Source organism: Pseudochaenichthys georgianus, chromosome 5 (assembly GCF_902827115.2).
Source record: "Pseudochaenichthys georgianus chromosome 5, fPseGeo1.2, whole genome shotgun sequence".
Lineage (NCBI taxonomy): Eukaryota > Metazoa > Chordata > Actinopteri > Perciformes > Channichthyidae > Pseudochaenichthys > Pseudochaenichthys georgianus.
Window position 1 is genome coordinate 40942264 of NC_047507.1, and position 72089 is coordinate 41014352.

Sequence of the window (72089 nt, forward strand, 5' to 3'; positions counted from 1 at the left end):
GTGAGACTACGGAATCGGTGTTATATTTGATCAGGATTTATTCTTTACGCCCACATAGAATTAATCTCAAGGACCACCTTCTTTCATCTAAGTAACATTGCAAAAATCAGGCATATCTTGCCTCAAAATGATGCAGAAAAATGGCTAAGAGACGCATCGATATGGGTTTAATCAGCGAGACGCCTGTGACAACTTACCGCCATCCATCGGGAGCGCCAGTCAAGAAACAAATGCAGTATCTGTGCCGGGTTCAGACCCCTCCGTCTGAGGCTCTTCATGAAAAATGGAGTCTGGATGTGTGAGACTGTCTCCCCCCGTCCCCCTCACACCCCTTCCTCTCCCCCCTTCCTCTCCCCCTTCCTGTCACCCCCTGATTTTGCTGTTATCCTATGCCAGAAGATAGGGGGATGGAGTTAGTTTAAAAAAGAAATAACTAAATAAAAAGCCATTAATTTTCACTCACTAAGTCACCTAAAACTTTATTGTCCTCTCTAAATTAGATTAGTTTTTAATATGATTGTGTTAACTAAGGATGTTCTTTTTTAAGTTGTATTGCTTGTGAACTAATGTTTAATTAACGTTATTAACTATAAGGAAGTCTCTTTTGAAGAGGGTAATAATCATTTTAAATATCTTAATGACCCCCCTGATCTTGTATTTTTAATGTTTAATTACTTCACACCTCTTTAAAGAAGCCCCTATGAAGTTGTTGTTAACTAAGGATGTTCTTTCGAAATTGTATGGCTTGTGAACTGGATGTTCTCTTAAGTTGTATGGCTTGTGAACTAATGTGTAATTGTATTAACTACAAGGAAGTCTCTTTGAAGAGGGTAATAATAATTTAAAGATCTTAATGACCCCTTGATCATGTCTTTTTTGTATTGTTTAATTACTTTATTAACTATAAGGAAGATTTACGGGTGTGTTTCCCTAGATGATGTAAATAGTCTAAGTGCCATGTTAGGGGGACATCACGGAGCTCAGGAGTCCACCCTTTGAGGCTTGAAGAGCGGACAAAAGAGAGGTGTATTTACTGGTGTTGACCCTGGATGATGAAAATAATCTAAGTGCCATGTTAGGGGGACATTACGGAGCTCAGGAGTCCGCCCTTTGAGGCTTGAAGAGCGGACAAAGAGAGATGTATTTACTGGTGTGTTTCCCTGGATGATGTAAATAGTCTAAGTGCCATGTTAGGGGGACATCACGGAGCTCAGGAGTCCACCCTTTGAGGCTTGAAGAGCGGACAAAAGAGAGGTGTATTTACTGGTGTTGACCCTGGATGATGAAAATAATCTAAGTGCCATGTTAGGGGGACATTACGGAGCTCAGGAGTCCGCCCTTTGAGGCTTGAAGAGCGGACAAAGAGAGATGTATTTACTGGTGTGTTTCCCTGGATGATGTAAATAGCCTAAGTGCCATGTTAGGGGTACATTACAGAGCTCAGGAGTCCGTCCTTTGAGGCTTGAAGAGCGGACAAAGAGAGATGTATTTACTGGTGTGTTTCCCTGGATGATGTAAATAGCCTAAGTGCCATGTTAGGGGTACATTTCGGAGCTCAGGAGTCAACCCTTTGAGGCTTTGTTAACATTGATGCTTTTTGCTTTTGTTTTTGTTACTAAGATACTTTTTAGATACACTTTGAAGTGAGCAACACTTAACTGGTAGAATATGAAGTATTTTGTAAGGAATTTGGTTTCCTGGTAGAATAAAAAGTACTTTGTAAGGAATTGGGTTTTCTTTAGGGCTGTTTCAGTGAGACAATGCAGTTTTGATAATTTTAAGTTTCAAGGCTTTATGTCATATGCCCATTAGCTACAGTGTATATATCAATGAAAAACATAGGTCACAGGCTCCTCCAACAGTGCAACATATATATAGAGCACATAAAACAGATAAAATACTGCAATAGAATGTTTTGATATGACAGATGTGTGCTTAATTCTCTCACAAAGGAACTGTAAAATACACGTTTATGTATGCAAAAAGTTAAAACTAGAAAAATCAAATACTTTGTCTGAATAGATGTTATTTAAGAATGTGACTCTTGATGGCAGCTTTTGATTTAAGTAAGACAATCCAGTTAAACAATGTCGTTTTGATGACTTTACTGATTTTTGCTTTTTTCTGCTCCCAAGATACTTTTAGATACAGTTTGTACTGGTAGAATGTCAATCACTTTGTAACACATTTTATTTTCATAAAGACTGTTTCTCTAAAAAGGCAAGTTTGTGATTTTAAGACTTTTTACTGACACTCGGCGGCAGATTTGTGTTGTGATGTGTTCGGATCAGGGGGTTGCAGGTTCAAACCCCACTGCAGTCAGCATGTCGTTGTGTCCCTGAGACTCTTCACCCCAAATTGCTCCTGTGTGGATTGTCCACAGTATTGAGTATGTAAGTCGCTTTGGATAAAAGCGTCTAACAAGTGACATGTAATGTAAGATACACTTTTATGTATGCAAAACCTTAAACATTTGAAAATAAAATACTTTGTCTGAATACATTTTCTTGAAAGGAACTTTTGATTTTAACACTATTTCAGTGGAACAATCCAGTTTTGTTAACATCAATGCTTTTTCTCTTCTTGTGTTACTAAGATACTTTTAGTTCAAGTTAAGATGGCCAACTTCATGTATGTAAAAAAGAAAATGAAAAAATAAATGTGTTTAAAAGTATGTTGAAAATATCTCAATAAAAGACATAGCAAAATAAATATATCGAAAATAAAAAAGGTAAATAGTAAATAACATAGTGTCCAAACGGTCATAGTATAGTGTGTTGAAAATATAGAGAAAAAGAGTTAAAAGAATAGAATATTATGAAAATATCATGAAGGAAGGTCAAAATATGAAAAAAGTGATTGTATACACCAGTATGTTGAACAAATTATAGTACAGTATTTCCTATATATCATTTAAAAAAGAGTCACAGTGTAGAATGTCCGAACATATATTTAAAAAGTACTAGTATAGTATGTCAAAAGTATCTTGAAAAAGGTCCAAGTATGTAGTTACGAATTATATTATATAGTTTGTCTGCAATGTCAGTATAGGATTTCAAAAAATATGAAAGAAAGTCATAGTATAGTTTGTCAAAAAGCAACACGTTCTCACTCCCGACCCGTCACATGTTGACGGTCGGTCAGGGCCCCTCCCCGTCACTTTATTACGTACAGGCAGTGGCGGCTGGTGGAAAATATTTTTGGTGGGGCTATGGAAATAGGGACCAAACCATACTAAGGCGGTCCGGGGGGATCCTAAATATGAGATAATCCATAATCTTCAGTGTGGTTAGCTATGAATCTTCTAAAACTGTGCAACAGTACAGTAGGCCCACACAAACTGTGTGTGTGTGTGTGTGTGTGTGTGTGTGTGTGTGTGTGTGTGTGTGTGTGTGTGTGTGTGTGTGTGTGTGTGTGTGTGTGTGTGTGTGTGTGTGTGTGTGTGTGTGTGTCATACTTGCCAACCCTCCCGATTTTCGCGGGAGACTCCCAATTTCATTGCCCTCTCCCGGTTTCCTCCCGGGATCATATTTCTCCCGATTTCTGACAAAATCAGATTTACTCACGACTGTTTCCACTCTGACTTTAATACAGCTACACCATGGTTTGGTTTCCATGGTAGCGCGTCTCTTTAGCAGCGCGCGCAACTCAAAGTTGGAGAGGGTGAGGAAGATGAAAACTGAACAAGAATCGACAACTCCACCCTCTGCTCACTCCTTTCCTGTAAAATACAGGTCCAGCCCACACATATGCTTCATGGTGCTACAGGCATTGCCCTTACAACTACAATAAGCATGTACATGTTAATCTACAGCTCCGGCGATCCACTAGCACCGTAGTCTCCACCTGCAGACAACTACTGTAGCGTCACCTTGGATACGAGTCCAAACAACTCACAGACACACAGGCCAGGGCACTGACAGGGCGCCCTTTGAGCATCAGATCTGACGACGCTGATTGGCTGAAATTATGTTTCGGCGGCATAGTATACAGATAGCAACAGTCAGCTTGTTGGCTGCTGCTGCTCTGGCTGAGGGCTCCTTTCTACCGCCCGGACGAGAGAGGGTAATGATACACGCTGCGACCAGGCAGGAAACATGTGACTTATCAGTAACTTTAGACATCGTAAAACAATTTTAAACGAGATTTTATTGTAGATTATACATTTTACTGATACCAATTATATAATAGTTACCTTGTTCATTAAAAAAAAATATATATATATTTTTTTTTAAATATATTTTTTTATTTATTGTTAATTTTTAATGACAATCAAACATGTGGGAAGAGGGTGGGCGGCGCCCCTAGCGCCCCTATGGGCCGGCCGCCACTGCGTACAGGGTACCCCTTGAGAGTCAGTTTTCAATGGGCAGGGCGTCCCATTGACTTGCATAGAGCTCCCTGAACGTTGGTAATAGACGAGTTGGGATCGCGGAGAAATGCGCTCCGCAGATCCATTCTCACAGCGTTTATCAACCTTTTTCTTGCTCAATATCAGCCACACTTATTGTGTTTGCTTCTTTATTTTAATTGAATAATGTAGGACTTTTGTTGCCGTCAGTAATGGGAGAGTAGGGGTTCAGAATACTGAAATCTGTATTGTTTCATTGTTTTTTCCTTCTAATTTTGTATTCTTTTCTAAACCACACTGTTATTTACTCAACAATAACACATAATTATCCTTGTGTTTATTTCTTTGTTTGATTAATAAACACAAGTTGGAGTCCGTCAGGACCGAGGGTCGGAGCAGCTCATACTAGTTGCTTTAGAGCAGGGGTCTCCAACCTTTCTCCACCTGAGAGCTACTTTGAAAAAATGAAAGTGGCCAAGAGCTACTTGCATCGCATCGCTTACATTTATTCACATAGCACTCATCAGTTGAATTAAGCTACTTTTGTGTGAAATCAATACCTAAAGCTTATCTAAAATCTTAACTTCACATCAAGGTCCAAGAAAATGACAATTTCTAACATATTAATATGGACAACATAGTAAGTACTTCACTGAAGATTCACATAAATGTCGAAGAGCAAATTACAATGTTTTCACGTCTTAGTATGGCCCACATAGTAAATACATCGCCTTAATCACCACCTTGCAAGCATCTTATGGCACGTGTGTAAAATAAGTACATTCACTATTTTGTACAGTTAGTGAGATGACTGGCGCTGCATGGAGTCCACCATAGAGGTGTATGCTGGACCCACTTAGGTTCACTCTAATGGAGTCATTTACATGTTCATCAGTCAGTCTTGTTCTGTATTTAGATTTCATTCATGCCATAAAAAGCTGCTTCACAAAGGGATGTATACAGAACCACATAAAGCAGACAGGTTCAGTGCTGCTTGGTGAATGTTCTTATAGTTGTCTGAGTCTACAAGGCTCCAGAAATGTTGTGAGTTTTGCTGAGACTTAAGCTGAACATGATTTTGGAGATTTATAACATCTCCACAGGATTGACACTGAACAGTGCAGCCATCTTTTCTTCTTCTTCGTGTTGACATGAAATTATAAACCATAATTAATCAATTATAGGTCTAGCCTCCATATATCTGTGTGTGAAATTGTTCCATCCTCAAAAACAAAAAACTAATACTTCTGCTTCTAGCAACGGTCTTCTGTTAAAAAAAGGACAGTGAATGTCTTGAATGAGGCTCACACATGAAGTCTGAACACAGCAGACAACAGGGGTATTTACAACAGCATTATAAAAACAAAAATAGTGCATGTGGGTGCACACTTACATTCTCTGTCTTACTGTTGCATGAATCCCATGAATGTATGAGATTAAGTTAGCTTCATTATATCAATCAGTGATTAAGTGAATAATAAAGTTTATATCGGGTCACTATCAGCCATTATTTTCAGGAGGGGGCGGGGTTTGGAGGAGACGGTGATCGCGGAAGCTTTCCTCCTGCCTTCACAAACAAACAAACACGTTTTTATCAACTGAAAATAGCAAGAGGACATTCATACTCTGCAATCCAAGACTTGATTAAATCCACCAAAAACCTGACATGACGATGACGAGTGTTTTTCAAAAACTCAAATCCCTCCCTGTGTGTCTCTGAGCCGCAGCGACGCGGACTGATTCAGAGCGGGTCATTCTGCTGTTGGTTATGGACTGGTGCTGCTGGATAAAGCAGACTGCTCCGTGTGTGGTGTCGCTGTGCCGCTGTCACGTCTTGATCTCTGCGTCACCGACCAATTTTATATTTGTGTGACAGAAACAATTCTAAAATAAAAACACTTTATTGTCCGGCCGCGGCCGAAAAATCAAGATTCAACGTTACTACGCTATAATCGATAATCGAGCGGCGAGCTACTGAAAAGCTGCCCGATCGACGTGTTGGAGACCCCTGCTTTAGAGAATTTTACACCTGGAAGTAAGTATTCTCTCCGCTTCACTTGACAAACCCTGTGATAGTCCTCAAGCTCTGTGATTTGATGTTTGAGTGTGCGCCGAGGGTTATGCCGAGCGTCGAACAGCACTTTGAAATGGGATGGAACCATGGCAGACTGTCCAAAACTGGATTTGAACGGGTCCACCCCGTCCCCAGAACTACACATGCTGGCTATTGTGTGTTTCGCAACATGTTCTCTATGGCACGTCTCTACTGGGACTTGTAGTTTAAAAGACGTTTCATATTTCCCATAATAATAAGTTGCCAGTATTAAACTGTGTACATCCCTGGAGGTTTAGGGGATAGGAAACACTCACATTTAAAACATATATTTAATAAATGGGTGAAAATTGCTTGTGCCCATAATGGGCAGCATTAATATATACCCACATGCCAGCTAAGGTCAGAAGAGCTTTATTTAACAGCTGGCCTTATGTCTGTGACCCCTCCTGTTGTTCATTGATAAGCCTGAAACATGCACTTGTCAAGGTTCAGAGGCACATTTTGCAAATATGGCAGTCGCCATCGATCATCTTAAGATAAGATATACTTTATTGATCCCAAGTTGGAAACATTTGCGTTACATCAGCATGTGTTACAGGTGTAAATATGCAGTGGTGTTTATTTGTAAATCATTTAGTACAATCACACAAATTCTGTGTTTTATATTTAATAATTCTGTGTTCTTTATTTCTTGATTGTTCAATACCTGACAAGGTCGGAGATGAAAAACTTGCATTACAAGACATCTATCAATATGTGTGTATACCTCCACCATTAAACTGTCATATTCTGCACATTTATTATACTATCTACATACATCTTATAAGAGTATAATAGGTATAATATCAGTTAAAATAAGTGCTTAAACATACAGTAGTTAACATTGCAGGAAAGCAATATATTAGTACTCTGTCAGGCTTAATATTTATACCCCCAAATCTTTTTTCTTATTCAAAATAAGACCTTAACCTAAAGTATTCTTTAATGTTTAAATAAAGCCTTATTAGTTTGTCTGTCTGTGTCTCCTATTAATATCTAATAATAAAAATAATACATTTCAATAACGTGCTTTAACCACCAGGTGTCCCTTTCTATCAGCTGTGCACCGTTATGGTGTAAATATACCAATATACCGATTGGATCAAATATAAAAGTCAGCCGAATTAGTATTGATACTGCAAGGAGACGTATCTTGTGAACAGAAATTGAAGATGTTGTTTAATTGCTGATATATTTATGATCCACGTCACGTTTTCAGTGTTGGCGGCAGTTCCTCATGTTTGTCTAGAAGTCTTCTCAAAAAGTAGTTCTCTATAAATAGAGAACTACGGCAGATGTGTAATATTTAATGCAGCTGAACCGTGTATTACAATGCCGTTATGTGATGACCTCCAAAAAGAAAAGCAAGCGAACTCGGAATAAAGTATGATTTTATTTTTTTTTAATGTTTTCGGATTTCACATCAACAGGAAGTCCAGTTAACTAAAATGTCCGTGCGGAACAATACCCCAACCCATAGATCCGTGGGTGAATAATGTCAATCACCACATTACACACATCCCTTCACATTTACATTTTAATTTACATTAAAGTATTTTGTGAGGCCTTCTAAAATGTTTTTAAATATAATTAGGGTTGTAGTAGTGTGTAAAGTGTGTAGTAACACAATCGCACAACGTCACGTCCGTTAATTCCACAACCACACACATGGATTAACATCGATTTAATACATTAATGTAGCCTTTGTTTCTGCTAAAAGAGGTGTCGACCAGCTGGGGCAACAAGAAAATCGGCGAAATCGAGTGTGACTATTAAAAAATAAATAATTATTATATTAATATCGACAATAACAACCGACCGTCGGGGAGCGTTCTCATGGCGTCTATTATCAACGCTATGGGAGGTCTATGAAGGTCTATGGGACGCCCTGCCCGTTGAAAACTGACTCTCAAGGGGTACCCTGTGTGTAATAAAGTGACGGGGAGGGGCCCTGACTGTCCGTCAACATGTGACGAGTTGGGAGTGAGAACGTGTTGCAAAAAGATCTTGAAAAGGTCATGACATTGTGTGTTGAAATGGTTTTGAATAAACACATCAGTATTTTAAAAAGTATATTATATTAATAAATAAGTAAAGAATGGTCATATTATATAGCAGGGCTGTTTAATAGTTTTGAATGGTGGCTGGGTGATGAAACTGATACAAAATAAGGGGTCAGGAATAATATGGCTTAATATGAGCAATCATGTTAATAGCTACAGATACGGCAAAGTACTACTACAACAACAACAACAACAACAACAACAACAACAACATAGGAGTGCTTATATTGTATGTTGTAAAAGCAGGACAAGAAAATTAATAAAATGCTGCATTGTTTTTGAAACAAGAACCATATGCCCAAGGCATTTCTACATTGAGATGTGAGGAGTTGATTAAAGAGACTCTCTCTCTCTCTCTCTCTCTCTCTCTCTCTCTCTCTCTCTCTCTCTCTCTCTCTCTCTCTCTCTCTCTCTCTCTCTCTTTTGCATTTCAGTACACTGCTGAATGATGTAAGTGCAGAGTTTGACCCTTGAAGGCTGTTTCTTCTGCTCTGAAATTGAATATATTTGTATTAATAGAATTTTTGATTTTTGGATTTGTGAATGGGGGAACTAGTAGATGGAAAACATACCAAACACTAATTATTCAAAGTAGAGTATTTCATTGTATATAGGGTAATACTAAGGAGGCATAGGCCTGTATGATGATATGTTGAACATTAAAAAAGTGATTTGTTTTCCATGTCATTCATGTGTTTTTCTTATCAGAAAGTGAAGTTATTTATTTGTAAGCTCCAAATCCAAATGTTTCCCTCAATGGCCTTTGTGCCCCTGCATGTGGCCTTTCCGCCCTGAAAAAATGTGTGACACCAAAGGCCAAATGGCCTTGCCCCTGAAATGACGAAAATCCAAGCCTGGTTGAGTTATATTTCTCATGCTACCTAACATCCATGACGGCGACATGACAAAGGGAGAGCTGTCACTCAGGATGCCAAACTACTCTTTGGTAAGCCCCGCCCCCCAAGCAACATCAGGGCCAAAAGTATGAAAGCGAGAAAAAAAGATCTGAAAGTGAACAACGATCTCAAGGTGAAAAGCAATGTGAAACCGGAAAAAACAAGATTTGAAACTGAAAAAATAATTGTTTTGAATCTGAAAACGTAAAATCTGCAACTGAAAAAAATAAGGATTCAAATGTCAAAATATGTATAAAAGTGAAATATGAAAATAAATATTTTATTCAAAAAAATTGCTGAACTGAATCAAAAATAATATTCAACCTGAATTTTTTTTTCAAATACTTCTTTTTTGTTTGAATACATCATTGTATTTTTCAAAGTTCAGGACAAAAACTTGAACTTTCAAATCCATTAACTATTTTAACAGCTGCAGAGACATTCTACCAGAAACGTATATTATCTGTCCTGGGATTGTTACAGTGAATACAAATTATAATCCATAATATATCTTAAAACTGATGAGATTGTAGTGTTTTGTGAGTTGTTTGTACACAGGTCTGTGATTCACTAGGGTTTCAGGTGTTTTGAATTTATTTAAAAACACTTTTGAAAAATAGAAGTTCTTAGAAATGGCCTGTCCCCAGCCAAATTGGAGCGAAGGGTTTACATTTTTTAATTAGCTGAAAACTTTTATTTTAATAAAAAAACTTAATTAATAACACATTTAACTTGTTATCTTTCACCACAGTTCATTAAAAACATTGAATAATGCTTACATTTGTAACAACAGTCCCCATGTTTTTGGTCATTCCTGTCCCGCTTCATAAAATATTCCATATAAATAGTGCAATACACCTTTAAGAATATGATTCTGAAGGAGTTACATCATCTGACTGAGGAGGATCTGATAATAAGTGGGTCAATTCTGTCCTTGAATTTTAAGATTTTAATCTTGTTTTTACACCTTTTTTTTACGTGGACAAGCTAAAGGGTCAGGCGCTGTCATGTTCAAATATACCAGAAAAGGATTATATTGTTTTGTTTTTAAAAGATTAATTCACTAAAATCCCTTGCTAGCAAGCTAACTATTTTTAAGCTAACATGTTGAAATGCTGAGAAATAGCAGTTCAAATGGCCGACTGTCAGGCCCTGTCATGTCAAGCCACATGTGTCCCCTCTTCTTCATGTCTCTTCTACATCAACATGTGTCCCCTCTTCTTCATGTCTCTTCTACATCAACATGTGTCCCCTCTTCTTCATGTCTCTTCTACATCAACACGTGTCCCCTCTTCTTCATGTCTCTTCTACATCAACACGTGTCCCCTCTTCTTCATGTCTCTTCTACATCAACATGTGTCCCCTCTTCTTCATGTCTCTTCTACATCAACATGTGTCCCCTCTTCCTCATGTCTCTTCTATATCAACATGTGTCCCCTCTCCTTCATGTCTCTTCTACATCAACATGTGTCCCCTCTTCTTCATGTCTCTTCTACATCAACACGTGTCCCCTCTTCTTCATGTCTCTTCTACATCAACACGTGTCCCCTCTTCTTCATGTCTCTTCTACATCAACACGTGTCCCCTCTTCTTCATGTCTCTTCTACATCAACACGTGTCCTCTCTTCTTCATGTCTCTTCTACATCAACACGTGTCCCCTCTTCTTCATGTCTCTTCTACATCAACACGTGTCCCCTCTTCTTCATGTCTCTTCTACATCAACACGTGTCCCCTCTTCTTCATGTCTCTTCTACATCAACACGTGTCCCCTCTTCTTCATGTCTCTTCTACATCAACACGTGTCCCCTCTTCTTCATGTCTCTTCTACATCAGCACGTGTCCCCTCTTCTTCATGTCTCTTCTACATCAACATGTGTCCCCTCTTCTTCATGTCTCTTCAACATCAACATGTGTCCCCTCTTCTTCATGTCTCTTCTACACCAACACGTGTCCCCTCTTCTTCATGTCTCTTCTACATCAACACGTGTCCCCTCTTCTTCATGTCTCTTCTACATCAACACGTGTCCCCTCTTCTTCATGTCTCTTCTACATCAACACGTGTCCTCTCTTCTTCATGTCTCTTCTACATCAACACGTGTCCCCTCTTCTTCATGTCTCTTCTACATCAACACGTGTCCCCTCTTCTTCATGTCTCTTCTACATCAACACGTGTCCCCTCTTCTTCATGTCTCTTCTACATCAACACGTGTCCCCTCTTCTTCATGTCTCTTCTACATCAACACGTGTCCCCTCTTCTTCATGTCTCTTCTACATCAACACGTGTCCCCTCTTCTTCATGTCTCTTCTACATCAACACGTGTCCCCTCTTCTTCATGTCTCTTCTACATCAACACGTGTCCCCTCTTCTTCATGTCTCTTCTACATCAACACGTGTCCCCTCTTCTTCATGTCTCTTCTACATCAACATGTGTCCCCTCTTCTTCATGTCTCTTCTACATCAACACGTGTCCCCTCTTCTTCATGTCTCTTCAACATCAACATGTGTCCCCTCTTCTTCATGTCTCTTCAACATCAACATGTGTCCCCTCTTCTTCATGTCTCTTCTACATCAACACGTGTCCCCTCTTCTTCATGTCTCTTCTACATCAACACGTGTCCCCTCTTCTTCATGTCTCTTCTACATCAACATGTGTCCCCTCTTCTTCATGTCTCTTCTACATCAACATGTGTCCCCTCTTCGTCATGTCTCTTCTACATCAACATGTGTCCCCTCTTCTTCATGTCTCTTCAACATCAACATGTGTCCCCTCTGTGGAAAGAGACTCTGAAAGTTTCAGGAACAAAGATTCTCTCTCTTTTTGTTGATGTGTTGGCTTGTGTAACCATTAGCCAATGACCAACCAAGGTAAATTACCAATGTTATGTTGTAATAAATGTGTTAATTAAAACAATGCTTCGAGCAGTTATCAATACATTTCTATTAAATCTTATGGTGTGTCCTTAAATGATTATTACGACATCAGTCTAATATTGAATCATGATAATGGTTTAAAAAAGGAAAACTTACCAAAACAAGATTTAAAAAATACAAACATAACTTTTATGAATCTATTAAATCTATTAAGTCACAACATGTAGGGTTCATTAAGTAAACAGCATGTTGTCCTCGTACACTGTCATAGCCGTGGGAACATGTTTCAAATGGGGGGTGCTGTGGGGATGACACCAGGGCCGGTTCTGACCAATTTGCTGCCCTGCAAGATTTCAGCTGGCAATGAAAAACCTCTACAAAAGACCACTACACTACAAAAAGAGAAACGTATTGACATGGTGGACAGCTTGTATAAAAAGGCTTCAAATGCATTTAGTATTGCACGAACATGTTTTAATTGGGGGGTCGACGTCACATCCTCTAGGAGGGTCCGGGGGTATGCCCCCCCAGAACGTTTTTTTTTTTAACATTTTAAAGTAAAATGCTTCAATCTGGTGAACTTTGAGCGCCCAATTACAGAGACCTGATCTAGGGGGTACAACTCTAAACACCCATATGAAAAATATCTGTTTGCATTTTAATAATCAAATAAGTATGTTAACATTTCCAATGACCTACCATAGCCAATAACAAATAAATGTAGGCTAACTTATTTTATTTTTGTGGTTAATTTTATCTTATTTTACCAGTTAACATTTATTTATTAGCCAACATCCTCCAATTTCATCAGCGCCCATCGTACAGGGCAAATGGAAAATGGAACCGGGGTAAAAAGGGTGTTATCTTTACTTAATTATGAATGTTGTTACATCAAGGCTGAAAATTCGGTTTTTTTGTATTATATTTACAATATATATTATATATATGTGTATTAAAAGGTCTCATGTCATGCTTATCCGGTTATTACCCGTCCCCTTGTGTGTTATGAAGGTTTTTATGCATGTAAACTGTCTGCAGAGTCAAAAACCCTCAAAGTACACCCTGGAGGGCAGTGATTCTCAAATGGGGGTACGCGGAACCCTAGGGGTACGTTGCGGTACTGCAGTGAGATTTAATTAAAAAAATACCATGCATGATTACAAAAATAATCGTAGTACAATAAGTTAAATAGAAAGCACAATTTTATATAAAATATTCCTAGAACCATCAAGGGGGTCCTCATATAAACATGTCAAATTGGTGTATTGTATTTTATAGTTTTGCATAATATATCATTTTGTTCATTGGTTTGTTAAACAGATATTACTTCAGTTGAAAAAGTCCTTTGAAAAATCAGTTTACATTTTTTTTTCTTTTCATGCATATTAGTTTGTTGTAAAGGAGTTAATAAATCACACACTGAGCAGACCCTCCAGAAAAACGCGATTATGCGATCGCATAATTTACCGCATAATCAGCAAAATGGCGCAGATTTTTAAAAGGGTGCATATTTATTAAAAGGGTGCATAATCCCCGCATTTTTCCACACAAAGTTGAGAGAAAAAAAAGTTAACTCGTCTTGACCATAGGTCTTGACGTGAAGTAGTGATGATGATGATGATGATGACGCAACGTCATCAACTCGCGCATCACAGAAGGTAAACAACACCGTAGAGTGGACGTGTGAAACTCACACGAGAGAGAAAACACCAAGATGAAAAAATCTAATCCATCTCATTTACTGACGAACATTTCTGCGAAAGCAAAGCAGTACCCCGATGTCTTGCACGAAAGTGGGAGGAAACTATTCTGCACCCCGTGCAACTGTGTTGGAGCATAAGAGAAAATCGACGGTGACGACCCACTTTGATTCATTCAAACATTAGAAAATGCTTTCTGCTGCTGCGGACAAGAAAGCCAAACAACTCAGAGTGGAGAAGTGTGTGTGTGTGTGTGTGTGTGTGTGTGTGTGTGTGTGTGTGTGTGTGTGTGTGTGTGTGTGTGTGTGTGTGTGTGTGTGTGTGTGTGTGTGTGTGTGTGTGTGTGTGTGTGTGTGTGTGTGTGATTAAAATAGCTCAATTGCTTTTACAATAAATAAACATTGAATGTGTTTAATTGAATAGTAAAGGGGTTTAACGTTAGTGGCAGGTTGTGTGTGAGAGAATAAATAAATAAGACAGCCCAATATTTCCAAAAAAATATTTAGCATATTTCGCAATTTCACCGCATGTAATCACATAAAAACCCGGCATGTTTAATCGCATAATCAAGGATTTTAGCCTGCGTTTTTCTGGAGGGTCTAACTGAGGGAACATCACTATATTGGAATTATTTGAAAAGGCTTTTTTGATCAAACATTTTCGGGGTCGGTCAGGGGGTACTTGGCTGAGAAAATGTTTCAAAGGGGGTACATGACTGAAAAAAGTTTGAGAAGCACTGCTGTAGGGCAGGGGTGCCCAACCAGGCGATCGAGATCGACCGGGCGATCGCGAGATGTGTCTAAAAATAGAACAACAATATTCTGTTTTATCGTTAATGTCCTATAACATAATCTTCCTGTGCCAGAATAATGCACTTAAACGCATCAAAGCTTTGTGATTGGCCGGCGTGACCCCATGTGTCGGGGCGTGGCTGGTGGGCAGTGGGCACTAGTTCGCTGATGTTGTCCGTGGCAACAGGAGTGACAGTCCGCACACACACAAGACCACAATTATGGCAGAAGCAAAAAAGCCCAAAATATATAATTTTCACTCCGAGTGGGGGGATGATTATTTTTGTATCTATCCAATTGAAAGTCCATCTGTCTCATCTGCAATGCGAGCGTGGCTTTACCGAAGAAGGGTAATTTAGGAGCGGCATTTCAAAACAGTGCACAAACGCTACGAGACGGAATTCCCTCCTAATTCTGCCCTACGCTCCCAAAAGGGGAGGGGCCTGAAAGGACAGCTAAATGCACAGCAGTCCATTTTCACCAGGCCCAACAACAAGAGCAAGGCTGCTACCATAGCATCTTATCGTGTCAGTCACGTTCTTGCGAAACACATGAAGTCTTTCAAAGAAGTGAAAGAAGCATTCCTGGAGGCTGCCGACGCGCTTTTTGGGGGACAGTAAAAATAACAGTAGCTTTTCAACAGGTTTTTGATGTAATAAAAACTCAAGTTAGATACCGTTATTAATCAGCTGTAAGTTTTTGTTTGTTTGAACTTATTCATTATAAGTATTGTACAAAATGGTATAAGAATGCAAACATTAAGGTCTGTTCTGTTTAAATTGATTATAGTCTATTATCAATTCAGGTTAAGAAACTAGTGTTGCAAGGCATTTCTTTTTATACTCTACTAAAATGCAAAAAATAAAAAGGGTTTGATTTTATTCATTTTGTCTTTTTTATTGCACTTTGGCAGCAGATTCCTGTGTAGCTTCAGATCTGAGTTGTCTTATTAGTAAGCCTAATTTATACTTTTGTAGCAACACTATTTTTATATAATGGCAAAGAAAGGGTTCAGTTTATTTTCTTTTTTTCCTGTGTCATATGTGGCAGCACTGTCCAATGTTTCTTGAAAACATTACCCACTGTAGTGACATGTGAATAAACTCCAACTCTGTATCAACAACACTGTTGTGTAACTTCAGTTAAATACTTGTATGCGTGTGGATTAGAAAGAGGTAAGATAAAGGATATGCAGTATTTTATGAAGTATTAATCGTACAAAGGTCAGTTTTATACAAGTAGAAGTGTGTATTTACCTGGTAGTAGGCTGTCAGTAATGGCTACGCCTCTCTATTTGGACTGGTAGATCTCGGCAGACTGGCAACTTTAAAAGTAGCTCTCGGTTCAAAAAAGGTTGGGTACAACTGCTGTAGGGAGTAAAACTCTAACACATAAAAGACCTCCCCAAAACGCCTCGTTGGAGATTTCTCATTTTCCATTTTCTTCCTGGGTATCGTGACCAGTGTTGGGCAAGTTACTTCCAAAATGTAATATATTACATATTACTTATTACTCTCTTTTGAAAGTAATAAGTTACATTACAAAATTACTCTCTCTGAAATGTAATGAGTTACACTACTTTAGTTACTTTTCTAGTTACTTTCACCGCAAAAGAATGGCTAGGTATTTTAAATGCTAAAATGTAGTTTAGTGCAGCTCATTATACATCCAATGAAGGGCAATGTGGTATAGCAGCATAACAACTGTGTAGGCCCTTAAGGCTACTAACAACTTGTATTACACGGCTTAGTTGAATACTCGATTCTGATTGTAAATTCTTAACATGTGACACGTTGTTAATAGAGTAGTACAGACCACTGTCAAGGACTATAATGAAGGTTGCTAAGGAGGATCAGGAAAGAGAAAGGAAAAGAGGTTAAAAGACGGAGCGCTGGACGTCAGATAAATCACCAGAAGAAGGCAGACAGGAAGTAAACACTAACAGGACACGGAATGGGCTCTGTATTTTGTTTAGTATATGGCCGTGTGCAGGCCCGGCTCCAGAACAACATGACTCCGGGTGCATCTGAGGTTACAGGGGGCGCAGCAGTAGCAGGTTTACATGAGCAATAGTGGCCGGCAACAGCAATGAAAAAGAGCATTGATGGTCCCCAATGAACAGATTATGGCATTTGTTATGTTTTGAAACCAAGCAACTGAGAACATTTCAAGTGAGTTAAAAGTGCAATCCTGAAATATCTCATACAGTCCAAAGTGAACTGTGGCAAAGAAAAGCACAAAAGCTTCAAAACTGTACTGATAAAACAAATGAGAACATATTGTAAATCAAGGCAAATATTATTTGAACCAGCTCATCGTTTGAAATGGCAAACATTGAAAAGCAAAAGTATTATTAAAACCATGTAGCCTACTAAACATCACCTTGGTCCCATCATATACTCTGGGAAGAGAACATGTACTGTCCTTGAAAACTGGTATCACATCATCATGTGAGGTTGAATTTGTGACCTGGAGATCATTTCAGCTGCAACATTAGCTCGGTGAGAAGCTTGGGATATGAGATCTTTGTGTAGCCATTCGTGGTGAAGGCATCTGTGCTATTGTATGCATTATTTTTTACCCAACATTTCTACAGGCATGGCACTATTTTCACATATTCTAGCCCTTGTCTATTTGTATACCACGAGCTGCAAAATGACCACCTAACCCCACTGTACAGGCGGGTACTTGTTTATATATACCTGGGCAGGCTCTGTTTTGCCGTGGTATCCTGGCTGGCACCCGCGGGCCGCAGAGGGGCGGCGTAGTTTCGGGCGATGAAGACTGCTGCTCCGGGGTTGAGGGCGGCGAGTCAGGCGGGAGTAAGCTGGTGTCCACAACGGAGGGTAACGTGATGTCCCCATCTGACCCGTTGCTACGGTCTGCAGTAGATGCAGTGTTGCTGGCGTTTAGTGATGGTTGCTTTAACAATTTTCGCATAAATGATTATCCACAGATGTGTGTCACTGCTGTGGAAGCACTTTGGAAATGATGCACGCGCAGCGGAGCAGGTCACGCGCAGCTGACACAATTTGTTGTTAGTATTTTTCGCTCCGTTCTCTTTTTTGAATAGATCCCGGCGCGAGGCCTGAAGGGTAAACACCTGGTTTACTAATCTACTCGCACGTATGTCTGGTGTCGGAATGTCTCGCTATGTTAGTACATTGTTAAAAAACAAAACACCATTTAATTTCGGGTTAAAATGTGTTGTAACTGCGTTACTGAGCATTGTAACGGGTAATATATTACCCACATTTCATTAGTAATGCGTTACATTACTTCGTTACAGCAAAAAGTAATATATTACTGTAACTACGTTACTTTTGTAACGCGTTACACCCAACACTGATCGTGACGTAGGGATACCCAGTAGCCACGCCCAGAGCTATGGCCGCACCCTCTGCCAGCTGAACATATATACTGTTGGAAGCTCAGGTTCAGTTCAAAACTGTATCTAGTCATGCCGAGGGTCCGTTTCCTGTCTTGTGAGGGGAAATCTTCAATGTATGTCTTACCGAGGGCAGAACCACGACAAAGTCAGTGGTTGACATTTCTTGTCAACACCGTTCCTTCAGATGTTCGAGCCGGTATTGTACTGTGTGCGTGGCATTTCACGGACCAAAGCTTCGCAAACATTGCAGCGATTCATGCCAGATGTGCACAGTTTAGGACACTGAAGGACGATGCTGTTCCTACTTTGTTTGGACCAGCGGGAGATTCGGATACACAACCTGTAAGTATGCATTGTTGTTTGTGTATTTATGATGTTTAAAACAAACAAGGTATTTACCACGACTGTTTAAATGGGTAAACGTTTTTCGGGCAGCTAAGCCATTGACACAGTGCTAACTGGGCTAACTAAGTTGCTAGCTGAAGAAACACACTCCTCAATGTCAGTTTCGGTACTTTAATGACAAGGATGACGACACCCTGAAACAGAGCAAGATAAGCTGACAAAGTACTAGATAGATACTAGATAAGAGAAGCTGACAAAGTACTACATACATGCATGTCATGACCAATACACATATATTCAATTACATAGAGTAAAGACACACCAAACAATAGTGGAAACAATCTTACATGAATGAGTGGATGAACGTCTCAACTCGAGGCGGAGTGAATGAACAATATTCGAACTAAAATGGCCGCTCGGCACTACCGGGTCAGAGCACGGCATATCCGGACAGCGACAGCAGTGACGCTGCCCTCTAGTGGCCGGCGATAAAATCTTCATCCCCCCCTGACCGGAAAACTATGGGCCGGAATAGATTAACGGTCTAAATCCAGCTGCCGGACTCGGGCTCGTAACATGCATGCGGCCTCCTCACGCGGCCCGGCCGAGTAGGCTGGGGTAGCGTCGGCGGCGACTGCAGCACCGGGAGCGGTGCGCCCAGGAAGGCACCCGTAGGAACGGTGAGGTCAGAGGACGCCTCACCAGCAGGTGCCGGTGGGGAAGCGCCCATAGCCGAGTCGCGGGGTCCAACAGCCGGTCACTGAGCAATCCCCTGGGGCGTCGCCCAGCCCGGGTGGATAGGTGGGGGCTGATGGCCCAGAGCAGCGGGCGGCGGCAACGGCGCAGCCGACTGCTCACGGGCGCAGGGTGTGGCCGGCGTGTAGGCACGGAGGAAACGCCGGTTGCGCAGTGTCAAACGTCCCGAACCGTCAACCCTGACCCGATACTGGTCGTGGCCCGGCGACTCCACCACGATTCCTGACCTGTCCCATTTGTGGGGGCTCGGGCCTTGCTGGTTCTGGAGGAATATCCTTTTGCCGAGTGCCAATGGGCGGAGCGGTCTTGAGTGAGTACCCAGAGACTCGGTGGTACGGGACATACAGGTCCGAAGGGCGTCCTCCTTCGTCGCCCATGCCTCGCGCCATAGCAGGCGGATATGCGGGTTCGAGAACTTCTCGAGGCGGTTCACGAAGGAGAGCGAGCCACGAAGGAGAGCGAGCCACGAAGGAGAGCGAGCCACGAAGGGGGCGGCCGAAGATGATCTGCGCCGGCGAGAGGTTGCAGTCGGGGTCAGGCGTGTTTCGCAACTGCAGCATAGCACGCAGGAAGCGGTCCTGATCAAGGCCGCCCGACGGGCCGGTGTTGGACATCAGGAGGCGCTTAGCAGTCTTAACCGCAACTTCCGCCCTCCCATTCGACTGCGGAAAGCTAACGGAAGACACACAGTGTTTGACGTGCCATAAGCGGAGAAAGTTCTCAGTGTGGCTCGCCTTGAATTCCGGACCACCGTCGCTCGAGAGCTCCTCCGGTACGCTGAAGGTGGCGAAGAACGAACAGAGGTGATGGACCAGGCCAGCTGAGCCCGCCAGGGCAGTACCCGCCGTAGAGCTCAGGACCTCTACCCAGCCCGATAGGTAGTGGCGGCCCCCATAGTCGAAGAAGTCAGCAAACACTGCCTCGAATGGCGTGGACGGGGGTGAGGACGGCAGGGGGGGTGTAGCCGCCTGTGACGGAGCGTTGCGGTTGCAGTCTGCACACCCGTCCATGGTGGCCTGAATGTCCCCAGACATCCCGGGCCAGTAAACTATGGCTCGGGCAAGCTGCCCCATCGCTGAGGTCCCCTGGTGAGCGGCATGGAGATGCCGAAGGACTCTCCCACGGAGGGATGGGGGGACCACGACGCGGTCCCGATAGAGCAGGACGCCGTCCTGTGCGTAGACGGACTCACAGACCGATGACAGACTCGCCAGGGCAGGGTCATTTACGTCAATCCAACCCTCCTGCTCGATGAGTTGGAGGAGGTGGCCGAGCCATCTGTCAGCCGCTGTCAGCCGCTGTCTCCCGTGCGAGGAGGGGCCAAGAGACGGCTCCGAGCTCCCGTGCGTGGTCGCGGATGGAGGCCATGAGTGCTGACTCCACGGCGTCAGGCCCGCTCGGCAACCCCAAGGAGAGGCCGTTCGCTGAGCCCAAGGGGGAAGGATGCCTCGACGTGGCATCAGCGGCATAGTTGCATAGTTAGGGGAGCGGTTGGCGGCCGACAGGCTGAGGCTGACGGGTCGCTGGTCGTCCCGCGAGAAACCGCAGGCCAGGAACTCCTCCAGCGACCAAAGGTCCGATTGCGCGCCAGTGTCCGCGACGGCGGATATCCGAGCTCCGTCGGCCGAGCCCCGGTTGCCGGTGCCATCCCTCAGCCCGACTGGCATGTCCATCGAGATGGTGATTAATGCTCGGGGTGGTCTCTCAGCCTGGCCCGTCTCCATTCGCCCTTGGAGAAGATGTGGTGCTCGAGTCTGATAGGTGCTTGCCTGTTGACACATCCGTGCAACGTAGGGGCGCGGCGTTGGCGATGGCTCCTGTGACGTCGGCCAGGGCGGGCCCCAGCTTGCATGAGCTACTTTTACTCCTCTGTTGTTGTGTTTTGCAGTGTATATATTTAGCACATTTTAACATTATTATATGCTGACCTTTAACCTTTGTGTGCTGTTTTCAGTGTTTACTAAAAGAACATGTATGCAATTTAATTATTTGAACCTGCTTTATTTGGGGGTTGACCTCACATCCTCTAGGGGGGACCTCACATACTCTAGGGGGGTCCACACCTCCTCCAGGGTGGACCTCACATCCTCTAGGGGGGTCCGGGGGCATGCACCCCCGGGAAGATTTTTCTTTTAAATGTTGAAGTGAAATGCATCAATCTGGTGCACTTTGAGCACAACATGAATTTATAGATACAGCTATCAACACTCAGACGAAAGGGAGCTGTATGCTTTTCAATAATCCAAACATCTTTAGAATATGATCACAACCAATAACAAATCCTTTAAACTTGTTTATTCTTATCTTATGTTACCTAGTGTAACGACGAGACGTCATTACTAGAGCTCACGTTGATATAATCATTGTACTGTATAGGGTATATTGACACAGTATTGGCACATGATTTAAGCAACACACTTTATCAATGTATGAATATGTTTATTGACAATTGATTGAATTGCATCGTTGTGTGAGTGTCGTGCGGTGCGGACGCCGGGCCGTTCCTGGTCGCTTGTTCGCCTGAGTAAAGAAATGGATGCGGTTTAAAATGTGCATATTCATGAATTGCTAACAGTATGGGTAGCGAGGGATTGTTCATGAAGTAAACGTGTGAATTAGTGATTTATTGTGTGATGATTAAACTTACCTCTGTCTGTTCTCTCTCCCAGGGTGTTCGGGCAAAAGAGTTCCCCCGGGCCCGCACACCTCTAAATATAGTTCCGGGAGGGAAACGGCAAGTGATAGTCTCCTGGGGGGAGTTCAACATTTTTGCACGTAGATATAGTTAATTAATGTATATTGTCATAGCTTTATTCATGTGTGTATTATTGGTAGATTGATGGGGAAATGTTTAGTAAATGTGTATATAGTGGTATTAAATAGTTTGCTTGGATAAAGATAATGGTATGTGCCAGCCAATGAAGATCTGAGGCATCCTATAAAAGGCAGTCAGTGTTGTTGAGGGGTGGTATACTGTGTGGGAGATGGAGGACAGCCATGTGGTCACCGTGGTTGAGAAAATAAAACAGTTTTCTGTGGAAAAACCCCAACCTGCCTGCTTCTTCTATTTGTCCTCCATGGCTGCTCGGGCATTCTAACACCTAGTTAGCATTCTTTATTTCTATGTATGCATATTTTACTAATCACTGCCCTTTTAAACTGTTTTTTATTTTTTCACTGTCTCAACTCAGGGTTGGGAGGGTTACTTTGTAAATGTAATCAGTTACTGAATACATGGCTCTGAAAGTAATCCGAACGTATTCAGATGACTTTTAGAATACTTTTTCTTTTTCCATAACAGATGGGTATGTTTGGGTGAACAGGAGACACGTATTTTACTGTTTTCATGGCTTATCAAGAACTCAAACACAACATCTTGGTGTCATTCTGGACAGCTCTCTCATCTGCACCCCACATAAAAAACATCACCCGGACTGCATTCTTTGTACTGTCTTAAAACCTTTCCTTAGAATATGTTATGAATTGTAAGGTGTCCTTGGGTGCTTTGAAAGGCGCCCCTAAATAAAATGAATTATCATTATTATTTATTATCTGAAACGATGTAATAACTTTTAAAACTTTTTCCAGTCACTTGCCCCTTGCATTCAGCAGCAGCAGGCCATTCACTTTGATTTGATCACGTTATAAATGTCATCATTTCGACAATAAAGAAATGCTACATAAACGTTATCTTGCACATTTTATCTAACCATCTCCGTTTCTAACTTTCAATACATTTTAAAAGAGATCTCTCTCTCTCTAAAATGCGTGCGGGGGCGGGCCTCACAGACACACTGCATCTCTCTCTCTCTCTCGCTCACAGACACGCTGCAGCGCTGTGCACGTGCACACAGTTATGTTCAGTGTTGGGCAAGTTACTTCCAAAATGTAATATATTACATATTACTTACTGTCTTTTCAAAGTAATAAGTTACATTACAATATTACTGTCTCTGAAATGTAATGAGTTACACTACTTTTTTGTTACTTTTGAGTTACTTTCACCAAAATAACCGCAAAAGAATGGCTATAGGTATTTGAAATGCTAAAATGTAGTTTAGTGCAGCTCATTATACATCCAGCGAAGGGCAATGTGGTATAGCATAACAACTGTGTAGGCCCTTAAGGCTCTGAACAACTTGTATTACACGGCATAGTTGAATACTCGCTTCTGATTGTAACTTCTTAACATGTGACACGTTGTTAATACAGCAGTACAGACCACTGTCAAGGACTATGATGAAGGTTGCTAAGGAGGATCAAGAAAGAGAAAGGAAAAGAGGTTAAAAGACGGAGCGCTGGACGTCAGATAAATCACCAGAAGAAGGCAGACAGGAAGTAAACAATAACAGGACACGGAATGGGCTCTGTAGTGTGTTTAGTATATGGTCGTGTACAGGCCCGGTTCCAGAACAAAATGACTCAGGGTGCCTCTGAGGTTACAGGGGGGCAGCAGTAGCAGGTTTACATGAGCAATAGTGGCCGGAAACAGCAATGAAAAATAGCATTGATGGTCCCCAATGAACAGATGATGGCATTTGTTATGTTTTGAAACCAAGCAAGTGAGAACATTTCAAGTGAGTTAAAAGTGCAATCCTGAAATATTTCATATAGTCCAAAGTGGACTGTGGCAAGGAAAAGCACAACATCTTCAAAGCTGTACTGATAAAACAAATGAGAACATATTGTAAATCAAGGCAAATATTATTTAAACCAGCTCATGGTTTGAAATGGCAAACATTGAAAAGCAAAAGTATTATTAAAACCATGTACTAAATCCTCACTTTGGTCCCATCATATACTCTGGGAAGAGAATATTTACTGTGCTTGAAAACTGGATCACATTATCATGTGAGGTTGACTTTGTGACCTGGAGAACATTTCAGCTGCAACATTAGCTTGTTGATAAGCTTGGGATATGAGATATTTTTGTAGCCATTCGTGGTGAAGGCATCTGTGCTATTGTATGCATTATTTTTGACCCAACATTTCTACAGGCATGGCAGAATATGGCACTATTTTCACATGAATATTCTAGCCAGTCTATTTTTATACCACGAGCTGCAAAATGACCGCCTAACCCCACTGTACAGGCGGGTACTTGTTTAGATATACCTGGGCAGGCTCTGTTTTGCCGTGGTATCCTGGCACCTGCGGGCCGCAGAGGGGTGGCGTAGTTTCGAGCGACGGTGATTGCTGCTCCGGTGGCGAGAGTAAGCTAGTGTCCACAACGGAGGGTAACGTGATGTCCCCATCTGACCTGTTGCTACTGTCTGCAGTAGATGCTGTGTTGCTGGCGTTTAGTGATGGTTGCTTTAACAATTTTCGTATAAATGATTATCCACAGATGTGTGTCACTGCTGTGGAAGCACTTTGGAAATGATGCACGCGCAGCGGAGCAGGTCACGCGCACCTGACACCATTTATTGTTTGTATTTTTCGCTCCGTTCTCTTTTTGTGAATAGAGGGGGCATAACATTCAACTGCCCCGAAGATCCCGACGTGAAGCCTGAAAGGTAAACACACCAGGTTTACTAATCTACCCGCACAATTTGTCTCTGATGTCTTGCTATGTTAGTACATTCTTAAAAAACAAAACACCATTTAATTTCGGGTTAAAATGTGTTGTAACTGCGTTACTGTGCATTGTAACGGGTAATGTGGGAAACGTAGCTGTTAGATAAATGTACGTTTTGTTCAGCCGGATAATATCCACATGTCTACCCTACTTTTATCATTTTCGAAACAAACATCTATTGATTAGATTAGATTTATGATAGACTTTTGAAACTACAAGAAGATAAGGAGGACTTTTACAAAAAAGTAATAGAGATTTTTGTCCAGAAGGATAGGCAAATAGACTTAATCTTCAAGTCAAGGTAAGACTGCAATTTTATTTAAAATGGGATCTTACTAAGAGAGAACAATTCAATATTTAAATGATAAAATTACATTTTTTTGGGTATCCATCTGTTGAACTGTCTGTTTAAAAGTAATTGAAGCATCAGACAAAAAAAGCTTTTGAAAATAATATTATATTTTGATTTAATATATTTGTAAACCTGAAGAGTCAGAGCCGGTGCCTCACCAGCCATGAACCTCTCTGCAAAAGCTTATATATAGACATCTGAGTTTTTTGTGCCCCACCACTTTTGTACATATAGAAACGCCACTGCCGGTACCACATCCGCCGCCGCAAACACCCGTTGCGAGTCTCCGGCTGCAACAGTCCACAACCGCCCGCGAGGACCAAGGTTCGATTCCGGCCTGAGGTCCAAAACATTTATTCAAAACATAATAATAATCTCCCGTTCATCGCGTCCATTCGCGACCCACCTATCACATCTCTGCGCCCCACCCAGTGGCGGTTCTAGACCAATTTGACTGGGGGGGGCCACTTTGGGGCCAGTTATTTTCTGAGGGGGGCACAATAAATGCAGGACGAAAAAGAGAAACAGTATGAAGTAATTGTGCATAAGAAAACAATGCAATCAAGTTATTGGTATTTGTTTCAGTACACTTATTTATTTCAGATATATCTTATAGTTATTACTGTTAGCTTCAGCTTAAAGAGCCTGTGACACGGTTTTCCCCCATCATCCAAACCCATCAATTTGAGTACATATTGTCCCCTTGAAAACCATTACTGAACTGATTTTGGATATTTGTACTTTGATAACCATTAATCTGCCTTCAATGTTGACAATTTTCTGGATCTTCTCGCGAATTCTTCAAGTCCCGCCAAATGATGGGTGACGTCATTGCGGGCACAGCGCTCCAGCTGCACCGTCCAGGATCCCAGCATCTGCATGTAAACCTTTATATATATACAATCAGATGTAAACGCACGATGGTGCACACAGCAGCAAGCTCAGACAGCGATGACAGGTTAATGTTGAACGTGTCTGAGAGCTCATATGAGGCTGAAGGATCGGTTTATGTTGTATCTGTTAGAAGTTTAGGAATGAGGTGCGTCAATATGGGCGATCATATGGTCATGTAGCCAGTGGTGGAATGGGACTAAAAATCATCCCGGGACTCTCGACCGGCCCACTTCGGTACCGCTAGTAAATTGTCAACGGGGGGAGTGGGGGATGTCAGGGGCGGCGGGTGCTGTAGATAGTAAATGTAAATATGTAAATATTTGTGTCACTGCATCCTGGTAAAATACAAATATAATGTATAATGTCTGTGTCTTTGACATTAGCGCTGCTAGCCACCTGTGCCCTGTACTACGAAGCCAGTTCAACAGACCCTGGATGTGTTTGAGTAACAAACAAACTAACAACAACAAACTAACAAACGAGATCTCGCTAAGCGGTCCTACGACGCTGGTTATCAACTCGGTAAATCAAGCCAGGGTTTCTCTCTCCAGCTGAGAGCGCGTTCACGTCTAAGACACGAGTGGATCTGACTTTAATTACATTTGTCTCGAGTGTTTCATCAACATAATGTGTTAAATAATACTTCTGCATACAGTCTGTGACACTGTGAGTGTTGCACGGCCAGATGAGGCTGGAGAAGCTGACTCAGATAAGGAAATATATGATATATTATGATATTATATGATCGATGATCTGATTGATGATGTAATATGAATGATAAGTGCGACACGTCGGCGTCTTCTCTGCATACGGCAGTTTAAACTGTATTTCCTTTATCCTGTAATATGACTTGAGAGATTTAAACTCCGCACACTGAGTTGATCTCTTTTCTATAGACGCCGGAGGCGGGCAGCATCAGGTAAAATAAGTTATTTAGCCTTCTCAAACCTGAGCCTCACGCGCCGCCTATGGGGGATGTGCTGGTGACTTATCCGACCGGCCCACTTCGGTACCGGCCCATCAGGATTCGTGTGTTGTCCATTTCTACGCATGACAACACACTTTGTCCGTGTTTGGCTCTCGAAGCGTTCCCGCATTGACGTCACTTCCGGCTTCCCCCAAAACTTCAAAATGAGTCAAAGGAATTTCCCCGCGATGTTCGAAATTATTGATATTTAACGGAACGGTATCGCTTTTTCTTTTTTAAACTGACGGTTCGAGATTACTAGTAGCCCAATATTTCATTGCACAACAGTTGTTGGGATGCTGTCACAGGCTCTTTAAGTTATAGTACAATTTTTGCACAAACACCATATCATATTTATATAAAAATAAAGGCAATGAACAGTTACATCTCTACTTTACATCTACAATTACACGGATACAATAGTTTAACTCACCTTCAATTATCGTGGTAGTCTCTCGAAACGTAGGTTTCAATCAGTCTTTCTTGGATGCAACAGCCTCTGATGATCCAAGATGAAAAGTGTTTGTTTTTCGCGCTCTTCAGCCAGACAGTGAAAGTGAGTGCACCACTCTAATGGGTCCTGAGTGCACCGCTCTAATGGGTCCGACTAGAATGACGAATAACGGTAGTTCCGCCTATTCCGTCATTCAATAAATAGTGTAATAAATCATACATTTTTTTCACTTTTTTCACTTTTCATTTTTAGAGGGGCCACAGGGGGGTCAGAAGTCAGTGTTAGGGGGGCACTGGCCCCCCCTAGAACCGCCCCTGGCCCCACACTTTGAGAAACGCTGCCGTAGACAGTTCACAAGCTCAGTCACTTCATAACACCAAAGATGGATTGCGGAAAATGCTCTAAAGTGAGGCTCCACTACACTAAAAAAAAAAGACAAGGCCTGTTAATAGATTGCCACAGCTATGTATATATTTTTTATTTGTAAAAATGTCAGTTAAAGCTTAAAAGAATAAAGATATTTTTGCTATCTAAACGTTTGACCTCTTTCTTTTACAATTTTGGAATCTAAACGGGGAATCGATAAGCAGAACCGGAATCAGAATCGATACATTTCAAACGATACCCATCCCTAATCTTGGCATATAATGTTGTGTGCTACTGTTGGTGTTTTCAGCTAGCTGGCTACATAATGTTGTAACTGTCAGCTAGGCTACCTTTCTAATTTCTTTGCAACAGACGTTTTCCACTTCGGTAGGCATCAAGTGCACCTAAATAACAACAGTTGTACAGTTCGGTTAGTTAGCGTATAATATACAGGGTTTCCCACACATAGACTTTACTTTGACAATGATCCCTCGCTCTACGTCTCCTGTACCCAGTCCCGGACTGGCCATCGGGAGGACCGGGGGGTTTCCCGATGGCCTGGCCTGTTAAGTGGCCTTCCTCACACAGGGTGACTGGCTGTCTACATCAGTGGTTCCCAACCTGGCGCCCCCCCCCTGCGCCAAAGATCGCAGGGGGGGGCGCCAGGCCTCAGATGATTTGAGGCCAAATATCATATTTAGACCTTTTTTTTTTTTACATGCATACACACATATATGATTGTCACTAAAAGCCTCTTCTCTACATTACAATAAAATATAAAAAATAATTGACTAATTAATTTTAATAAAAATTCAAGTTAGTATTAAAGGCATAAAAAGACAGAAATGAATAATTCTTTCTTTAATATAAATGTTTCTTCTGCCCATAAAGTGTCCAAACCAGGCTTGTCTGGATAAGCGCATTTTTAAAACATAGTCATTGTCCATGCCGGTTTCAGTTGGATTATTTGTCACAGTTGCTCCAATCAGATCGGTCTCCTCCATTTTGTAGATTATTTACGACTTTTGAATCCACATAAACACATCGGCAAAATCCAGCTTACTTTGAGCATGTGTTTTAAACAGTTTAATCCCTTTGTGAATTGTTTCCACTTGCGCCGTCCTTTAATTTCTTCATACAGCGGGAATCCAAATAAATTAATCCTGAGTCCAATAACCATCAAAGTCACTCCAATAGTGCTCCTTAATTACACTTTCATCCTCCTTTAAAGGAATGGTCCACTCATTAGATAATTAATCAAAACTTCAGTATTTAGTGAAACATTATGTTTAAACCATACCCTGAAGAAATCAGCGATATTCCCCGGTAAATAATGATTTTATAGCTCTTTTTTATCAAAACCTGTATATTCCGTCTGGCCGCCGCCATTTTTGCCATTTTCAGTAGTCACGTGATGGTCGTGACGTCATCCATGCGTTCACTTTGTCAACACACGGAAACATGGCGGGGTATTTGAGTTCGGACTCGTCAGCAGAGGAAGAAGTTTTGACCAATGTGAAGAGATTGGATGGGGGAATTCAGCCATACATATCAGTATGACAATACGACACCCTCTGTCCTTAGAGTCTTAGACCCTCACATCGTACAAGGAAACACTTCCGAAGAAAACCCACAGTTTAAAGGGAACATGGGAGAAACCTCAGGGAGAGCAGCAGAGGAGGGATCCCTCTCCCAGGACGGACAGACGTGCAATAGATGCCGTGTGTAAATTGAAAAGATAATACATTTGCAACATAGGTAGTCCAAATGTTTGGAAATGCATGTGTGTATAATAGGAAGATGATATAAGATACTATATGTATGCATGTAGTACCACCCTTGCTAGCGATTCCCTCTCTAGTTTAGCATACTCAGCTTCGTCGTCCCTGGCCATAGAATCACGATTTTATGGGGCCGGAAAAAACTGGGGGAAAATACACACTAGCCGGTACTACGCTATATGGAAAGGCCACCAAAAACTGTCCTGGCCTGGACGCTAAAGGACGTTAAAACGGGGCTAGCCGCTGCAATGGAAATGCGCTATAACATACCTTATTCTTACTCCGAGCACTACTTCTGCTCCTCCGTCGCTTCACACTTGCAGAGGGAGATTTCTCAACTGGCCGAACTGGTGTCCTGGTCGGTGATGACACCAGAAAGACCGATGGTACTGCATCTCCATTGAGTAATGGTTGTTCCATAAATCCCATGTTATGTTTTATCATACTCTCAGAGTAGTCGTCCGGAAATTTGAAATGTTCGCTGCATACATGAGCCTGTGAATCTTTCGGTTCGGGCCGGCCACATTTCGCTAGCCACTGCCTCCGAATGTACTTCTTACGCTTACCTTTTGGCAACAGATGGAACCGAGCATTCCGTGGATTGTTCCTATCAGAATTGCGGCAATATTTTTCGCGATACAGTGAGGCATATTTGAAGAGAGAAACTACAGTAAATAACATGGAGATCAACGTGTCTTCGAAAACCAAACGCATGGTTTACGTCACGTCCGGAAAATGGCGGCACCCACAGTGTTGATGTTATTTCGGTATATAATCAGTTTAAAATCACTGATAATGTCATCGGATTAAAAAAAAAAAAAAAAGACTGGCAGAGACTGGTCTGTTTTATCGGATGATAATTATTTAAAAATGAGTGTCATGAGCATACCATTCCTTTAACAAAATACTTCACATTCATCCAGTTTGTGACAGTAGTTGTAGCTTTTTTGAGACTTTTAAACTTGAATTACCGCTGCAACTTCCAACAGGAGTCATTTGGGGGGGCTCTTGGGAAAAAAGGTTGGGAACCACTGGTCTACATGATGTGGCCTGCCGACATGGCCACTGTCATACCAACCTGATCTCACCAGAATGCATGACTCCACCACGACTCCTTAACACCACAATGCGTGGTGGAGTCACGAACTTTGTTACATTTGCGTGTCGGCACCACGCAAACAACCCCAATGTAAAGTGAATGAGGCTCCTTTGTCGTGGTGCACACACGCATTTCTACAACGTGCATTGTGTGTAATGCAACTGTTATTTTTATTAAATTAGTTAGTTTTTAAGGAAGGCCAGAGCTTCAGCTGTGTCAAATAGATTGTTCCCTTCAGTTAACGTTATTTAAAAGATAATGATCATGTCCCCTGTATTGTATTACGAGCGTCCATTCCCATTGGATAACGGAGAATTTTACACCCGGAAGTAAGTAGCCTATTCTCCTTACTGTCGATTGATTTTACAGTGATATCTGCACTACTCATCGACTAAAAAACACCAAATTGTCCTTGTTAATTACACAACATTGATTGGTTTGAATTGTGTGCAATGCTTTTGTATTTTCCCCTTTCGATTCGGAGAAACAAATATTTTTTCGGAGTTTTTGGACGGCAGAAGACACTACACTACCCAGAATCCTCAGCTATCGTTTGGGACTACACCATGTGCTTAGCTTGACAAACCCCGTGATCAGTCCTCAACCTCTGTGAATGGATGCGCGACGTTTACACAGAGCGTCCAAAAGGACTTTGAAATGGAATGAAACCCATCGACGGCACACTATTCAAAACAGGAATCGAACGTGTCCTATCCCCCTCCCCCCCTTAGGTCACAGGCTCCTCCAACAGTGCTACGCAATAAAACAGATGCACAGAAAAAATATTGAAATAGTGCAATAAGAGTCTATATACAAGTGATTGGAATATGATATATTAGATACATAATTTCTAAGTAGCAGCCAGATGAATGTTATTTCTAAGTTCAGGTGTTTAATAATCGTATAGCCTGTGGGATGAAGCTGTCTCTGTGTCTGGTGGTTTTAGTCCGGATGCTGCGGTACCGCCTGCCAGACTGCAGCAGACAGAACCGTTTGTGGCTGGGGTGTTGGTGGTCTTTTATAATCCTGAGGGCTTTCTTTAAGGTTAACCTGGTATTTGTAATCCACTACATTTATTTTAGTTACTTTACAGATTTGGATTAATGATGTGAAATATAAACAACCCTTAAATCAGACTTTAGTTACACCTGAATGAAATTCAGTGAAGGTGATTGTCAAGTGCCAACAATCAGGCGAGATATTTGATAGTTGGTGCTTGAGAAGACTAAATATTTATCTGCAGATCCGTTTAAAGCATATTCATTACTCGTTATTCTCTAATAGTTCATTAAAGACTGTATATAATTGCTATTTTGCACATCCCTTTCAAGATTTCAAGATTTTCTAAGGTTTATTGACATATCATATACACAATAGCGTAGTTATGCAATGAATGAACAACTTGGGTCACAGGTTCATCAACAGTGCATTACAAGACATCTATCAATGTGTGTACTTCCACCATTACACTGTCGTATGCTGCACATTTCTTTAAATAAAGCCTTATTAGTTAGCACATCCTCCTATCAGGCACTACACTGTTTTACTCTAGATATCATTTGAGTATCTTCTTGATATTTTCTATTCTATATTTATATAATTGACCTTCTACTTTCCCACTATGAATGTATGTACTCTTAATATTTGAATGTTTTCATAAAATATAACACATTCAAAAGTGCGTTACAAAAATGAAAGACATTAAGAAAAAGGCATTTTAAACAGTCATTAAAAAGCAACACAATCTTCCTGCATTGCAATTACTCTAAACGTGTAATAACGTGCTTTAACCAGTAGGTGGTTTGGGTTAAAAGGCTGTCAAGTTTACAGTGTTAACAAAATAAAATATATTATATATATACATATGGAATGCAGTTGGAGGTCAACCAATCAAAGAACTTGAGGACTGATCACGGGGTTCATGGTGTAGTCCCAAACGATAGCTGAGGATTCTGGGTAGTGTAGTGTCTTCTGCCGTCCAAAAATATTTGTTTCTCCGAATCGAAGGGGGAAAATACAAAAGCATTGCACACAATTCAAACTAATCAATGTTGTGTAATTAACAAGGACAATTTGGTGTTTTTTAGTCGATGAGTAGTGCAGATATCACTGTAAAATCAATCGACAGTAAGGAGAATAGGCTACTTACTTCCGGGTGTAAAATTCTCCGTTATCCAATGGGAATGGACGCTCGTAATGCAAGACATGATCATTATCTTTTAAATAACGTTAACTAAAGGGAACAATCTATTTGACACAGCTGAAGCTCTGGCCTTCCTTAAAAACAAACTAATTTAATAAAATTAACAGTTGCATTACACACAATGCACGTTGTAGAAATGCGTGTGTGCACCACGACAAAGGAGCCTCATTCACTTTACATTGGGGTTGTTTGCGTGGTGCCGACACGCAAATGTAACAAAGTTCGTGACTCCACCACGCATTGTGGTGTTAAGGAGTCGTGGTGGAGTCACGCATTCTGGTGAGATCAGGTTGGTCATACAGATCAAAGCCCTTGATTGGTCTCTGTATATGTCATTCAAGCTCGGGATAACCTCAGGTGAGGTAAAGGACTCTCTGAGTGTTTAGATAGTTAACTTAGTCTAAGTTCTCAGTGGGTCTCAAATGGTTTGGTCACCATTTATGTAAACACATATTTCCATTTCAGGGGGGAGTGATTAGTAAAATATATACGGCTGTACCGACGCCATTGTAAAACTGATGTTCCGCTCAGAGCCGAAAAAAGCACTGTGTTAAGACATGGGCGGAGCCTTTCTGGTGGTTGACTAATCAGAACAGAGTGACCGAGCTGACCAATCGGAGCCGATCGGAGCACACTGGGCTCACAGGGAGGGGGGGGGGCAGGAGCTCCAACAAGCCGTTTAGGACAGAGAGTGTATACACATACTATACAGAGATGCTGTATGAGAAACCAATGTGAAATGTCACAGTATAAATCTATTTTAGTATACCTCAACAATGGAATTATGATCAGTAGAAATGGCCACGACATGGGACCTTTAATCTTGTGGAAGTGCAGATCCCCTGTCATCCACCAGGGGGTGCTGCAGCACCCTCAGCACCCCTACTTCCCACGGCCTGGTTGTGCTCTGTCCGGGGTTCAATCAAGTTTTCTCCTTCAAAAGGCGCGTTCACACCGCAGTACTTTTCCCACTTTAGTTCTGATATAGTTCCGAAATGTCGCGTTCACACCAAAAAGAGCCGGAACTAAAATGAGTTCATCAGAACCTTTTTCACCCCCTTTTGCTGCTAGAGAGCAGGTACTTTCGTGGGAGAAAAAGGTTCCTATGTCTGTTTGGCTGGTCGGAATGCAAACCACGCCCCGTAAAACTTCCAAAAGGTGTTGTTAAGCCGCCATTTTATTATCCTCCCGTTAGCATTATTAGCATTAGCCCAGCGCAGAAACGCAGAGAGACTAATTTATGGCAACACAAAAGAAAACATGGGAGCGGTGGAGATGAGGAGGTGTCAGCGTTCTGGAGATTTACTCGGAAGGCTTCTACTGAAGCCAGTCCCCAACTCCGACTTCCGGCCGGGGACTTCGGGTGGCAGATACGCGGTGAAGTTGTTTGCGGCCTGCTAGTAAACCCAAAGAAGAAGAAGAAGAAGAAGAAGAAGAAGAAGAAGAAGAAGAAGAAGAAGAAGAAGAAGAAGAATTGACATCAGCAGCTTAATTAGCCTAATCCTTCCCCCAGGAATTTATTCCGGTGTGACTGTGAACCAGTGATGTACCTGAACGCGTTCAATGAACGATCGTTCATGAACGATCGTTCATGAACGCGTTCATATTTTGGGCGAACGTGAACTGAACGTACTGTATTTCCGCTAGATGAACGTAATTGAGAACGCGTTCATTCTCAGCGCTGTATAACGGCGTTCAAAAGTGCGTTCATTCTCAGCACTGTATTATAACGGCGTTCAAAAGTGTGCCAGATTTCATATGCCTTTCAGCCGAAATCCCAGTTAAAACACACCATAAACAGGCTTCAAAATAATGCGGAAAACCACCCAACCTGGCAACAGCAAGCTGCCTGTGACGCGTACGCGCCTGTCACCCCTGGCTGTGCACTGTCAGACTCCTGTCAGACTCCTCACAACAAACAATGTGGAACCGCGGAACCGGCGAGCATTGAATGAATGAATGAATTAGTATGGACGAAGCCGAGAGCAGCTGGAGCAGCACTCGCTCAGAGTGAGACTCTACGGCAGGGGTGGGGAACCTCCGGCCTCCGGGCCGTATACGGCCCGCGAGACAATTTGGTACGGCCCTCGATGTCATTTATAAACACACGCAAAAAATAAAAAAATGAAAGAAATCTAGACCGCAAACAAATTAAACAAGCGAGTGCCTGTTTTTCCTGGCCAAGGTCAGGGTCCTTGAACACAACACGAGCCTAACGTGTCATCACGTGGTATATGTCTCGACTGACAGGGGTGCAGTTCTGACGGAGAGCACCAGAACGCCACTCCAGCACTTCAGAAATTGCAGTACCGATAAGTCCATACACATTAGGGGTGTTGAAAATAATCGTTTCTACGATGCATTGCGATGCGGACGTGGACGATTCGGTCTCGATGCAGTGACAGAAGATAATCGGTTATAGAGTAGTAACGTTGCTTCCTGATTTTCCGGCCGCGGCTTTACTATAACGTTTTTTCTGTCACTTTAATATTAAATCGGTCGGTGACGCAGAGATCAGGGAACATACGTGACAGCGGCACAGCAACACCGAACACCGAGCAGTCTGCTTTATCCACCAACACAAGAACACCAGTCCAGAACCAACAGCAGAAGGACCTGCTCCGAATCACTCCGTGTCGCTGCGGCTCAGAGACACAGACAGGGATTTATGTTTTTCAAAAATAATCGCGTTACAATCATGTCAGGTTTTTGGTGGATTTAATTGAGTCTTGGATTGCTGAGTATGAATGTCCTCTAGTAATTTTCAGACGATATATACGTGTGTAAAGTTTGTGAAGGCAGGAGGAAAAAAGCTTCCGCGATCACCGTCTCCTCTCCGTTCCTCCAAGCCCCACCCCCTCCCTGAAAATAATGAGCGACAGGCTGATAGTGACCCGATAGAAACTTTATTATTCACTTAATCACTGAGATATAATGAAGCTAATTTAATCTCATACATTCATGGGATTTATGTAACAGTAAAACAGAGAATGTAAGTGTGCACCCACATGCAGTATTTTAGTTGTTATATGCTGTTGTAAATACTCCTGTTGTCTGCTGTGTTCAGACCATAGACTGTATATATAAATGGACGTAGGGTCCGTGACGTCACCCATAGGATTCTGCAGAGTTGCCGTGAAGCCCTTAGTAGGCGGAGTCGGCCACTAACGGCTCGACAGCGACGTCAGAGTTCAACTCCCGCCTTCTCCAGCCTGCTCCAAATAAGGGCAAAGAGGCGGAGCCGAGGCGGGACCTGCAGCCACCGAGCTGGAAGTTCCAGAGCTAGCTGAAGCTACCAAGCTAAGCTAACATGCTCCCCATCTGCACACTGCCGTCGCATTTTACGTTTCTAAGGTAAGCGGACATAAAACTATTCAGCAAAACTATAAATAATAATCTAAGTTATTGAGTTTTTAGCATAATACTTCAGAATCTTAAAACCCCTTAACGTTTGTATGCAATTGTGCTAAATTCAACACTGGAATCAAGCAAATATTAATATGTTTGCATGACATTAGTTATTTGTATTTTGATATCACTTAATTATACGTTTAAGTCAAGCTAAGGTACATGTGATGGTAGCTAGTTAGTGCTCTTACCTGTGAGGCCTCCTCCAAACAGCATAATAACCAGACTGTATCATTAAAACTAAGTACCAGTTCTAGATCCTTAACTTTAGACAAACAATTCAAAAGACAACATGTATTTAAAGACCAATCTTTATTTGAATGTGCCTCTTAACCTGATATATTAGTTATACAGTAATAGTATTGACAATCTAAAAAAACTGAGCAACTCAACAGTCAACTTTATGTTTCTTATTGTCTAAAGCATTTATTATTTTCATTTCCCCTCTCATATTCAGTGTGGTCCAGAGAGCTGCAGAGACTTCAGGGAGAAACCTCCGTGTGATGGACGTCCAGTCTGTTGGTGTGGAGAGGACCAGGCCTGATAGAGGAGCCCATGCTGGGCATAGCTGATACCAACTGCACAGGCCTAGTCTGTCACGTTATTTGACTAAATGTGTTTACTTATAAATGTAATAGGTTTACACCTTCTGTCCATATGTGCTTTTTATTTAAAACATTTGATTAACTTTTGGTTCACATTTCAATAAATTGTATTTGTATTTGCACTCCTTTCGTCCATTATTCTTACTGAAAATGTTAGATTACACATTCACATCTGACTGAAGATTGGCCCCATTTATTTGTGATGTTGCAAACTCTGCGGTACAAGGCACAAGCGATGTGAAGCTCATAAAGTGAGGCACATAGAAATAATCAGCTGATGGAGTGTCTCATAACATCAGCTTTTAATGTTCCTCTTGGATGTTCTTCTTGACCCTCAGAGAAGGAGAAAATGTCGTGTCTTTCAGGCATGTCCTTTCCTAACAAAAATGACAGGAAACATAAAACATATTATTGCAGAACAAGTGTGTTATTTATGAAAGCGTTGTGTTTGTGTGTTTAGGGGCTGTAGATATAATTATTTTGTAATTGTAATGGTTTTTTGTTTTTTTTAACAGTGAGCAATCAGATTATGAATGAACAGTATGAAGTTCATCAACATTGAAATATATGTTATTATCAAAATAATATTTAACTGTTACAAAACGTAGTGCAACTGTAGAAGCCTGCTCTGTTGTCTCACTGAAAGAATCACTTTTACCACGTTTTTACAGACAATATTGAGAGATAAATAGTAGCAGTTCTCACTATGTGTTAAATATCTTTGCCTTCAATACATTAAATTAGAAAGCTGACAAAGTCATATTGCTAAATATCTAAAATGTAACTTTTTGCATGGAAAAAACCCTCAACTTAACTGATGTGTAGGTGATCGAGTATTTAGTATTGTTTAATGGAATACATATCAGTGTATTAAAGTCAATACTTCATTTATTTAAACCAATATCTTTCTTGATTCTTTGTACAGTATGAAAAAAGAGTCTTAGTACCTGTGCTGAAGTTCACTGCTGTGAGGAGTCCAGTTCTGTCTCTCACTCTCTGGTCCAGCCTGTCTGCATCACCTGGACACCTTAAACAAACAGATATATATATATGTAAAGTACCATGTGTACAAACAATATGACTGATTCTCTTCTGTTGAACATGTTGGATAGTGTATTGTCCGAGTCAGGGTCCTTTTTATTTTACTGTAACTTTGGAAGTTGTGTTACCAATGCTTACTGTTTATTTGATACCCATTTGGTAATGCAATTAATAAAAACAATAAGGTTTGGGTTCGTTCTTCAGATGACTGTGACGTTAACGTGTAAGCTCGATAATGAACTCCAGCTCAATCAACCATATTGTAATATCTAAGTAATCATCTTTAAATATGACATTAATAATTGTAATATACACACATCTTATTGTGAGGTTGATTTCACATACACTACTTCGACATTAACTTGTCTACATACTTGAGCATAGCCAATTTAAATTAACCTTAGATGCATACAGTTCTACCTACATAATCAAATATCTCTAAATTACAAGGATGTAACCTTATTTTATCAACCTCAAACAGAAGCCGTTTGTTCAACAGTATTATCCCACTTAACACTTGTCTATTTCATTTTAACCTTTATATATACAACAGTCTATGATTTTAACTTGGAGGCTACGATTAGCATCGTTAGCACCGATGTAGCTACCACTAGCTTACATGCTAACCCAAGCCTTACCATTCATTACGTAGCTGATCATTAACACCAAATCATTAACACATAAATAAAGCACTCGAATTTCACTTACCGCATTCATGCACCGTCTGTTTTAACCGCAGAGCGAGTCACAATAGTCCGATATATAAGCATGAAGAACAAACAACCACGGCCAGCTACAAGTTGTGTTTCCTGGATGAGCTGAGCAGGCAGAGTCCCTGTAGCTAGCTTCAAGGAGCAGCTAGCAGAGAGACGAGAAGCTAACAGCGGCAGGCACTTGACAGAGCCGTCACTCAATGTGACCACGCCCTAATTGATGCACAAACTTTAAGACCTAATATAAATAAAAGGGTCGCGTTAGAAAACAATTCACTCTCAGATCCATAATCATGAAGGTGGAATCTAACTATATCGATAATAAAATGTATGGAGCCAGGGGTAGAAACATGTTTTTTTCTGCTGTAAAGTTGGGCATTTTAACATGGAGGTCTATGGAAATTGCTCCTTTCTGCAGCCATCGCCTATCGGCCAATATATGAACTGCAGTGTGTGGCACTTCCGTATTGGCTTCCCGGCTCTTCCCCAGAGTTTGCCGCTTGGTTCAGACTCAAGTCCTGTGTGTGATGCCACATTCAGGACATTCAGCGTCCTTTCTTAACAAAAGACCGTGGCTAGAAGCTGCAGCTAGACTGCAGAAGCATTAGCTTTTTGTTTTTGAGGATGGAACAACTTCACACACGGAGGCTAGACCTATACAATTCATTTATTTTGGTTTATAAATTAATGTCAAGAGATTTATGTTATTGATTTCTGAAGCACTTTCTAAATAATAAAAAGAGAATTCATATGTATTTACTGCATGTATGAAAAATAAGCCATGTGCAGTAATATAGAAAATTGAGAATGCAACGCATTGGTATGAATCGTGATGCACCGTGATGCACCGGGATATCGAACCGAATCGAATCGTTGACAGGATAATCGTAATCGAATCTAATCGTGAGACCAGTGAAGATGCACAGCCCTAATACACATGCCGCAGTTTCTGCGTGTCTGTGTCTTTAGTTGAAAGCCCAGTGGTGATCTGCTCATCTGTCATACAGTCAATAACTGTGTTGTTATCATTAGCATCTGGTTAGCTAGCTATGCTAACGAATATAAGAAGCTTTTTCTACAACCAGTGAGGTAAAGGCACATCTTTATATGATCATTATAGTTATAAAAAAAATAAGAGAATAAAGTAAACAGGTATAAAATACTATATGACAGTTATTAATAAAGAAGAATACAGTTTAAAAGGGGAGTGATTTGTCAAATATCTATAAATTAAAATAAAATCTGCTTACAGATGTGTTTGGGTGTTGAGAGATGTGTCCATAGATCTCCTAATGTTGCTCTCAAAGTGCACCAGATTGATGCTTTTAACTTCAACATTTAAAAAAAATCTTCCCAGGGGAGCATGCCCCCCGGACCCCCCTAGAGGAGGTCAGGCCCCCCCCCCCTCACTTAAATCATGTTCACATGGATAGGAAACTAAATACATTTGCACACATCTTGTGTCCATATCTTTCTGTTTTGGTGGTCACGCCACACCGTGCACGTGCATGCATACGCGAGTCATGGTGAGATATCTGGATTAGGAGGTTGCTTTTTCTTTGCACAGAATGAAATGAATGGGCTGTGATTTTAGTTTTTTTAAGCAGAGGTCAATAACTTGTACGGCCCTCTGAGGATATTGTAAAAATTGAAATGGCCCTTGAGAGGAAAAAGGTTCCCCACCCCTGCTCTACGGCGTCGGCGTATGAGCATTTAAAAGAGTTTTACGTTAAAGTCAGTACTGACTCAGATGGAACAAATCAAACGTTTGCCTGTAAACTGTGTCCGCCCGGTTTGAAAAAGCAAGTCCGTACATCGACGACGTCGACAACAAACCTTAAACGGCACATTGAGAATAAGCAGGGGCGGAGCTTCCTACAGGCGATACAGGCGGTTGCCTAGAGCGCCACCCAGAGGGGGGGCGCCAAAAATTGCACACAAATAAATATACAAATAAATATATATATATATTTTTTTTTTTTTTTGCTTGGCGTAGTTTTTGCGCCCCCCTCTATATCTGCAACCATTATTCTTACATACAAAAACAATTCTAACATAGGGGGAAATGAGCCAAAAATCTAAAACGGTCGGTCTAAGAGCCTCTGCTTTAGGTGTTCACAGTCAGAACATGCTAGAGCGCTGTGCATTGATGGGTATCGGTCAAGTGTTTATAAAATTGAGCATTGAGGAAAGAAAGACTAACGTTAGAGAACTATGAAGAGGCAAAAGCCATCCGGGGCGCAGTATAAAAAAAGAAGAAAAGAAGAAGAAGAGAAACGTGCCAAGGTGAAAGGTATGCAATTTTGATTGTATTGTCAACATTAGCGAATGGATCATGTAATCTTGCTAGTTAGCCAAGCCAACGTTAGCTAGCCAGCGTTTGTTATTGCCATTCAGTCAAAACTGTCATAAGGCTATTTTAGTTGTGTCATGAAATAGAAATATTAGTAATAATAACAATGTTAGTTTTGGTGTAGCGAGCTAGCCAGTGTGGTGGAATGTTAGTTAGTTGGTAACGTTAGCTAACGTTAAGTTTACCTCAGAAAGCACATTGACTATCCGAGTCAAACCCTGTCATAATGTGCGCTAACGTTAGCTAACTAGCTCAGGGGTTCTCAACTCCAGTCCTGTTGAATGTTTTCGTTCCAACCCAGAACTAACACACCTGATTCAACTGTTCTAATAAGATAGGCATAGCTCTTGATTAGTTGAATCAGACCTGTCAGGCTGTCCAAATGCTTATTAACTAAATAATAGCTACATTTAACAAATGGAAATTATTCAATGTTGATAATACAAATGTTGTATCATTTTAGATTCACTTTTAAAATATCTGGAACCACCTGTTGAATCAGTTGACAAGGAACAGCCATGCACCTCAGCTGTGCCGGCTTCCTCAGGTGAGTGCAATGTGTCAATAGATGTTCCTGATGATAAATAATTTAATGTGAAATCCAGTCAATATATTTTCTCTTGTGTGTTCTTTCTATATTTATAGACCTAGAACCACATGAAGGAACGTCAGAACAGCAAGCTGCTCATCCTGATGAGATGACCACTGATTCCACCCTGCCACTGACCACTGTGCCTGTTTGTTCTGGTGAGTACAATACGTCAATAGATGGTCCTGATGTGATGATAAATAATTGAATGTAAAAATGACTGTCGTGCCATTTCTAATCCAGCCAATATATTTGCTCTTGTGTGTTCTCTATATATGTATAGGCCCAGAACCACTGCAAGGAACGTCAGAACAGCCTGCTGCATCTCATCCTGATTGCACCACAGATTCCACCCATACACTCTTCTCAGGTGTGTGCCTGGTGAATGTAAGTGTGTGTGTGTGTGTGTGTGTGTGTGTGTGTGTGTGTGTGTGTGTGTGTGTGTGTGTGTGTGTGTGTGTGTGTGTGTGTGTGTGTGTGTGTGTGTGTGTGTGTGTGTGTGTGTGTGTGTGTGTGTGTGTGTGTGTGTGTGTGTGTGTGTGTGTGTGTGAAGATATTGTGGATATGAGGTGAGAAAATGTGCTTCACATGTCCTCCAGATGCAGCAAAGACAGACGATCCACTACCAACCGATCCTGCTGATTGCCCTTCACATCTCACAGACACAATGAGAACAGAGTTTGTTCGCAGAGGACCATATCAGATAACACCTGATTTCATTTTCCCAAGGAGAGATGATGGGAGAAGTTGCCACCACCAGTACTTCAGCAGGACCTTAGTAAATGGAGAAAGGATCAAAAGAAGTTGGGTGACATATTCAAAAAAGAAGAACAGTCTTTTTTGTTTTTGTTGTCAACTTTTCTCTCCAAAACAAATTCATTTAACAAATGCAGGACTGTCGGATTGGAAAAATGCAAGTGCTGCTTTGACCAGCCATGAAAATAGTCCGGAACACCTGAACAATTTGGCGTCATGGAAAGAATTGGCAGTTCGATTAAAACAAGGTACAACAATAGACAAACAAGAGCAGGTCCTCCTTGAGGCAGAGAAGAGTCAGTGGAGAGCAGTGCTGACACGACTGGTTGCTATTGTACAGTCTCTGGCAGGGCGAAATATGGCATTGAGAGGAAAGACAGAAATACTCCACTCTCCTTCAAATGGAAACTTTTTGAAAGAGGTTGAGCTTTTAGCGCAGTTTGACCCAGTGACGAAAGACCACATCCACAAGATTAAAAGTCAAACATCCCACCACAGCTACTTGGGCAAAACCATTCAGAATGAGTTGATTGAATGCATCAGTGGAAAGATTCTATCAACAATAGTGCAAGAAATAAAGAAATGCAAGTACTTTTCCCTCATTTTAGATTGCACCCCGGATGTTAGCCACACTGAACAGCTGTCAGTAGTCATCAGAATTGTGACACTGGAAGAAGACCCCCAGATTAAAGAGCACTTCATGGGATTCCTAGTAGCAGAGGAGTCCACTGGTAAAAGTTTGTCCCCCCTGATTTTGAAGAGGCTGGAGGAGTTGCAGATTGCCTTTGATGACTGCAGAGGACAGTCATATGACAACGGCGCAAATATGAAAGGGAAGAACAAGGGAGTACAGGCCAGGCTACTGCAGTGGAACCCAATAGCTTTATGTGTGCCTTGTGGGGCACATACACTCAATTTGGTCGTTGCTGATGCTGCCAAAAGCTCCAAAGATGCCATATCATTTTGTGGCATTGTGCAGAAGCTATACTGCCTGTTTTCTGCCTCTACACAGAGATGGGCCATCCTCAAGAAACATGTCAACCTTTCACTCAAAATGTGGTCAGAAACCAGATGGGAGAGCAGAGTGAAAGCTGTGGAGCCTCTGCGATATGAAGCCGCAGCTGTGAGAGAGGCACTGCTTGAGGTGAGAAACCAGGCCGAAGACCCAATCATCAGGATTGAAGCCCAGTCTCTGGCAGAAGAAGTCGGGTCATTCCGCTTTGCACTGTGCACAGTGGTCTGGTATGACATGTTAAGTCAAATTCAGCAGGTGAGCAAACTCCTGCAGTCCCAAACAATGCAAGTGGATGTAGCAGTAAGTCTACTGAAAAAGACTGAAAAAGCTCTCGAATCCTACAGAGCCACAGGCTTTGTGGCTGCACAAACATCAGCCAAGGACATGTGTGAAGACATGAATGTGGACGCAGTCCTTGTGCAAAAGCGGCTGAAGTCAACAAAGAGGCACTTCTCATATGAGTCTCCTGATGAGCCATTGAGGGATGCCTTGCAAAATCTGGAGGTAACCTTCTTTAACGTGGTGGTGGATGCTGCAGTGTCAGCACAAAAGGAGAGGTTTACCACTCTTAAACATGTGCAAGACAAGTTTGGCATTCTGTACAACGTCCCAGACCTGCCACACCAAGAGCTGATGAAGCAAGCAGAGGCACTTGCACACACCTTAAGCCATGGAGGGCCATCTGATTTGGATGGGAAGGAGCTGGCTCAGGAGTTGGAACATTTACCTGACTTGCCATCAAAGAGCATGACAACTCTTGAGTTGTTGAAATTCATACACACAAAGCAGCTCACCGAAATATATCCCAACTTGTGTATTGCTCTGCGGATTAGTGCAACGCTACCAGTAACAGTAGCTTCAGCTGAGAGGAGTTTTTCCAAATTAAAACTCTTGAAAACATACCTGAGGTCAACCATGGCTCAAGAACGCCTCAGTGGTCTGGCTGTAATCAGTATTAACCATGAGGTTGGTGGTCAGATTTCATATGATGATGTGATTGATGACTTTGCAGCGAGGAAGGCCAGAAGGATTGCACTGTAAATGGAAACCAGTAGGAGCTAATATGTAGGCTAACCTTGTGTGATGATAGGGAGTGGAATGTAAATAGTTCTTAATTTGTTATTTATTTAGCATATTATATATTGATTATTTGACATTTCTTCTTAATTTTCTTTGAAAGCAAATGTGCACATTCTTTTATTGTTTGTTATTATTATTATTATTATTGTTTGTTAGCTAAGTTGTTTGTTTTAATTCTTTAGTGTGAACTTTACATTTATTCTTAGCTCTTGTTCTTGCTTGTAATAAATAAAGGTGCAGTACTTTACTGTATAACTGTTAAGATGTTTTGATTTTTGGGGGGGGGGGGGGGGCGCAGTGGTGAAGCTCGCCTAGGGCACCAAATGTGCTAGGTCCGCCCCTGAGAATAAGCACACGACTAGCCTTTCACGGTATGTGTGAGTGGCGAATAAAAAAGAGAGCCAAAACAGATCCACTACCACCCAAATCCCATTAACATCGTACAGGAGACAAATAATAGCTCGCAGCAACGTATTGAAAAAAGAACTATAAACTATAAATTAGTTCATTTTTGAAACCATGAACTTTAGTTCAACATTTTGAATTATGAACTATGAACTGAACTAGTTCATTTTAAAATGTGTGAACTGTGAACTGAACTAGTTCATGTAGAAAGTGAACTTTCCCAACACTGCTGTGAACGCAATCTGTACTTAGTTCATGAGAACTCTTTAGTTCTCATGAACTAAGTTCTCATGAACCTTTGTGGGAAAGTACTGCGGTGTGAATGCGCCTAAAAGTTATTCAGGGTGAAGAGCTGCCTCCATCCATTGGGCTGCATGGGCTCTTCTGGGCTGTATAAACTGAGCTTGTCCTCGTGTACATGTTAAACCGCATGGTGAATCTCGATGGGAGTATATAAAAAGGTTTTTGACATAACTTAAATACATATTATATTACCGACACCAACTTCGCAATGTAGGTGAAATGTGCTGATGTGCTGGATGGAGACACATCTTAAAACACAAATCGGACGTAAAACACACAATACAACATTTTAAAAACACTATTTTGACAAAATAGCTGATTGCAGTTTAATATTTTCAATGTTTTAGTTTGTTGTGTAAAATGTTACTTAACAATGCGAAACATGGTTGTGTAAATGGTGCGTCAAATTAGACCTGAATCAGCCCGGATATGTAGTTCCGGTCAGATGACCTTCAAAATAAGAGTAGACTTGACACTGGGCGAAAAGGGAAAAAAGTGTGATGCTTTAGGGACACAGGTCAGCTATTACAAATACTCTCAAACCTAAAGCTGTTTTGCAATGAGTATGTTTATATGTTAATTATTAACAATACTATTATAGTTTCTCATTTTTACTACAGTTGATGTGATGGCAATCGGCCTCAGTGGTTTTATTCTGTAAATTGTTACCTAGCTGAAAACCATGCGCTTCACCCATGATGGTTTTATTTTGGAGGTTCCGACGCGAAGGATCATTTGGTTTTACGCGCTAGTCAGTGGTCCCTCCGCTCAGAGGAACGCAGAGAAGATGGCGGCTTTACGAGTCGTGGTGCTATCGGGGAGTGGGAGAGCCCTCCTCAACACATCGAAATCTGTCAAGACCCCCGTGGTAGGTCGATACTTTAGTGCTGGGTCCGTTTCTAAAGGCAGGGTGCTATTAGAACAGTTTAGCAGTTATTAATGGGTGTCCTGACACCGGGCTAATGTTAGCCTGGATCTGTCAGTGGGGTGAGACAAGGTCACTCGTGTTCCCATAGATTTCGTAGGATGTCGGCACAGCTCTTGTATTAGCTTGTCTGATATGTGTTCGCTCTCTAAACGTAGATATCAACATGGCATGAATACCTCTGAAAACAAACGCCACATAGCTTATACAGGAAACCTGGTTGCTATCGCTTACTGGAGCAGGCTAGTCGGTTAGCTAGCTCTTCAAATCGTGTCAACCACCCGGCAAACGTCCAGGTTCAGTAAAATAAAACGAAACACGTAGTTAACACTGCATCAATACTTTAATGCAATCCAGAGTGTTTTATCATAGTGTTTGTAATCGTTTTTAGTCTTTCGCAAGTCATGTTGTGTTCATTTTAAATCAAAGCTATCATCGGCTAAAGTAGTCTAGCTAATCGGCTTGCTAACTAGTTAGCATTTCAAGGACTGAAAGGACTTCCTGTGAGAAAGCTGTCTTTAGCCGTGTATTGCTGTACCCTTCATCGGACGGCTAAATGTCATCTGTGAGAGTATCATGAGATAAGTTTGAGCTTTCTATTTTTAATCAGTGGAGGTAAATATATGAAAGTTAAATGTCCTTGTGTCATTTACTCAGTAATATCAGTTGTGACCTGCCTGGGGTACAAACAGAAACGGATCAGTTTACCCTGTGTGTGAGCTGGTCAAGGTTGTTTATATTATTTCATAATAACTCTAAAGAATGACTGGATAAAAGCCATCTTAGTGTACTATTCTTTAGTGATTACTTTTGGTCTGCTCCTTATTTTATAGGGCTGCAATTCCATTTTACTTTATTGAATGATTAATCAGCGGATCATTATCTACCACAATTTCCGAGGGCAAGATTTGACATGTTTGCCTTTTGTTATGTAGCAGCAACACATGTAAGGCGTTATGGCTCGGGAAATGTCTTGAATAGATGCTTGGGGATTCTTTTTCTGTCAATTGATGTACATTTAATTGAATGATCATTTCAGCTCTTGGTTGATATAGAATGGCATTGTATCCATATATGCTGCTGGTAAGCAGCTACTCATCGAATGGTATACATTAAAACAATATTATCTTTACATTGTTCATGTATTTCCGTCAGTGCAAACTAGTGGTAAAATACAGACGGGAAAGGATGTAGCACAGAGTTTCTAACAAAGGTCCGTAATAAATCCAGGGGTTAAGATAATGACTTGTGATATCCATCTTAACCACCAGTCCACTAGACTTCCCGACAGGTAACATTAAGCTGTCTTTGGCTCTTTTCTGCTGTAACGTGTGTGTGTGTGTGTGTGTGTGTGTGTGTGTGTGTGTGTGTGTGTGTGTGTGTGTGTGTGTGTGTGTGTGTGTGTGTGTGTGTGTGTGTGTGTGTGTGTGTGTGTGTGTGTGTGTGTGTGTGTGTGTGTGTGTGTGTGTGTGTGTGTGTGTGTGTGTGTGTGTGTGTGTGTGTGTGTGTGTGTGTGTGTGTGTGTGTGTGTGTGTGTGTGTGTGTGTGTGTGTGTGTGTGTGTGTGTGTGTGTGTGTGTGTGTGTGTGTGTGTGTGTGTGTGGCAAACAGGCTTTCAGTGAAGCTGTGTCTGGAGGTGAACTCGTAGTATCATTTGAGAATATGTACATGTGTACCGAACCGAAGGGCCCTTCGGTATGTGTACCGTTACACCCTTAATGGCTTCTGATCTATTAACAATTAGTTTGTTTTTATTATAATTTAGAAAATAGCAAATAAAATGAGCATCAGAGACAACTGAAGTGTTTATATGATATGTTCAAACCAGAAAAAAACCGGCAAATACATTTGGGTTGAGAGAACTAGGAATTTCTGAAATCAGAAGTCCTTTATTTGTCCCACAGATGGGAATGTTGCACTGTTTGATACAATTTAATCTGAAAATATTTATATTTCTACATGTTGTTGTGAAAACGCTATTGCCGAAACTAGTTGGACACATTCGGTAGCATGGCATATCACCCAATACTACTGTACACAAATGGATGCTTTGCTCATCCCTCTCTTCCACAGGCCAACATGTCCTTCGCCAGCCTGCCTCGGAGCAGGAAGGTTGCCCTGAGCACATTAGGCGTGGTCGCTGCCGGAGGGGCGGGGCTCGCTCTCATGCTGCATCAGTCCGTCAAAGCCTCCGACCTGGAGCTCCACCCCCCTAATTACCCATGGAGCCACGCTGGACCTCTGTCCTCGTTGGACCACGCCAGGTGGGATACACAAACACACACACAGTAAAACACATTCTCCTGTCTCACTTTGTGTTGTTGTGCGCCCCTGTTTTAATGTCTGTTGTGTGCTGGCTAGGGATGCACCAATGTAAATAACGTGACATTCACAGATAACAGCAGCCGAGTTAACGTTTTACTGATTCAAGTACTGTTGCAGAGTTCCTGTAAATGTTTTGGGGAAATCGCATTTAGGAAAAAACCTTTCATCTGGTTTAAGTGTGAAAACTAAGTGCACTGTCTCTGTTCATCTTTGTTTTTCATTCCCTTATACATTCCATAATCCGCTTGTTCTGTATATTTATTATTTTCATATTTCATTTGATAAATGGCGAATTAATTCTATTAAATATGATTTGTTATGCCAGGTTATAATAGATTATGACTAACAATGAGGAAACCCAATACCATCATGTTCAGACGTAAGTCAACCACATTGTTAATACTAAACATTGGCATTGTCCGAGACATTTCTGATATGCTCATCTCTAGTTTCGCTCCCCGTGGTGCTTTGTAGAGGATGACTTCTATTCTCTCCCCCCGCAGCGTGCGCCGTGGTTACCAGGTTTATAGGCAGGTGTGCTCAGCCTGCCACAGTATGGAGTACCTGGCCTTCAGAAATCTGGTGGGAGTGTCGCACACAGAGGCTGAGGTCAAGACCATGGCTGAGGAGGTGAGGCTGTGTGTGAGAGGGGTTGAACCATGTGGAAAATGTTTTGTGTTTAGGTTTCATACTTTAAGGGGTGTGGTGTGTTTGGTTTCATACTTTAAGAGGTATGATGTGTTTGATTTCATACTTTAAGGGGTGTGGTGTGTTTGATTTGATACTTTAAGAGGTATGGTGTGTTTGATTTGATACTTTAAGAGGTATGGTGTGTTTGATTTCATACTTTAAGAGGTATGGAGTGTTTGATTTGATACTTTAAGAGGTATGGAGTGTTTGATTTGATACTTTAAGGTATGGAGTGTTTGATTTCATACTTTAAGAGGTATGGAGTGTTTGATTTGATACTTTAAGGTATGGAGTGTTTGATTTCATACTTTAAGAGGTATGGTGTGTTTGATTTGATACTTTAAGGTATGGAGTGTTTGATTTCATACGTTAAGAGGTGTGGTGTGTTTGATTTCATACTTTAAGGTATGGTGTGTTGTGTTCAGGCTGAGGTGGTGGATGGTCCTGATGAGAGCGGAGAGATGTTCACCCGCCCCGGAAAGTTGTCGGACTACTTCCCAAAACCATACCCCAACCCCGAGGCTGCCCGCGCCGCCAACAACGGAGCGCTGCCCCCCGACCTCAGCTACATCATCAATGCCAGGTAACTAACAACTTTTAGTCTGAGAGCGCTCACACCTGATCTCCACATGCACCTGGTGTTCACGTGTAGTGTTCCCGCAGACACGGAGGAGAGGACTACGTGTTCAGCTTGCTGACGGGATACTGTGAGCCTCCTGCAGGAGTGGAGGTAAGGGAGGGGCTCCACTACAACCCCTACTTCGTCGGCCAGGCCATCGGCATGTCCGCCCCAATCTACAATGAGGTGCTGGAGTTTGAGGATGGTGAGTTGAGATGTAAAGCGTGTAGTTCAGGGGTCGGCAACAAGCGGTCCGGACCCAGACGCCGACCTATACGGACCCGGAGCTATAATCAATACATTAATAGGGGATTTTTCGGCGCCTCCCGCTTTTTTAACGCTGATTTGGGTGACTTGTGTAATTCGTGGAGAACCGAAGAGTTTTCGTTTTGGGGGTGGGGGGGAGGGAGTCAGTCCGACAGACGGACAACTTCTCACTTCAAAAAAGAAGAAGAAATCTAGACCACAAAAATAATTAAACAAGCGAGTACCTGTTTTTCCTGGCCAAGGACAGGTTCATGAACACAACACGAGCGTAAAGTGTCTTCACGTGGTATGTCTCGTCTGAAAGGAGTGCTGACGGAGAGCACCGGAACGCCGCTCCAGCCCTTAAAATATTGCAGTACCCATAAGTAGCCGTACACATGCCGCAGTGTTTGCGTGGCTGTGTCTTTAGTTGTAAGCACGGTGGCGATCTGTTGTTATTAGCATCTGGTTAGCTAGCTATGCTAACGAATTTAAAGAGCTTTTCTCCAACCAGGTGGAAGAGAGCTCTCTCCTGAGAGGCTCAAATAACCTCAGCTCAGTGAGGTTAAGGCACACCTTGATATGATCATTATAGTTATTAATGAGACTAAATGAAAAACAGGTATAAAATACTATATGACAGTAACATAAAAGTTGTTAAAAATAACAAGAATAGAGTTTAAAAGGGGAGTGATTTGTAAAATATCCAAAAAGGAAAATATGCTACAGTTCTGTTTCATATGGGTGTTGAGAGATGTATCCATAGATCTCTTAATGTTGCTCTCAAAGTGCACCAGATTGATGCTTTTAACTTCAATATTTAAACATTACACATATCCACAGTATTTAAAGAGCCTGTGACAGCATCCCAACAACTGTTGTGCAATGAAATATTGGGCTACTAGTAATCTCGAACCGTCAGTTTAAAAAAGAAAAAGCGATACCGTTCCGTTAAATATCAATAATTTCGAACATTGCGGGGAAATTCCTTCACTCATTTTGAAGTTTTGGGGGAAGCCGGAAGTGACGTCAATGCGGGAACGCTTCGAGAGCCAAACACGGACAAAGTGTGTTGTGTCATGCGTAGAAATGGTGAATTACTGAGATTAGACAAGTTAATAACGTTTTAATGAAGTTGACTACAGTATATTCATATTTGTCAGTGCTTTCATGTCAATTCGGCGAACATAAACAAATGATCGTGGTGAAGATGATGATTACATTAGGATTACAAATCGGGAGTGAGAGCTGCTGAATGTCCTCCCGTCAGATGTGATATAAAAACAAATCAGCACCAGCACATCCCCCATAGGCGGCGCGTGAGGCTCAGGTTTGAGAAGGCTAAATAACTTATTTTACCTGATGCTGCCCGCCTCCGGCGTCTATAGAAAAGAGATCACTCAGTGTGCGGAGTTTAAATCTCTCAAGTCATATTACAGGATAAAGGAAATACAGTTTAAACTGCCGTATGCAGAGAAGACGCCGACGTGTCGTACTTATCATTCATATTACATCATCAATCAGATCATCGATCATATAATATCATAATATATCATATATGTCCTGATCTGAGTCAGCTTCTCCAGCCTCATCTGGCCGTGCAACACTCACAGTGTCACAGACTGTATGCAGAAGTATTATTTAACACATTATGTTGATGAAACACTCGAGACAAATGTAATTAAAGTCAGATCCACTCGTGTCTTAGACGTGAACGCGCTCTCAGCTGGAGAGAGAAACCCTGGCTTGATTTACCGAGTTGATAACCAGCGTCGTAGGACCGCTTAGCGAGATCTCGTTTGTTAGTTTGTTGTTGTTAGTTTGTTTGTTACTCAAACATATCCAGGGTCTGTTGAACTGGCTTCGTAGTACAGGGCACAGGTGGCGAGCAGCGCTAATGTCAAAGACACAGACATTATACATTATATTTGTATTTTACCAGGATGCAGTGAAACAAATATTTACATATTTACATTTACTATCTACAGCACCCGCCGCCCCTGACATCCCCCACTCCCCCCGTTGACAATTTACTAGCGGTACCGAAGTGGGCCGGTCGAGAGTCCCGGGATGATTTGTAGTCCCATTCCACCACTGGCTACATGACCATATGATCGCCCATATTGACGCACCTCATTCCTAAACTTCTAACAGATACAACATAAACCGATCCTTCAGCCTCATATGAGCTCTCAGACACGTTCAACATTAACCTGTCATCGCTGTCTGAGCTTGCTGCTGTGTGCGCCGTCGTGCGTTTACATCTGACTGTATATATATAAAGGTTTACATGCAGATGCTGGGATCCTGGACGGTGCAGCTGGAGCGCTGTGCCCGCAATGACGTCACGCGTAATTTGGCGGGACTTGAAGAATCCGTGAGAAGATCCAGAAAATGGTCAACATTGAAGGCAGATTAACGGTTATCAAAGTACAAATATCCAAAATCAGTTCAGTAACGGTTTTCAAGGGGACAATATGTACTCAAATGGATGGGTTTGGATGATGGGGGAAAACCGTGTCACAGGCTCTTTAAGTAATGTTAATTGACAATAAATATTGTTGTTTTTGAATTGTACTTTCTTTATTTGATTGGCAGTCAGACGTTGATTACATGCAGACGTTGATAAAGCTACAGGTCACTTCAATATATATCACATTAATTCATAAAGCAAGTTAGACATTTTGATGTTCCGGACCTTTGCATGGGGACATTTTCTCTAACTGGACCTCGTTGAATTTTAGTTGAAGACCCCTGGTGTAGTTGATTGTGAGGTCAGTAGGGCTGTCCCGAATACCATTTTTCGGGCTCCGGATATTCGGTAGTAATCAGCAGCGAATATTCGAATATTCGGTGCGGAGAGATTTGTATTTTTTTCCCCCCCACATTTTTGTTTTTTTTCAAAAGGTTTCATAACACGCTCCGAATCCGAGACACCTGACAACACGCTGTTAAGCAGAAGCGCAGAAAGAGCATACTATTACGATTTATATTTATTTATTGTCTCAGTACTCGCAAACATTAAAACTAAATGTGTCCTCTGCATTTAACCCATACATGGAAGATTTAAAGTTTAAATCTTCCATTTAGGCCCCTCCCACTCGATCGGATCGGTGATCGGTATTGGGCGATACTGATTCCGGCGATCGGCCCCAAAATTGGTGATCGGAGCATCCCTAATCCCTAATGTCTAACTATATTTAAAATATGTTTTTATAGAAGTGATTATATTTGTATGTCAATATTTTCCTGTGGTAAAGTTTCGTTTTGCACTTTTATTTTGGTAGTAATAAGATCGGGACTCTTATTTTGAAGGAACTTTTACCAGATGCGAATGCACAACGGAGCAGAATGTTTTGCCTCCCAAGACTTTACCCATTTCCTCTTTGCTTTTCGTTCGGGTTCATCTTACGCTTTATCAGTTGAATCACTTTGAACACTCGTTTGAGATGTTGACGGGTTGGCCGAACTTTTTACCCCACAGTCAAACAACTTAATTTGCTTCGCCATTTTTTGTAAAACAAACACACGCTCCGTCATCACACCAATGCACGTGCAACTTAAGTATCAGGTTCCGACTGGTCACAACAATAATTAAATATCACTCTTAATACAAAAAATAATTAACATTTATCTATTTTGGGGTGCACATTTAGCGGTTTGCTGTCCTTATTTCTTTAAATAATGGCAACCTGGCAACCGTTACTGTCGAGCCCTGTATATTAATAAACAAGTTATCTATTGTTATGCTAAATCAACAACAATTGCAAAGCTGATTTCAAATGAACGGTGCTTTTAATGTCACTGAATCGTTTCAATCAGCAAGATGGGAATAAGAGAACCTGGATGTTTCTTTTTCAATACATCACAATCAATTGCTATTGGTCTGGAAAAATAGATTGTTCAACCTATTTCTGCCGATGCATGGAGATTGAACTACTTCATATCCATGCATCGTTTCTAGGCTCGTGTATTGAACTTTGCTGCAGTTAAAATATTTGTGCTGATGGTTGATGTGTGTTTTTTGCCATAGGAACACCTGCCTCCATGAGTCAGGTTGCTAAGGACGTGTGTACGTTCCTGAAGTGGGCCGGAGAGCCAGCGCACGACCAACGCAAACGCATGGGGCTGAAGGTAAGATACACAACTACACACTCTATAGAAGCTGTGCTCACATAATGGACATGGTGTTACTATAGACCTGCACTAAATTACCTAAAATTAACTTTTCCATATTTTCCGTTCACTAATATTTTCAGAAGTAAAGATATAGCTTGGCTTTTATTGGTTGTTTCTTGGCACATGACAGGTGGAACGCACGCTGCTGTGTTACAGAAGTTGAACTATTGCACGTGTTTCCATTGAACACAATAAAAAAAGCGTGCAAAAATTACTCATGTGTTTGCCCCCAACGTTGTCTTTACTATCATCAAACCAAACCTGCATCAGAAATGTGTTTAATCAAAGTTTTCACTGCATACAGACTCAATAAATCAAGTTCAAATAGGATGTAAATGTGGTTTTAGTCGTGAGATTAATCTTTCTGCTCCCTCCCCCCCCCCCCCCCCCAGCTGCTGATGGGCGCCGGCATCGTGATCCCTCTGCTTTACTACATGAAAAGACACAGGTGGTCTGTGCTGAAGAGCAGGAAGATCGCCTACAGGCCTCCCAAGTAATCGGAAACAAACGCACCCTACCTGGGCCCTAAACATACCAGAGCGGGCTGCGTTCAATGACCCCACAACGCTCACATAACGATAATCATGTGGACAAACAACAACTGACACAGAAATAAGAGTATATATATATATATATATATATATAAATACAATGTTTATTCCCACGGAACAATGCCTGTTTTTAGTTGTTGGCGTGGTAGTATGTACTGTGAGAGTTGTGGTGTCCTTGAACGCACCCTCCACACAATGCTTGTTTGTTTGACCTGCATTGAGTCGTTACTGGAGGCAGTTCACGGTCATGTCATCACGTATCAGACACTTTGTCACAATTAACTTATTAGTTGATTGACTGTCCATCTTTGTAAGATACTCAATAATCACACAAGCGCTGAGAAATGGTTGCTGTTAAAGTTTGTAACATCCCGGGTGCTTAAATCCAGCCCCCCGTCCTCTCCACAGCCACAGTGGATGCAGTGCAACCTCCCAACCTCTGTTTTACTGTACAAAATAAATTATCTTAAAGGAAACGTTAGTGTGGCTGTTTTTTGTTCCTATGCTTTTGTCATGTAAAAATGAAAAACGATGAGTAAACCATCCCTGTTATACACAACAGTCCTGCCGCAAGTCCTATCTCACAAAGCTTATAATGGTGAATTATAGTTGTATAATTGTTACTGCTGTCCAGCTTCTTAAAGCCCAATATAGGAGTTTCATAAACCCGGAATACAGTGTAAAACATATTCATAATGTATTCATTATTCATTGGAATTGAAATAAAATATGAAACTGAAAAAGTGGTTGCTCACACTCCTTCTGTCCACTCATTAATTCAAATGAATGCCAAATAGTATGATTGTATGAAAATATTTTTGATAAATACAACTTTATGCAACATGTGAATAACTTGTTAGGGCCGCATATCCGTCACTAGGACTTTGCACATCACCATTCAAAGATGTGAAAGAATCTTAAGAAACCGTAAATCAGTAAACACTGAAACTTAATTTGATTATTTTACAGTAATAAGCGTGTTCATATTTGGCCTTTTGGTACCATAGTATCGAAGGTTCAAACCATAAAAGCACCTTAAGTACCTTCTGAATAAGCACTTCCTTGATCCGGTTTGTCAGTCACAATCGGTTGTTTACGAATGTTCGGTTCACGTTAAATGTTACGGCCGCAAAGGTATTGTGGGACAGCATTATCTCCTTCTTGGGTAAAGCATGGGTTGCGGTCAAATTGTCAATTTAGCTTAAGAACCTTCTGTGACTACCCGATTTGCATGTCTGCCCGATTTGCACTGCGCAAGCGCGAGTTGGTCCGCCATATTGGACCAATAACACCAGCTACGTACAGCAACCCAAGTAGGACATTTGACAGAGCGCCATTTCGCAAAGAAGAAAAAAAACCCGACCACATTAATCTGAATGAGAGAGATGAGTTATTATTATTACAAAAATAATTTCCCGATTATTTGAGAATAAATCCTTTTAGTGGGTTAAGTACATTCTTAGAATAAGTGAGAAATGGATATTTAACTTCTGTTTGACAGCCTTCACACTGGAAAAAGAAGAAACTGCAAATGTATGCAATCATTTATGGCATTCATGATTAATATCTCATTCTTAACTGTGAATTGTTTTAATTTATTTATCATTAGAAATGTATTAGTCTGGACAAACTTTTTCTGTTGAGATTCCTGGAAAAGGGAAATTACTTTTCATAAAAAAAAGTTGAAGAACAAAACTCTGTTATTAGGTCAGTACGGACGTCAAATGTCCCGTTTGGATTGCCGTACGTAGCTGTCCAATATGGCAGACCAACTCACGCTTGCGCAGTGCAAATCGGGCAGACATGCAAATCGGGTAATCACACCTTCCTATCGGAGTGAAATGACCCAGAAGTACTTCAGTGGCAGCCATGACAAGAGCTGTTTGAATAGAGTGGTGCAGTGACGAGTCCTAAAACCCTGAAGTGAGTTAGCATTTTACCATTACTAGTTCCCTCGTCTCAGAGCCAATGGGATTTCTCCATAGGATTTTGGAAAATAGCTGGAAATAAGGTCTGTGGTTGACACAAATGTAAGAGACGGATCACGTTTTGTTCTACGACATTAAATACATCAGCAGTGACCCCACTGGTGATTTTTTAAGAGTTGACGTGTCTGAAAAACGATGGTTGTTAACAATTGGACTACAGAAGTTGTCGAGGACGTTGTACGTCATTACGCCGAACACGAAAACACTCCCGCTAAGTTTGTTTTCCCTGTTCTGCTTGAAAGCAAGTCCCTGCCTCCTGCAAACTGTTCAAACAAACGCTTCAACTCGTACCATTTTGAATCTGTATTTATATATAGAAATGTTATTCATTCCCCTTGAGATGCACCATCTCGTTTTCAAGGGGGTCCCGATATATATATATTTTTGAATATCGATCTTCAGTTGGCGTGACGTTGAAGTCGTGCGACCCTGCTGTACTCGGCTGTAGTTCGTTTATAGCATAACGTTAGCATTTTGCTTCTGGCGATTAGATTTAGGATTAGAAAATTATAAAAGTAGGGTAGACATGTGGAGATTATCCATCTGAACAAAACATGCATTTATCAAACAGGTTTGTTTTCCACAGACCTTATTTCGAGCTATTTTCCAAAATCCTATGGAGAAATCCCACTGCTTTTTTGTCGAGGGAACCAATGCCCAGTTTACTTCCAGGTAAATACGTAATCCCTGCACCACTCTATTCTCGAGTCTAGAATATGATAGGAAAGGAGGTTTGAAACTTCCTTTATAACCTCCTTTAGTTAAGGAAACACTGGACCTCCCTTTATGAAAGGAAAGGAGAAAATGCTGTCCCACAATACCTTGCAGCCTCAACATTTACCGTGACACAACATTTGTCCGTTCACGGAAACAACCGATTATGATCGAGAAATTATATCATGAAAGTTACGGTGCTTGTTAAGCATTTTAAAATGTATGTGGTAAGTTGCCAAAGGGCTTTGTTTTAAACCTTCATCACTATAATAATCAAAAGGAGAAATATGAACATTAGTTGTTACTGAAATGATCTAATAAAGTCAACATGTCAGTGTTTACTGAGCTGTGTGGGGTTTCTTAAACTTTTTAAAAGATGTTTAATGGAGATATACACAGTGATATGTTAACCTGTTAAAGGTACGGTAGGCGCAGTTGTGGCGAAATGTCGCTCCTCCCGGTCCTCCCAATAGCCAGTCGGTGCCTGCTGCCGGTGAGCGTGGAAGTGTGGTCTGCCACACATTTTTGTGGCAGACCACAAGCAGTCCAAATGTAGGACTGGTCGGGGACTTGAACCGGCGACCCTACGGCTCACAGTCCAAGCCCCTACTGACTGCCATAGATTTAGTCCCTAATTTTGCTCTCAAAATGGACCAGATTGATGCATTTAACTTCAACATTTAAAAAAAAATCTTCCCGGGGGAGCTTGCCCCCCTAGAGGAGGTGAGGTCCACCACCTGCCCACACCCCCTGTTAAATTCTCTCACCCACATTGAGGATGCTTCCTACGCCCATGTTTTATTCCATGCGTCAAGTCAGGCAAATTGGGTCCAAATGTTATTGCATCAATGATCTGTTAACATTAAAATCACTAAATATATGCCGTAATTATTTTGCTCTTGGCAACTCAAGGGCTCAGGTAATGTGATTACTTTATGAATAATGGTCCAAAATAACATTAAATGCATTTAATGTTTAATGTTAAGTAACATACTTTCGTCGCTGGCCGGCCGATACATGCCGCGCATTAAGTGGGCCTGTCTGTCAATTAATCCCCGGGCCACTTGTTCCCCCCAGTCCGCCCCTGACACGCATTTACAACACACACACACACGCACGCACGCACGCACGCACGCACGCACGCACGCACGCACACACACACACACACACACACACACACACACACACACACACACACACACACACACACACACACACACACACACACACACACACACACACACACACACGCACCTACAGCTAACAGCTTAACAGCCATTGTGTATTTTATTATGTGAAGCACTAAATGGTCTTAGAAACATATCGAACATATATTTGTTTGTAGTTATCTACTAAACTAAAGCAAATAAAGAGAGTAGTGTATGCCTGTTATACTGAGTGATATATATTTTACACACTGCTCTGCTTTCTGCACGGACCTCACAGCTGTTCTCTCTGTAAACATTGCGTCGCGATGAAAGCAGTTTCTAAAATAATATCCAGGGGATGCATGCAGAGCTGTCATTGGCTGAGATAAATCCGGCCGTGCGTCACGACCTATGGTCACGACCTATGGTCACGACTCTTTAGAGCAGGGGTACTCAAATACAAATCTTAAAGGTCCAAAATAAATGTTTCAATAAGACAAAGGTCCGTTTATTACGGTCATTCAAACTTTTAAACAATTGCAACAAGATTCTTAACACGAGGCTGCAAAAACTAAAATAATCTGTATGCAGCCGTTTTCATTGTTATTGTGTCTCCGCTCGACCCCTCAGAGTCGCAGTGTAAGAGCAGCACAGTTATGAATAAAGGCAGCTGCACCCTTTCATTCAGCATTCCCATTATTGCTTTATACATGTCTCGCCCCCCCCCTTGTGTGTCCACTGAGGTTCGTCCGGCCCAACACATCTTCAACAAACTCCCCCTTTGCCTCATCATAACAACTCACAAACACCAGCAACTGAGCATTGTCAGTGGTGTCAGTGGACTCACCCACAGCTAAGGAAATGCACTGTGCGTTTTTTATTCCATCACAAAGCTGATGAATCAAATCACCAGCCAGTATAGTAATCGATGGGCAGTTCCCAAATCCACGTAAACATTACCATTGCGGACGTAATAGAGAAACAAAGGAAACATATCTGAAAGTACAAGCCTGGACGGCAAAACTTTATACCCAGTATATTGCCATAATATGATGTAGGATTATCAGTAAACATTTCTACGTGACACAAAGACATTGGATTAACCTTGAGCGGCGTTTTTATTCCGTTGAACACAACTTTTGATCACAAATCAAAAAAGGTAAGACGTATTGTAATATTTTTGAAACCGGATGTTGTTTACTTTCTCTTTTCTGGCTGATAGCTCCAGGAATTCGAGGTCGTACAGTGATGACATTATATGTCAGGAATCTGTGGAGTCTCTGGCTGAAGTCGAATAGTCCATTTAGCTTAGGAACCTTCCTAAAGGAGTGAAATGACCCGGAAGACCCTCAGTGGCAGCCATGATAAGTGCCGTTCGAATTCTCTAGAATGATGAGAATGATAGGAAAGGAGGTTTCAAACTTCCTTTATAACCTCCTTTAGCTTAGGAACCACTGGACCTCCCTAACCGACAGGAGAAGCGAAAATGCTGCCCCACAATGCCTTGCAGCCGCAGCATTTACCGTCACTCAACAGTCGGCCGTTCACGGAAACAACCGATTATGACCGAGAAATGATATCATGAAAGTTACGGTGCTTATTAAGCATTTTAAAACATAGGTGGTAAGTTGGCAAAGTGCTTTGTTTTGAACGTTCATCAGTATTATAATCAAAGAGAGAAATATGAACCTTAGTTTTTACTGAAATGATCAAATAAAGTCAACATCTCAGTCTTCACTGAGCTGTGTGGGGTTTGTTCAACTTCTAAAAGATGTTTGAATGGTGATATACACAGTGATAGATGTTAAGGACTAACGTTTATAATAAATACATTTGTATTGATTTTAAGATCTTTAGTTCATACAATCATACGTATTGGGATTCATTTGGAGAATTGGAACGGCACTTATCATGGCTGCCACTGAGGGACTTCCGGGTCATTTCACTCGGCTAGGAAGGTTCCTAAGAGAAACGGACTATTCGACTGCAGCCCATGCATTTAAACAGTCCTTCGGCGCTACTAGATGACGTAGTATAGGCTACTTGAAATAGTTGCTCTGCAGCAGTTTTACTTGCGATTGAGAAACGGCCTCTCTCTCAGTTCCAGTCCCAACTGACCTTAACCTGACCAACCACGAAACAACTCATTGAGCTAAATGAAAGCACTGCTTTCACTTTAGTGAAACATTTATCTGTGAAACCAGCTTGAGGTATCGTAAAATGTGTTGAACATGTTTCAATGAGAAGCTCACATCTCCATGACAGATCCACCACAACATTATTAAGAGAGTGTTTGTTTAAATGAAAACTGCAGATCCGTCAGAACTTGAGGTACGAGCTACAAGGAGTACCTGAAGGCAGCATTGGTACCATTCAGTTCACTGAAACTGTGGAGTGGATTTTGCAGCAGTGGATCAGAGTGAGTTTTATCATTAGGCCATTGAGTATTATATGTTATTATTTGGCTAATGTGGCTAATGTTTTAAAATAAGTTAGATTAAGCTGACTGTCACACTTCCCCTGAGTTGATTGGAGGGTTATTCAGATCACCTGTTTGAGGGTGTGCAGCTGTCTCTCATCCAATCAGAGTGTGACAACTGTTCTTTCATGAGGAGGTGGATAAATTAAACCCAGGGTGAAGACCTTATTTCAGGCCCTTTAGAGACAACTTTGCTCTCAATCTTTTTTCTGATTGAGGGTGATTTTGAGAAATTCTAGTTTGAGAGAATTTATATGAACTCTTTCCCACTGCTGTAGGTTATAGAGGGGGTATACAGGGGTCAGGCTGGGCTTCGCCCTCTAGTACAAGCCTGGCTCAATCAGCCTTTTCTTAAGGACCTAAGGCAAATGGACTGGGGTTTACATTTTTAATGAAGATGCGGTTGCTGGGGCCCCAGGAAGGATGCGTCCTGATATGACCCTACACACATTCCAAAATCCAGAAGACCTGCAGAAGGTTATTTGGATAGGCTGTCACATGACAGCGTTCAGATCTTACGTTTTTTTTCCAGGAATAGAAACGGTTGATGAATAGCAACTTCTAGCAGCAATGACCGCTACAAAGCGTTGCCAAACTTAAAACTAGTCAAGACCTTTATAGACAGTAGCATTCATGCCTGTCTTCATAACTGAGCTAATACTGGATTCACATATATTCCTGCCAGTCTTTGGCCCAGAACAAACAGTCTCTCCCTGCCGCCATCTAGTGGGCAAAACAAATCCCTGCACTGTGTTCCAAGAAATGAATGTATTAGTAAAATGGGACCCGTTTTAGTAATGCATAATTGCTTTTATTTCAAATTGAAATGTGAAGCCAAAACTTAGAAAGTCAACGTTTCATTTCCAAGTCAGTGTTTTCTATGTATTTCCACTGAGTGGCAGTGTGCTCCAAAAAACGTTAAAGAGATCTCCATCCGTAGCCTGCGAGAACATAATGGTTACATCTCTTCACCACACTCAGTCATATAGCTGGAGCTACTTCTGTCCCTAATAGTAACTATCAGGCAAAGCTTTGATAATCACCCTGCTGTGTACGTGACCAATACGTGTTTTACTTTTGCTAAAAGTGGAATTTGTAATTTTCTCAAATTGATGACTGTTCCAGCCATTCTTCATTTTTAGAATAAAGAGATGGTAAATAAATTGCCACGTGATTTATCATAATATTATATGACACACAACTGTTTTTAAATGTTCATTTGATGCATGCTAAAGTAAAAATATAACTCTGAAACAGACACTTATTTTACTCCTTATGACACATGGCCATACCTTAATGGCTGGACACACTCAAGCTGTCATCTCCAACCATTTGGTTAATATAATTAAACACAAATAATTAAAGGAAAGAATGCAATGTAAATAGAGTGAGTGAAAGATTACAGATGAGTTTTAAACAATATCTTTATTTGGTTTCTAAGCAAAAACTAGAAAACATTGACAAACCTAATACTCATTTCTGACCAACACTAATGGTGACAAAAATAACATGTACATATTTAGAGAATAAGAGAAGAACAAAACGGAAGGGAGGCAGACTTTACAAAATATTCTGTGCAGTACTTTAGATGTATTTACATGTTGGCTGTTTGAACACAATGGGGAGAAGTAGTGAGCAGCATGTTGTCTGTCCCTCTGTTTAATAAACTAATACTGTACACACTGTATATAACATGCTCCATACAAAAGAGTCCAATACGCTTTGTGACTTTGGGTTGATGTGAACCATAACACACGCATGCATATATCAAACACTGTGATACAAATATATCCTACTGTTCATCTGTCTCCATGATCTTATTGGCAGCCCTTTAAAGGGCCCATGTCAGGCTTTTCCGGTTGTCACCCGTCCCCTTGTGTGTCATGAAGGTTTTCTGCATGTAAACGGTCTGCAGAGTCACAACCCTCAAAGTAACCACAGAAACAGAACTCTCATGTAGTCTGAAGTCATTTTTGGATATGAATAGAAATACAGAACATCATTGGCAGCATTTTAGCCAAATAAGCATGCAAGTAACATAGATTAATGTTTTGTCATATAAAAATAGAGTCCTCCATCACCCATTCCTGTTGGATAATGACAGAAATAAGGCCACATATCCGTTTCCTTTCTGATACAATAGCTAAATATCCTGACAAATCCTGCTGACTAGGTTTGTAATTATTAGCTTTAGAGACCTCCAAAACGTTCATGTTTTTGTAATTCTGCCTATCCAATTACCACGGGTCAGATACAAAGGTTGTTTGTGTATGTGAGGAACAGAGAGCCCGTTAAAGCCAAATGATTTTGGGGTTCTGCTGAAACACTGGTTCAGTTTTGCTTTAATCCTTATTCAACACAATAAAAGGATAATACAAAATGAAACCAATGTGTCAGCATTCACTCACTACAGTAGCTGGAGCGGCTACAGACCACAGCTCTCATCACGCCTTCTGTCGGTGTCTTCCCTGCAGCACAAAATGAAAGGTGACACTTTCACACATTGCCTGCTACACGTCTGACCTGTGGAATGTGCATTGACCCACTTTAAACAGGCACGTGCTCAGACAGGCCTTTCACCACCAGCGCGGCAATAGTCTGTGCCTCACTAAATGGTAGATGTTACGCTGGCTGGAGGGAAGGGGGGCTGGCAGTGCACTTTATGTTCCGGTCTGTTCACCATTTCATGGCAATATTTCTTTCAAGTGGGATTATTTTCGATGTTCTGGCGCCCAGTCTCTAAAAGTCGCCCTCGAAATGCAGGACATTCTCCATCCCTTTACATATTAAAACATTGTGTAGCATAGATAAATATGCAGCATGTTCATGAAGCAGTGAAAGAAGCGGTCAGATACCACGACAGGACAGGACCCAACTGCTCCTCTGTTTGACTGTTACTGTCTTTGCCCTGAGAATAAACCAATGAGGAGAGGACCCCTGCCCACTGCTGTCTTTCTTCACCACTGATGAGCTCAACGGGTAGCCCCCCTCAGGATTCATCTCACAACGGACCCTCTCTCCCTGTGAGCCGGAACTGAAGACTGACATCTGCAGGAGGAGTTGTGATAACAAAAAGCTCTGTAGTTTCGAACATTAGAAATGTATTTGGTGACTGAGGGAAAAGTTTACTACATTTGATCCTTTGATATAAATGCAAGTCAAACTGATCAGAAGGGCATTTGCTATGAGTCCAGTTGGAGGAATCCTCCCCACCAGCACCTGTGGTGGTTGTCCTCTTCCAATTATGATCTTCAGAATCCTGAACCATTTCCTGTCAACAACCCTGAAACCATGCAACACACACACACACACACACACACACACACACACACACACACACACACACACACACACACACACACACACACACACACACACACACACACACACACACACACCACACACACACACACACACACACACACACACACACACACACACACACCACACACACACACACACACACACACACACACACACACACACACACACACACACGCACACACACACAACACACACACCCTCTGCTGGCTCTCAGGCGTGCGCTTTGCTCTGCTTGGGGGCGGGGGTGCTGGTGGACATGGAGGGTGGGTCTGAGGTGGCGGGCAGGGGGGGCCGGGGCTCCAGCCCCCGGCTCTTCATGAAGGACAGCAGCTGCTCGGGGATCTCTGCCAGGACGTCTTTAGCCAGCCGGGCCATGCTCAGGACCGAGTTCCCCGAGCGGTCCATGTAGTCCCGGAAAGGGACAAACTGGAGAGAAGGGACACTGGTTGATTGACAGGTGACCATTTTAGAATGAAATTAAACAAAAAGCTGGGTAAGAATATAGGGAAAATAATGTTATATAAATGTTATACTAAAGATGATATGGGGTCATGTTTGCAGAGGATATGGAGTCACATTCAGATTGGTATTGGGGAGGAAGGGAAATATAAATATTAATACATTATTATTTTGTAAACACCAGCCTGTAACGAAAGTTAAATTAAGATAATATTTATACAAACACAATAAGTCAAAGTAAGTTTCTAATAAAAAGATGAAATAAAACAAATCTATTTTAAAGAAAAATAAGAAGTTCGAGTAAAATGTTCAATAAAAGATACACTTAAATATAATAAAATCAAAACATTTATATAAACATTAGAGGATAAAGTAAACATTTGTATATTGTCCTACGATATATAACGTGTATATTACAAAATATACAGTGTATCAGCTATTAGGACATTAATGATGAATTGTACATAAAAGGGTTTGGCTGCTGATGCCTGAGAAAGGATGAGAGCACTTTGATGGAAAGACTGACTGACTGAATGATTTACATTTCTTAAATGTGTGTATTTCACCAACAATATTTATTATTTTATTCTACTTTTTGAACAAAAAATACAAAAAAAGAATACAAATATTTAGCTTTAAACTCAAAGTGTCTTTTTGTGTGACCATGAGCAGGGTCGGATCAGAGGCTTCTTTATGCAGCTGTGCTAACATCTGTAATAAGGGCCTGTCTTAGGTCAGGGTGCACGTGGACTCACCTGGACGATGTCTCTCTCAGCGGAGCGCCCCCTGGAGGACACTCTCACCTCGTCTCCATCCAGCTCCTCCATCGCTGCAGACAACACAGAGCATTTCACTGTTATTCATTCATTGACAGTATTCATGTCATACTTGTGTTATTCAGTATTCTATATATTCTTAGTAGTAAATACACATTTAATTTATAAAGAACCTGCCAATGTGTGTATTGTCTGTGAAGTAAATCAGCCGCTGTTCACCAAGTCAACTCCAATTATGGATTATGAGACTATAATATTAAACTGTGCTATCATATTCTCTCTCTGATTAGACAGTGGAGTCCCGACCTGCTAAACCTTATATTACCGTAATGTATTCAAAGTTAAACTTTCAGTTTTGCTAAAGTAGAGTGTTGTTACTCAATGAATTAATTAATTATTACATTTGCAAGCCATATACACTACACCAAACACCCTGCATTTGCTTTACTGAACAAATTACACATATATATGTATATGTATTGCAGGAGTCATGAAACGTGTATAGTAATGCGTTTTGTTTTAATATAAGATTTGATCACTATTGATTGGTTAGCTTGAGTCACATGGAAATGGGCGGCACTCATTATAATCCTATTCACCTGCGTGAGGTGTGTGTGTGTGTGTGTGTGTGTGTGTGTGTGTGTGTGTGTGTGTGTGTGTGTGTGTGTGTGTGTGTGTGTGTGTGTGTGTGTGTGTGTGTGTGTGTGTGTGTGTGTGTGGAAGAGAGGGTGACACAGGGGCCGTTTCTCAATGTCGAGGAGGCTTGCTTGGTAGCACATGTATGCTGGGCATTTAAACAGTCATTCGGCACCACTCGCTGGCGTAGTATGCTTGAAATAGTGGCTCTGGAGCAGCTTGACTCGACATTGAGAAACGGCCAGGGTCGTTGTACTTTTTGTTGACCGCAAATTTAATGATCGCTTTGATTACTATAACAATGTGTATGTCCAAGGAAAATAAGTTGATCATCCCAGATTTCATTAAACTACATTATTTTTCAACAGAGTTTTTGATCTCAGCAAGTAATTTTTTGTAGCGTGTCACACAGGCCCGGCCTCAGCCTCTCGGCGACTTTGTTTGTTTCCTGCTGTCACTATATATATATTATAAGTACCAAAGTGTCACACATACAAAACTGAATTATATTTAAAAAGCATTTAAAAGTCTGAATATAATAATAATATTGCAATATGATATGCAGATCACTCAATCCTGATGTTAATCTGAAGGATTAAACTACTACTTACTATATTGTAAAGTAATGACTTTGTATTAATAACAAATCACAAGCAAGATGGAAGGCTTCTTTGATTGATTCTAGCTCTGTCCATTCATTTGGTATTTTCTTGTATTACTCTTTCAGCCCGTGTGTGAGCAGCATGCAGATCTCCTGTCAGTACACAGAGCCCTCCATCGTTTTAATCTGGACTACTTTCCCTTCCTGGTGTAAACACAGTTCATTACGTCTCAGAGGAGAGCCACAACAAACACATGATTTATTGATGAATTTATTTCCTCTGAACAATAAGTGAAGTAACTCTCCACTGCTTTTAGACTGACACTACGTTTCTTTGTTGGCATGCACACGCTGACTTCAGAGCCAATGCTTTTGTCTTATCTCGGGTGAGTTGCCAAAGGAGTAAACGTATACATCCCTTTAGGAAGGAGTAGAGAATAGAAATAATCTGCATTATTAACATTTCTCTTCATGAACAAGGATTGTGCATTCAAATACATCAATCTAAAAGAGAGAAGAGATCTCCAGTCCTTATTATTATTATCTGTATTATTATTATTATTATTACTATTATTATTATTATTATTATTATTATTATTATTATTATTATTATTATCTTGTTATAATAATACAAGATAATAATCTAGCACAAAATGGCTTGTTCCACAGAATCCACACACTGACACACAGAGCTCGGCTCTGTGTGTCAGTGTGTGTGTGGAACAAGACATTTTGTGTGCGTGCGCGCGAGAGAGCGTGAGAGAGAGAGCGCACCTGTACCGGAGATCGTTGTTGTTAGCTTCTGGTGATAGCGAGCTACGCTAACGGATATAATGAGCTTTTTTAACAACAAGGTGGAGGAGAGTCCTCTCCTGTCAGACTGAGATTTTTTTGAAAGGAATGCTCACGTTCATATAGATGTATTTTGATAAATGTTAACTTGGCCCATTACGTGACTATTTGTGTTGGGGGGGCCCGACTTTTGTAGAAGGTGTATCAACGAAATGACAGTGCATACTGTACATTGTTTGAGATATATTTCGAACTCAAACTTAATTTTAAGGACATTTAGGCCAGGGGTGTGTGGTTAAAACGTAGCAGCCTGCGGTTACTCCAGAAGGCAGCGGGACGTTTCACTCAGCAGCCTCTGCAGCACCAGCGCGCAAAGAGCCGTGCCTTTTACGCCCCGCCTACACTGTGTTTACCTTCATTAGAACAGCTAAAGAGCAACCGCAGGCTGCTACGTTTTAACCACACACACACCTCTACACACACACACACACACACACACACACACACACACACACACACACACACACACACACACACACACACACACACACACACACACACACACACACACACACACACACACACACACACACACACACACACACACACACACCTCTACACACAACCACCCACACACCACACACACACACACACACACACACACACACACACACACACACACACACACACACACACACACACACACACACACACACACACACACACCCACACACACAACCACCCACAACACACACACACACACACACACACACACACACACACACACACACACACACACCACACACACACACACACACACACACACACTCACACACTCACACACACACGCACGCACGTGTTCAGTCCATGTTTGCAGAGGATATGGAGTCACATTCAGATTGATATTGATGAAGAAGGGACATATAAATACATTATTAGCCTGTGAGCGTCAGACTGACAGTGTGGTTTCATCCACTTCAGCACATTGTTTTGCCCATGTGTTTCCAAGACCAACAAGACCATTACAATTCAGTCAATTCTCAATTCAAAGTAAAACAATACGATTGAAAAAATCGAAAAAAACTAATATGAAGAATAAGACAAAAAATGTGACGTTTTTGAACGATATTTGAAATAATACATCTGGACCAATCTGTTCACTGTGTATCTTTTAGCGTATTAGAAAGCTCACATTTGCTTATTAGCCATAAACACAGAGTACAGCTAGTGGGAACACTGTCAGATATGCAGGTAATAAAGACAAACAATATATATTTGTATCTTATTATGGTATATGATCAAAAGTTACTCCAATTCAAACAGAGGGGAACATAACCATCCGAACCAAGTTTAATGGCAAACCAAACGCACTCTTTCACTAGCATACATTTTAGAAGTTATTTTAGTTACCTATAAAGTACATGCTCTGACTCTGAGATTTGTTTGATCTCTTCACGTCCCCTGTGAGAGCCTCAAGCTGGGGTGCAGGGGTCTCTTGGTGGAAGACTTAGCGGACAGAAGTTCTGATACATTAGAATACCCTGCTCAGGATATACAGCAGACAAGTCTGTGGCTTCTTTTGAATCTGAGCTCAAATCTTATTGCACTGCCTGTCCTGATTTCACCCTGAGTTTGATTATTTTTAACGGGTCTGACATTTGAATTTTTTATTTGCATGTTGCTCATTAATGCTTTTTTTTTTTTATTTTATTTGTTTACTAATGTTAACCTCATGGTGGTGCTAGAGGAGTCATTATAATGCATCGTCTGACCCAGGGATTTCTCACCTAAAAAGTTTTTCCTCTCAGGAGATGTTTCCCAAGATTAGTGAAAGCTTTGACCTGCTAGACTAGAGGAAAGCCAGGATTATCCCCTCTGGGTGCTATTACATCTTTATAGAACTTCATGGTTATCCACACATTAGTCCTTCAGACATCTCGGTCTGGACCAAAGTGGTGAACAGAATGAGAAACAGGGAGAAGCGTTCCCTTAACCTGTTTAGCCCCAAGCCTGTTTTCAGGTCTCAGGCTCGAAAATGACATTCCCAGAACAAATGACCATATCTTCACTTCTAAAATGGGTAAATTAATACTCTTTTTTCTCAAAGCAATGATAAACCTGTGAGTTGGATGTAGAAAAGTCATAATCAATATAGATGTTTTTTATTTTAATGTATATGATAGTTTCCGTCCAAAAAAACCCATTACTTATAGTGAAAACCAGTGCTTGAATTGGGCCGGTACTCACCGGTACGCAGTACCAAAACTTCTGATGTTGACCCATCTGCGTACCATTACTTCTTACTGTGTACCGGCACCTCATGACGCATCTAAGTACGCTGCACGTACTCAGGGACGAGGAGTAATTTAACCAGTCGCCAGTAGGAGTCAGGCTTTAGCCATATCCGCTGCCTTTCATACTTTTTTTAAGTACAGTGAGCCTTTCTAAAATATAGAGAGGCGAAGTCACGCCCATCTACTTCCGGTCCATGGGACCTTATTTCGGAAAAATTATGTATTGAAGTCAATGGGGAGAGAAAATGTAAAATTGTGCCATGAATTACACATATGATGTTTGTCAATCTTAAAAAATAATTTCCATGTAAAAAAAGTCACAGTTTGTCGTAAAACTGTTGAAACATAAGACTATGAAAAATACGCAACTAGAAAGACTACACTTCCCAGAATCCCGGTCCCGCATGCTGGCTCTTACGGAACCGACTAACTCCCCTGTTGTGTACGTACAGCTCTCAACATGCCCAGACTTGGAGTGATTTTCATCTCTTTTAATACTTGTCGCCTCATTCTGAAAGAAAGAAGTGAAATGTGCCAACGTGACGGCCGTCTTGGTGTGTGGTGCGAGACGGGAGATGTAGTATTGAGCGGTTTCACACAGTTTACGTCACATTTGTATTTTTTGACTTGCAAAATTATCGTTAAATTGGCAACATCATATGTGTAATTCGTGGCACAATTCAAACGGGAGAGAAAGATAATCGCCATTGACTTCAATAAGGTCCCATGGAGGTCCCCCGGAAAGGGAGGGACTTCGCCTCTCTATACAGTAAAGAGACAAACCCACCAGCATTACAGGATATACTACTATATGACCTGATGCAGGCACATGTACAGGCTACGTCATGTTCTCTATGAGAGCCCCGGACACCTCCCTGATTAGTCGTGGAAAAACATGCAATTTCTGAACGTTACAGTAAATATTCTGTTTAAAAAAAAAAAATGTCCATGTCTGTTAAAGTTTTTTAGTTTTTCTTTTTAAATACTGAATCAAAGGTATGAGGATAAGGATAGAGGGAGTCGTATGTTGTACAGATTGTAAAGACCGTTGAGCCAAATTCTTGTTTTTGGGCTGTATAAATAAAATTGACTTGAACAGTTGCTGATTTAGAGTACTGGCACCTTTTTTATTCCAATTCAAGCACTGCTGAAAACCACCCTTGAATGATGGGATGGTAGACTAAAAGCTTTAGGAATCCAAAGGATAACATATAATAAGCACCCTGTATCAAGAGTGATGCAAAACAAGTGAAATTTGACTTTTTTAGAGAGATTTAGAAAAAAAACACTTCTGGGTAATTTGGGTGGATTTGCCATATCTCTGGAACCCATCGGTCGATTTTGATGTTTGACATCTCTTTTTAACCGTTAGAGCCAATAGAATCGAGAGGGAAGTCCTAAATCCATCTAAACATTACCATTGGGGAATGAGTGATGCGCAGCCAGCAAGCCCAAAACCGGAAGCTCTCATACACTCTCGTAGCTCTCATAGCAACTATATATAAATATGATGATGGGTTATCAGTAATCATTTCAAAGTGACACAGAGACATTGGATTAACCTTCAGCAGCGTTTATCTGCGTTTTAATGCCATTGAACAAACTTTTGATCAGAAAACAGCAACGGTGAAACGTTTTGGCCGTTTTGGCCCCGTAAAGCTAAGTTGTGTGTTGTCTGGTTTCACCTTCGCTGCTGAGTTTTTCTTTCATTTGATATCTTGTTTGTGCAGAACCGATGAAGTATACAATATTTCTACCGTGAGTTATGTGCTAAGTGCGTTAGCATCTTTTCGCTTAGTGCTAATTCAGAGGCTTGGTATTACCCTTATGTTTTGTTTAGCTAAAAATGGTTAATATGATCTGATAGCTGAGTTTCTTACCGTTAAGTGACACATTCATAGTTTGTTAAATGTTAAGAAGCCCTGAGACACAGTTTCTTGCAAGATGTTGCGTTTTGCCCCTGGTATAGCTGCTGTGTGTGTGTGTGTGTGTGTGTGTGTGTGTGTGTGTGTGTGTGTGTGGTGTGTGTGTGTGTGTGTGTGTGTGTGTGTGTGTGTGTGTGTGTGTGTGTGTGTGTGTGTGTGTGTGATCATGGTGATGCTTCACAATAGAGATGGTACC

At 41.4% G+C, this 72089-nt stretch overlaps 3 protein-coding genes and 2 long non-coding RNA genes across 9 annotated transcripts in view; 4 read left to right on the forward strand and 1 right to left on the reverse strand.

Moving 5' to 3' along the window:
- Positions 1 to 36207: 36207 nt before the first annotated feature.
- On the forward strand, positions 36208 to 37090 carry LOC139433909 (uncharacterized). The gene is made up of 2 exons (XR_011643304.1): positions 36208 to 36309; positions 36821 to 37090. It is a non-coding gene; the product is annotated as an uncharacterized lncRNA (long non-coding RNA).
- Positions 37091 to 41195: 4105 nt separating this feature from the next.
- Positions 41196 to 42656, forward strand: LOC117446082 (uncharacterized). Its single transcript, XR_004552111.2, has 4 exons — positions 41196 to 41622; positions 41721 to 41822; positions 41948 to 42034; positions 42264 to 42656. It is a non-coding gene; the product is annotated as an uncharacterized lncRNA (long non-coding RNA).
- A 122-nt stretch (positions 42657 to 42778) lies between these two features.
- LOC139433875 (zinc finger MYM-type protein 1-like) lies at positions 42779 to 44476 on the forward strand. The gene has a single exon (XM_071203315.1). It carries the CDS (start codon positions 42779 to 42781, stop codon positions 44474 to 44476), a length of 1698 nt encoding a protein of 565 aa, XP_071059416.1.
- A 1473-nt stretch (positions 44477 to 45949) lies between these two features.
- On the forward strand, positions 45950 to 55233 carry cyc1 (cytochrome c-1). Its single transcript, XM_034083522.1, has 7 exons — positions 45950 to 46091; positions 48221 to 48411; positions 48976 to 49102; positions 49588 to 49745; positions 49826 to 49986; positions 54061 to 54161; positions 54599 to 55233. The coding sequence occupies exons 1-7, from the start codon at positions 46011 to 46013 to the stop codon at positions 54701 to 54703; spliced, it is 924 nt and encodes a 307-aa protein (XP_033939413.1). The 5' UTR covers positions 45950 to 46010; the 3' UTR covers positions 54704 to 55233.
- A 9330-nt stretch (positions 55234 to 64563) lies between these two features.
- Positions 64564 to 72089, reverse strand: part of LOC117447326 (copine-9-like) — a 237482-nt gene continuing 229956 nt past the window's right edge. For all 5 annotated transcript variants that reach the window (XM_071203218.1, XM_034084027.2, XM_071203217.1 and 2 more), the window contains 2 exons: positions 65625 to 65698; positions 64564 to 64836 (listed from right to left, as the gene is read on the reverse strand). In XM_071203218.1, the coding sequence (XP_071059319.1) occupies positions 64621 to 64836; positions 65625 to 65698 (290 nt within the window). In that variant the 3' untranslated portion in view covers positions 64564 to 64620. The remainder of the gene's footprint in view (positions 64837 to 65624; positions 65699 to 72089) is intronic.

Bases quoted from the DNA above. Each gene is read 5' to 3' on its own strand.
- LOC139433875 (XM_071203315.1), top strand. From the start codon at position 42,779: ATGGCATTGAGAGGAAAGACAGAAATACTCCACTCTCCTTCAAATGGA.
- cyc1 (XM_034083522.1), top strand. From the start codon at position 46,011: ATGGCGGCTTTACGAGTCGTGGTGCTATCGGGGAGTGGGAGAGCCCTC. The intron at 48,412-48,975 runs GTGGGATACACA...CTCCCCCCGCAG, and splicing joins TCCTCGTTGGACCACGCCAG to CGTGCGCCGTGGTTACCAGG. The intron at 49,103-49,587 runs GTGAGGCTGTGT...TGTTGTGTTCAG, and splicing joins TCAAGACCATGGCTGAGGAG to GCTGAGGTGGTGGATGGTCC.